The 52,996-nt window shown below is 49.1% G+C and overlaps 1 protein-coding gene across 1 annotated transcript; it reads left to right on the forward strand.

Moving 5' to 3' along the window:
* Positions 1 to 1,318: 1,318 nt before the first annotated feature.
* Positions 1,319 to 52,647, forward strand: LOC119977561 (P2Y purinoceptor 3). Its single transcript, XM_038818653.1, has 2 exons — positions 1,319 to 1,523; positions 51,129 to 52,647. Exon 2 carries the CDS (start codon positions 51,173 to 51,175, stop codon positions 52,169 to 52,171), a length of 999 nt encoding a protein of 332 aa, XP_038674581.1. The 5' UTR covers positions 1,319 to 1,523; positions 51,129 to 51,172; the 3' UTR covers positions 52,172 to 52,647.
* The last annotated feature ends 349 nt before the right edge of the window (positions 52,648 to 52,996 follow it).

A 52,996-nucleotide genomic window follows, 5' to 3' on the forward strand; every position in this document is an offset into this window, starting at 1 on the left:
TGACCCCTTGTAACTGACACCCCCACTCTTGGAAAAAGCTTGTTGCTATCCACCCTGTCCATACCTCTCATAATTCTGTATACCTCAATCAGGTCCCCCCTCAACCTCCATCTTTCCATTGCATTGGCTTTTCTACAAAGCAAATGATCCTAATTGTCCTCATGTAAATGACTAGGCTCTCTGAGACTGAAGGTGGATTCAAATCCCACCCTAAAGTTTGAGCTCAATGCTTATGCTGGAACTCCTTGTGCAGTACTGAGGGAGTGCTGCACAGTCAGTGCTGTCAGATTTATTGTCACGTGTACTGAAGTACAGTGAAAAGTAATGTCCTGCGTGTTTTCGTCTGAGATGTTAACCTGCCCCCTCAGGTGGGTGTAGAAGAGCCCACGTCACTGCTGCCTCACAGCGCCAGGGATCCGGGTTCAATTCCAGCCTCGGGTGACTGCCTGTGCGGAGTGTGCACGTTCTCCCCGTGACTACGTGGGTTTCCTCCGGGTGCTCCGGTTCCCTCCCACAGTGCAGGTTGGGTGGATTGGCCGGGCTAAATTGCCCCCTGGTGTCCAAAAGGTTCGGTGGGGTTACGGGGATGGGGCAGGGGAGTGGGCCGAGGTAGGGTGCTCTTTCAGAGGGTCGAGGCAGACTCAATGGGCCGAATGGCAATGTAGGGATTCTATGAAGAGCTGTGGAATTCTGCTTGGGAAGGTGGGTGAGTGAGGAGGGGAGGGGGAAGGTGGGTGAGTGAGGAGGGGAGGGGAAGGTGGGTGAGTGAGGCGGGGAGATGGGTAAGTGAGGAGGGGGAGGGGTGAGTGAGGAGGGGAGAGGGAAGGTGGGTGAGTGAGGAGGGGAGGGGGAAGGTGGGTGAGTGAGGCGGGGAGATGGGTAAGTGAGGAGGGGGAGGGGTGAGTGAGGAGGGGAGAGGGAAGGCGGGTGAGCGAGGCGGGGAGGGGGTATGTGGGTGAGTGAGGAGGGGAGGGGGAAGCTGGGTGAGTGAGGAGGGGAGGGGGGAGGTGGGTGAGTGAACAATATATTGTTTTTTTGGGCAATATATCAACTAACATCACTAAAACAGGGAGGGGTGGGGTATCAGTGAAAAATGGTTAAATGCAAAAAATGGTTAAAACACTCTCTCACTCAACAGTGGCAGGCAGGGAAATAAAAGCAAATGACAAAACCATAGACAAACGTTCCAGGAACAACCCCATAGCTCTGACTCGGTTACGTATGTTGGAGGAGGGATTTGAACCTCGTCGGTTTCTCAAAGCAGCTTTTTTTTTTGTTCTTAAATAAAAGCAGAGTGGAGGCTACAGAGCTGGGAGAGGCTAAAAGGACAATGTGCCACTGCCAGGTAACTCTCAAAGTGCAACTGCACACTCTGTCTGCCATTGAGCTGCTTTGCTTTATTAATATTGCAGAAATTTAATGTGTGTGTGTGTAAAAAAAATTTTGTTATTATTAATCATTCATTTAGCACTTTGGGAATTGAAAGAAGGAACTGGTTCCCCGGTGAGAGACTGAGAGAACAAGTGAGTAGTGTTGGAATTTATTGTGACCATTGAACCGTTTCCAAAGTTTTAGGATAGTCCTGGCAAGATTTAATATATATATTTTAAGATAATGTAGCCATGAGAATTGCACCGGGTTGGGATTATTTGCCGGATTGTTAAGGTTCCTTCGCGTTATTTGTTAAGGGAGTGAGTACAGTCCATACATGATGGAAAATTGGACAGAGAGAGGGGCAACTGGACTGGTCATTAACCCCAACGCCACAAATTTAGGCTGAAGTTGGGGTTTGATTCTGTGGGTTGTCAGTCGCCACCTTTCTCGCTCTCTCTCTTTCTCGCTCTCTCTCTTTCTCTCTACCCCAGTCTCCATCTAAGAATGTGAATGAGCTATTCGGCCATGGGAGGCTAACCGAAGCTGCCATCCAGTCACAGAGTTTTACAGCACGGAAAGAGGCCCTTGGGCCCATCTAATTCTGTGCTGTCCATCAAGCACCTATCTATCCTAATCCCATTTTCCAGCACTTAGTCCGTAGCCTTGTGTGCGATGGCGTTTCAAGTGCTCACCTAAATACTTCATAAATGTTATGAGGGTCCCTTCCTCCACCACCCTTTCAGCGAGTTCCAGACTCCCACCACCCTCTGGGCGAAAAAGTCTCCTGAGACCCCCAAATCCTGTTGGTTTACAGAGAGGAGGTGGGTGAGTGAGGGGGGGGGGGAGAGGGGTGTGAGGAGGGGTGAATGAGGAGGGGAGAGGGGTGAGTGAGGAGGGGAGAGGGGTGAATGAGGAGGGGAGGGGGATAGTGGGTGAGTGAGGAGGGGAGGGGGAAGGTGGGAGGGTGAGGAGGGGAAGGTGGGTGAGTGAGGAGGGGAGGGGTAAGTGGGTGAGTGAGGAGGGGAGGGGTAAGGTGGGTGAGTGAGGAGGGGAGGGGAAAGGTGGGTGAGTGAGGAGGGGAGGGGAAAGGTGGGTGAGTGAGGAGGGGAGGGGGAAGGTGGGTGAGTGAGGAGGGGAGGGGAAGATGGGTGAGTGAGGAGGGGAGGGGGAGAGGGGTGAGTGAGGGGGAAGGTGGGTGAGTGAGGAGGGGAGGGGGAAGGTGGGTGAGTGAGGAGGGGAGGGGGAAGGTGGGAGGGTAAGGAGGGGAAGGTGGGTGAGTGAGGAGGGAAGGGGGAAGGTGGGCAAGTGAGGAGGGGAGGGGGATGGTGGGTGAGTGAGGAGGGGAGGGGTAAGGTGGGTGAGTGAGGAGGGGAGGGGTAAGGTGGGTGAGTGAGGAGGGGAGGGGGATAAGTGAGGAGGGGGAGGGGTGAGTGAGGAGGGGAGGGGGAAGGTGGGTGAGTGAGGAGGGGAGGGGGATGGTGGGTGAGTGAGATGGGGAGGGGGAAGGTGGGTGAGTGATGAGGGGAGGGGGATAAGTGAGGAGGGGAGTGGGGTGAGTGAGGAGTGGAGTGGGGTGAGTGAGGAGTGGGGTGGGGTGAGTGAGGAGTGGGGTGGGTGAGGAGTGGAGTGGGGTGAGTGAGGAGTGGAGGGGGAAGGTGGGTGAGTGAGGAGTGGAGTGGGGTGAGTGAGGAGTGGAGTGGGGTGAGTGAGGAGTGGGGTGGGGTGAGTGAGGAGGGGATGGGGAAGGTGGGTGAGTGTGGAGGGTAGGGGAGGAGGGAGATGGGTGAGTGAAGAGGGTAGGTGAGATGGGAGCGTGAGGGGGAGGAGAATGGAGATGAGTGAGTGAGGGGGGAGTTGGGTGAGTGAGGAGTGGAGTGGGGTGAGTGAGGAGGGAAGGTGGGTGAGTGAGGGGGAGGGGGTGAGTGAGGAGTGGAGTGGGGTGAGTGAGGAGTGGGGTGAGTGAGGAGTGGGGTGGGTGAGGAGTGGAGTGGGGTGAGTGAGGAGTGGAGGGGGAAGGTGGGTGAGTGAGGAGTGGAGTGGGGTGAGTGAGGAGTGGGGTGGGGTGAGTGAGGAGTGGGGTGGGGTGAGTGAGGAATGGAGGGGGGTGAGTGAGGAGTGGAGTGGGGTGAGTGAGGAGTGGGGTGGGTGAGGAGTGGAGTAGGGTGAGTGAGGAGTGGAGGGGGAAGGTGGGTGAGTGAGGAGTGGAGTGGGGTGAGTGAGGAGTGGGGTGGGGTGAGTGAGGAGTGGAGTGGGGTAAGTGAGGAGGGGGAGGGGTGAGTGAGGAGGGGAGGGGGAAGGTGGGTGAGTGAGGAGGGGAGGGGGATGGTGGGTGAGTGAGGAGGGGAGGGGTAAGGTGGGTGAGTGAGGAGGGGAGGGGAAGGTGGGTGAGTGAGGAGTGGAGGGGGAAGGTGGGTGAGTGAGGAGTGGAGTGGGGTGAGTGAGGAGTGGGGTGGGGTGAGTGAGGAGTGGAGTGGGGTAAGTGAGGAGTGGAGTGGGGTGAGTGAGGAATGGAGCTGAGTAAGTGAGGAGGTGAAGGGTGCTTGGAGGGGGTGGGGAGGTTACTTTAAACACACAACAACTGCTGTTACACTTTGCATCTGTGGTAACACCTCACCTGCTGGCAAGTATTTATTTACCTCATTTTTATTGAATCTTTATTTCGCCAGGTGTGTCAATTGTGATCCAATTTTCATTTACTCTAGTGAACAGCAGTTAATGTTGCAGCAACAGAAATTAAACAACAATTTTAAAGAAAACAGGGTAGAAGTGTTGAACAATGAAGACAAAATGATGAGTGAGTTGGTAACATGCCCTTAATAAGAGGTGAAGGGTAATCTAATTGAGATGTAAACGGGATTGATAGGGTCGTTAGAGAGAATATTTTCTGTCTGTGTGGGAGAAGGAGAGGAATTGTTCAGTGACATGGTGGGCCAACGCTTATTCTCAGAGAGAAATGTTACGGATGGGAATCAGTTGAACATTTCAAAGCTGTGATCGGCAGATTTTTGTTGGGCAAGGGTGTTAAAGATTACGGGACACAAGCAGGGAGGAGGAGTTAAGATACAGGCCAGCTACGATCTAGCTGAATGGTGTGTTATGGGCCAGGGTTTAGAAAACTCCAAAGTATATCATGGAGTTCACCTGACCTACAACTGTTTATTGATTTTGGTAATGTGAGCACAAGAGCCTGCCTTTAATGTTATTCAACAGAGTTCTTAGGCACTTTTAATCAAACGACAAGTTGTATTCTACAAATCTAGTTAACATTTGTATAAACGCACACAGTAAGAATTTTTATCATCTACAAACATAAAGACCCTACACAGATACAGTAATCTATGTATAACTCTTAATGAATTCCCCTTTAACTGTTCTAATTCAATAACAAAATCCAAGTAAAACCAGAAACCCCTTTTCAAAGGTGTGGCCCAGCACACGGCACTCTCACTGGTATAAGACTTGTTATTGATACTCTGTTCCCCTTTTCAAACAGCGGGTTTGAATTATTCCAGAAAGCAATTATCTCTTTTAAGTTACCAAGTTCAGTCTGGAAACAGCTTTTAAAATTAAGATAGGGAGACACTTCTTTCGACCTGTGCTGTTCAAACCAGTCCAAACACAAAACGAAAGTAAAACCCAGAGCCACAGCCCAGCTCCACCCACACAATGACAACACTGAAGCCATGCGATAAGACAAAATATTTCTTAGAGGGACACTCCCATGATAGATGGAAGAAGCTCAAGGGGCTGAATGGCCTCCTCCTGTCCCTATGTTCCTCAAACAAGGAATAGGGAGTAGGAGGGAGCGAGGAAAGAGGCAGATAAGATATTGGAGAGTGGGACCGGGTGAGTCTGGCATTATTCCCATAATGTTGTACATCGGTCCTGCTTTTTGCTCCAATTATCACTTTATGCGGTAGGTTTTATCTTGAAACATCATAATAAATCAGGAAGATGGAGTTACTTGACACCAAACTTCATTTTTTAAAAACTGGAGATTAGGCTGAATTAGTTGGAACCAAGGTTTGATTTTTCCTGTGGCTTCCTTATGCTTTTTAAAGATTATTTTCTGAGAGATGAGTGTCCCTGACAAGGTTGGCATTTGTTGCCCATCCCTAAACGCCCTTTGAAAGAGTGGTTTGCTAAGGTCATTTCAAGGGGCACTTTGCTGTGACTCTGGAGTCACTGGTAGGCCAGACCGGGTAAAGATGGCAGACTTCCTTCCCTGAAGAGACATAAGTGAACCAGATGGGTTTTTACAACAATCGATGGTAGTTTCCTTGTCACTGTTACTGAAACAAATTTATCAAGTGAATTCAAATTCCACCTGTGATTGACTTCCAGTCTGCATGTTGAACCGAGGCCCACTCATGTTTTCACGGCAGAACCTCCTCTCCCCACCATCACCCAATGTTGCAGCACCAGAGTTAAGGAGCCAGAACAGCAACTTGGCACACGGCCAGTTGGGTTTCTGTACGAGGCAAGTTTTTTACACAGAGGGTAGTGGGTGCCTGGAACTCGGTGCCGGAGGAGGTGGTGGAAGCAGGGACAATAGTGACATTTAAGGGGCATCTTGACAAATACATGAATAGGATGCGAATGAGGGATACGGGCCCCGGAAGTGTAGTAGATTTTAGTTTAGACAGGCAGCATGGTCGGCACGGGCTTGGAGGGCCGAAGGGCCTGTTTCTGTGCTGTACTTTTCTTTCTTCTTTATTCTTTGTAAAGTGGGCAGATGAGCTGGGGCCAACGTTGGAGGGGGAAGTTTGGAGCGAGGCACTGAGGAGGGTGAACGCGACCTCGTCCTGTACGAGGACGAGTCTCATTCAGTTAAGAATAGTGTTTCGAACACAGCTCACGAAGGTTAGAATGAGCCTGTGTTTCGATGGAGTGGATAGCTGTGATCTGTGTTCGAGGGGGGCCCATTGCACCACGTGTACAAGTTCTAGTCGTTATCAAAGCTGGTGGGCTTCTTTCTGAAGGTCCTTTTCTGCTACCATGTCGGCAATCCTGGGCATTGGGTTGGAGCCTTGCACACCGGTAGGAATGTTTGGGGGTTTTGGATGTGCCAGAGCTCCGGACAGGGGCAGGGGCAAACATTCTGGCCTTTGCCTCGCGTGTGGCAAGGAGGCGGATCCTGTTAGGCTGGCGGTCAACTGTGCCACCAAACGCCTCGCCGTGGCTGGGTGACCTGATGGAGATTTTGCACCTCGAGAAAGGTTCACAGTAAGAGGGTCGATGGACGGGTTTTACCATAGGTGACACCCGTTTATATTGTACTTTAAAGAGTCGGTCACTGTTAGCTGTGGACCGAGCAAGTCAAGACTCACGAGCTCGTGGATTTGCCAGCGTGGCCGGGATACCGATGGTGCAGGGGGCAATCGATTGTGTTCACGTCCCCATGCGCCCGCCTGCAGGGGACAGGGAGGTGTTCACAAACAGAAGGGGGACATACTCCATGAATATCCAGGTGGTATGCGACCCCCACATGAGGATCATGAACGTCTGTGCAAGGTTCCCAGGGAGTATGCATGACTCCTACATACTGGCGCAGTCGTACATCCCTGCGATGTTTGAGGGACGTCCCCCCCTGCTGAGGGGCTGGTTGCTAGGCGACAGGGGTTATCCGCTGAGGTCTTGGCTGATGACGCCTATACGGAGGCCTCAGACCAATGCGGAAACACGATACAATGAGGCCCATGCAGCAACCAGGGGTGTGTTGGAGCGCTGCCTTGGCCTCCTGAAGATGAGATTCAGGTGCCTGGACCGCTCCGGAGGGGCCCTGCAGTACTAGGCCGACAGGGTCGCTCGCATTGTAGTGGTCTGCTGTGCGCTGCACAACATCGCGATGCAGAGGGGAGATGACCTGCTGCAGGAGGCGGAGGGAGCAGCCAATGGCAGTGGTGCCAGCACAGAGGAGGAGGAGGAGGAGGAGGAGGAGGAGGAGAGGGAGGAGGAGGAGGAGGCTGGCGGAGTGGCGGGCGCAGCACGCAGACACGACCCAGGTGCTGGTGATGTCCAGGAGGCAGCACGACGGACCCGGCGAGGACGGCGGGCACGCGACGCCTTGGTGGCAGCACGGTTCACGCGTCGCATGTGACGTCCCCGCTGAACACCAAACCACCACCTGCTTTGCTAGGTGTGCAGAGGGTCGACACATAACTGCCACCACCACAACCCCCCCCCCCCCCACCCCCCCCCCACCCCCCCCCCCCCCACTCAGTGTACACTGCTCCACTTAGACATCACCCTTACCACTGGGTCCAGACGGTATGGTACAACATCGATGGCTGTGTCAGCGGGTGTGATCTGTGCCATGTGGAATGATGACAGGCCGCTCTGCAAAGAGCTGTGAGCTCACCTCCTCGAAGCTCTCGTCAGCCAGCACGACTGGTTGACGAACTTGAAAAGCAGGTGTGTTGGTCGGCGTGAAAACAGTGCGTGATGACGTCGGGACTTCGGCCCATCTGGGCCGGAGAATAGCGGGGGGCCAATAAGTAGCGATTCTGGCCGTGTCGGGGGCGCGTTCGAGGCCTTTGCCGGGAATGCCGACGTGTAGTTTGTGCGGGGTTCGGAGAATAGCGGGAGGGCATCGGACCAGCGTCGCCGTGAAAATTTGCACGGCCCGCTATTCTCCGAACCGGCGTGAGTGCGGAGAATCGCGCCCTATTACTATGACTCCCTGATGACACACAAAACACCTTCCTGACTTCCCCCTCATACTTCTCTATCCCCTCTTACTGCACACACACACACATACATTACTGCACCCTTACCATGATCAATTTTGCTGCTCTCCTGTTCTAATATCGCATGGTGTAGGTGGGACTAAGTCCAGTGGAAACATGACAGGGGCTTGGGGAGAGTATCTCCAAAGTAGCTCCTCTCCAATATCTCTGGTGAAACACAGTCTTCAGCAAAGCTTCTTAGTCCCCCACGTGCCCTTTCTACACAATGGATATGCTTGTTTCCGGATCCTGTTCGGAGCCCAAACCTATAAACTGGTGCAGGTGCTCGAAACACTCCCCGCGCAAGATGCAAACCCAGATCACAGCCAATGGTTGTGTAGGCCCACAACCTATCCTTCTTGACCTGGTTGCAACCTGTGCCTTAGTTGGCCACGTTTCATTCCTCCAGTGCCTCCCCACTGCCATCCAGTTGGGTATGACTGCTCTCACCTGGTTCCATTCTTATCATAGCCAGAGAACCAATGGCTTCTCTTCCCATTCATGTAAAGTTACATTCTGATGTCCCCCAAGGTCCGCCTTTGAGCCTCCTATTTTTTATCTACATGTTGCCCCGGAATGTGGGCATCGCTGGCAAGGCCAACATTTGTTCCATTTAACAGACTATGGGCGGGATTCTCTGGTCACAGCGACTGGCCAGAGAATCCCCGTTTGCGCCAAAATCAGGCGCGGCCTCGGGGAGCACGGCGTACTCCATTGGGCCGGCATCAGGACGTCACCTGAGACCACCCCGGATGCTCCGCCTCTGATGGGCCGACTTCCCGACGGCATGGGGCGCGTGTCCTCACACCGATCGGGAACCTCACATGGCGGCTGCGGATTGAGTCCAGCGCTGCCACAGTCGGGGTGGGGGGGGGGGGGGGGGGGGGGGGGGGGGGGGCGTTCAGCAGGCAGGGGGGGCTATGGCGGGGACTGGGGGCACTGGTGGGGGGTGGTTTGGGGTGGCAAAGGAGGTTACTGGGGGACATTATTTGGCAGGCTGGGTCCGCTTGTGGCTGGCGCCGTGTTGGACGGTGTAGTCGCCGCAGGCCGCCGCCGCCGTGCGTGGACCCGGCCATTCTCCAGCCGTATCTGCAGGTCAAGCCGGGGGTTTTATGCTGCGCGGTTGTTAGCCGCCCACCGGACGGAGGATTGGTCGGGGGGGGGGGGGGGGGGGGGGGGGGGGCGTTTTTTCTTGTGTAAAACGCCACTGTTCCCACGCCGGCATCAGCACTTAGTCTGCAAATCGGATAATCCAGCCCAACCATTTAAGAGAATGGGTAAGAATGGCAGATTTCCTTCCCTAAAGGATATTAGTGAACCCAATCGATTTTTACAACAATTGATCCTCGTTGTCGTGGTCACCATTACTGAGACTAGCTTTCCCTCTAGATTTGATTAATTGAATGTAAATTCCACCAGCTGCCATGGTGGGATTTGAACCCATGACCTCAGAACATTGACCTGGGCCTCTGGATTGCTGGTCCAGTGACATTACCACTGCACCACTGAAATTGAAATTTGCCATAGTCTCCGAGGACCAAAGGCTGTTCTCCCCTTTTGAGAGAGAGCTGACTGGTGGTGATTTAACCTCAGGACCGCCACACCTCAGGTGGAGGGCGATACTGACAAGACGGGGCCTTCATGAAGAACCTCAGCCAGTACGGGGAATTGAACCCGCGCTGTTGGCGTCGCTCTGCATGACAAACTAGCTGCCCAGCCAACTGAGCGGAGTCTGCACGTTCTCCCCGTGTCTGCGTGGGTTTCCTCCGGGTTCTCCGGTTTCCTCCCACAGTCCAAAGACGTGCAGGTTAGGTGGATTGGCCATGATAAATTGCCTCTGGGGGTTGTATCACAGGGCTTCTCCTGACTGTCCAAAGACGTGCAGGTTAGGTGGATTGGCATGATAAATTGCCCTTAGTGACCAAAAACGTTAGGAGGGGTTATTGAGTTATGGGGATGGGGTGTAAGTGAGGGCTTAAGTGGGTCGGTGCAGACTCGATGGGCCAAATGGCCTCCTTCTGCACTGCATGTTCTATGTTCTATGCTGGCTGCTTTCCCAAGGCAGAGGGAGGTGTAGACAGAGTCAATGGGTGGGAAGTGGTTTCGTGCGATGGACTAGGCTCTGTTCATTACTCTCTGTAGTTCCTTACGGTCTTGGGCCGAGCAGTTGCCACACCAGGCTGTGAGGCAGCCAGGTAGGATGCTGATCAGCGAGTTTGGGGTGTGATCTACAAGTAGAACCGGCAAAGCTTATGATGCAGAGGAACGCCATTTGGCCTAACTTGCCTTTGCTAGAGCAATCCAAAAGCTACCCCACTGCCTTGGTCTCTCCCCTTTGACTCAAACGCTTAAGTGATTCCTCCTGTCAAAAGAGGTGGTGGTCTTTACTATGTCTACTTCCCCGAGGCAATAATTAACATGCTCCATCCCTCCCTGCTAAATACAAATTCTCCAATAATCTCTCATTTTCTTTGCGGCAGTTTTCAGTTGATGAAACCTTGCCACCGACTCCTGGCCAAACTGATCTCTCCCTCTTCACTATAAACGACCTCGGATAAATATCCTCGTTACCTTTTCGGATGCAGTGGAAACCAGATCCAGTATCTTTTCAAAAGAAATATACTTTTACAACATTCCAAAGCACTACACGGACAACGAAGTGCAATCACTGCTCTAACGTCAGAAACGCGGCAGTCAGTTTGTGCACAGCAAGCTCCCACGGGCAGCAGTGAGATAACGACCAGACAATCTGCTTTAGCTGAATGAGGGATAACTATCGACCAGGGCATCAGGGAGAAATCCTCTGCTCTTCTTCAAAATAGTGCCATCATAGAATTTACAGTGCAGAAGGAGGCCATTCGGCCCATCGAGTCTGCACCGGCTCTTGGAAAGAGCACCCTACCCAAGGTCAACACCTCCACCCTATCCCCATAACCCAGTAACCCCACCCAACACTAAGGGAAATTTTGGATACTAAGGGCAATTTATCATGGCCAATCCACCTAACCTGCACATCTTTGGACTGTGGGAGGAAACCGGAGCACCCGGAGGAAACCCACGCACACACGGGGAGGATGTGCAGACTCCGCACAGACAGTGACTCAAGCCGGAATCGAACCTGGGACCCTGGAGCTGTGAAGCAATTGTGCTATCCACAATGCTACCGTGCGATCTTCTGCATCCGCCTGAGAGGCGCTTGATTGAGCGCCTGACCTGAACGATGACACCTTTGACAGTGCAACCTTTCCTCAGTTCCACAATGGAGCCTAGAATTTTATGCTGAGGTTTCTTGAATAGGATTGAAGTCCTATTGTGAAATAGCTCCTTGTGAAATAGCTCCTTGTAACGTAACCACTCCCAGCACAAGAACAAGCTGACACAAAGTGGAATCACCATCAAATGATAAGTAACTCCCGCAGTTGCTCACTTGGGCACGTAAACTCATTCTTGTTTTCGGGAAAGAGGAAGAAGGAGTAGCAAATTAGACATCTTCTTGTTATTCTTCCTTAAAGAATCTATTGCTGTAGCTTTCAGTTTTTGCTACGTTTAGAGTGTTATAGGAAAGCAAAAGCTTTATTGAGAGTGCGTGGCATCCATTGTGCGAGGGCAGAGTCTGTCAGACTGGGGAAAGGGTTTGTTCCGCTTACCCGGAGAAGGATAAGATCAAATCAAAAAGAAATGGAGTGCAATTAGTTTCTCGAGATGTATACATTTAGTGAGACAGAGTCTCCGGTTTCACTAGATTACTGGGCCATGAGTAATAATCGATGTTCCTCAGCTTCATTAATCAACGGCTGAAGAAAACAATTGATAAAGTCATGAGAGGAGGGATCAGGGAAGGGGGCCATTCAGCCCTTCCGGGCTGTACTAGCTCTTTGTGAGATATCTCCAGTCAGACCCTGCTTTTTCCCATAGCTCTCCAACTTTGCTCCTTTTCAAGCACTTGTCTAACATGTTTGACTGATGGTGCAGACTGCACAATTCCACAGGTTGAACGCCCATTCCTTGCATCTTCATCCATTGACTTCATCTACCTGTGTCCCTTTGTACCTCCACTATCCCGTCTGCACTGTGCCTTCAAATATAATAGTGACTGCAAGCTTAGAGATTCAACCCTCTACTCCTTCATCCAAGTAATTTATACAAGTGGTGAAAAATTGAGTCAGCGATAGTCACATCTCACCAATTTGTGCGAATGACCCCTTGTGTGGAGCCTTAACAAATGCCTTCTGAAGTCCACATGGAGAGAGAAACTTAGGAAGAGGAAGAGGCCATTTAGCTCCTTGAGTCTGTTTCCCTATTCAGTGAGACCATGGCTGATCAGTGGACTAACTGCATTTACCCTCCCAAGCCTCATTTCCTGTTACTTATATTATTTCATGGATGTGGGCGTCGCTGGCTGGGTCAGCATCTGCTGCCCATCCTTAATTGCCCTTGAACTGAGTGGCTTGCTCGGCCATTTCAGAGGGCAGCTAAGAGTCAGCCACACTGCTGTAGGTCTGGAGTGGGCCAGACCGGGTAAGGATGGCAGATTTCCTTCCCGGAATGGCATTATAGTTAACCAGATGGACTTTTACGACAATCGATGATTCATGGTCACCATTACTGCAACTAGCTTTCTCTGGTCAGGTGCTATCGTTTTGATTGTGGGGATTCAACCATTGAGTGTCAAGGGAGATAGTTAGATTCTCTCTTGTTGGAGGCGGTCGTTGATTGGCACTCATATGGCATACAGGAATGTTACTTACCACTTATCAGCCCAAACCTAAAGGTTGTCCAGGTCTTGGTACAACTGAGGCTTGCTTGGCTCGTTGGAATTTGCTGTACTCGTTGGAATTTAGAAGGATGAGGGGGGATCTTATAGAAACATTTAAAATTATGAAGGGAATACATAGGCTAGATGCGGGCAGGTTGTTTCCACTGGTGGGTGAAAGCAGAACTAGGGGACAGAGCCTCATAATAAGGGGAAGTAGATTTAGGACTGAGTTTAGGAGGAACTTCTTCACCCAAAGGGTTGTGAATCTATGGAATTCCCTTGCCCAGTGAAGCAGTTGAGGCTCCTTCATTAAATGTTTTTAAGGTAAAGATAGATAGTTTTTTGAAGAATAAAGGGATTAAGGGTTATGGTGTTCGGGCCGGAAAGTGGAGCTGAGTCCACAAAAGATCAGCCATGATCTCATTGAATGGCGGTGCAGGCTCGAGGGGCCAGATGGCCTACTCCTGCTCCTAGTTCTTATGTTCTTATGTTAAGAGTTAACCACATTGCTGTGGGTCTGGAGTCACATGTAGACCAGATCAGCCAAAGCTGGCAGATTTCCTTCTCTGGAAGACATTAGTGAACTAGATTGGGGGGGGGGTGATTCTTCGATATGGCGGCCAAGTATTCGCGCCGTCGTGAACACTTGGCCACCATATCGGAGAATCGCCTCCAATGAAAACAACCCCAGTCTATCCAATCGCTGTTCATAGCTAAAATTCTCCAGCCCAGGCAACATCCGGGTAAATCTCCTCTGTACCCTTTCCAGTGCTATCTCATCCCTCCTATAATGTGGATTCCAGATCTGCACACAATACTCTAGCTGTGGCCTAACCAGCGTTTTATACAGTTCCAGCATAACATCCCTGCTCGTAAACTATATGCCTTGGTTAATAAATACCTTAGAAAAGCAAATTACTGCGGATGCTGGAATCTGAAACCAAAAGAGAAAATGCTGCAAAGTCTCAGCAGGTCTGGCAGCATCTGTAGGGAGAGAAAAGAACTAACGTTTCTGTTATTTTATCTTTGGTGGTAATATGTCGTTGCTCTTTGCCTTTTGATCCAGAATGCTCTGATGAGTTGATGACAAAGAAACCCACCAATCATTAGATTGAATCAAAACTAATTTATTGGATAACGATTAATTAAATGAAGTTCGCACACACTACTGAGCTATAAGTAATAATAAAGTATTATTGAATCTATCTAGCAATAATCAATAATCCAGTAGTCACTAATGATAACTTCATGTTAACTCTCTCTAATCTATTCTACTCCTCGTGCTGTCCTCAGTCTTTCTCCTTTGCTAACTACCCAGCATTCCCTGAGGTCTGATATTTATACTGAGAATTGGTGGTGCCCTCTAGTGTTTGAACTACACTGAGATGTAATAATTAACCCTTCACTGGTGTGCCCATGTACATATCATTACAGTTTCAGGTCCAGATGACCCTTTGTTAAAGCTTTGACAAAGGGTCACCTGGACTCAAAATGTTAGCTCTTTTCTCTCCCTACAGATGTTGCCAGACCTCCTGCCAGGGGGCCTCACGGTAGCATGGTGGTTAGCATCAATGCTTCACAGCTCCAGGGTCCCAGGTTCGATTCCCGGCTGGGTCACTGTCTGTGTGGAGTCTGCACTTCCTCCCCGTGTGTGCGTGGGTTTCCTCCGGGTACTCCGGTTTCCTCCCACAGTCCAAAGATGTGCGGGTTAGGTGGATTGGCCATGCTAAATTGCCCATAGTGTAAGGTTAATGGGGGGATTGTTGGGTTACGGGTATACGGGTTACGTGGGTTTAAGTAGGGTGATCATTGCTCGGCACAACATCGAGGGCCAAAGGGCCTGTTCTGTGCTGTACTGTTCTATGTTCTATGTTCTACCTGCTGAGGTTTTCCAGCGTTTTCTCTTTGGTTGATAAGTACCTTCTTGAACCGCTGCAGTCCAAATGGAGTAGGTACACCCACAGTGCTATTAGGGAGGGAGTTCCAGGACAGTGAATGAACGGTGATATATTTCCACGTCAGGATGGCGAGTGACATGGAGGGGAACTTGCAGGTGGTGGTGTTCCCATGTAATCTGCTACCCTTGTCCTTTTAAATGGTAGATGTCACTGGCTTGGAAGGTGCTGCTGAAGGAGCCTTGATGAGTTGCTGCAGTACATCTTGCAGATGGTACACTTTGCACAGTGGTGGAGGGAATGAATGTGTTTGTGTATGGGGTACTGATAAATTGGTTGCTTTGTCCTGGATGGTGTTGAGCTTCTAGAGTGTTGTTGGAGCTGCGCTCATCCAGGCAAGTGGAGAGTATTCCGGCACATCCTGACTTGTGCCTTGTAGATGGTGGACAGACTCGAGGGAGTCAGGAGATGAGTTACTCACGTCAGAATTCCCAGCCTCTGATTTGCTATTGTCGCCATAGTATTGATATGGCTACTTCAGTTCAGTTTCTGCTCAAGGACTCTTGTGTTGATCATGGGGAATTCGGTAATAGTAATGCCATTGAATGTCACGGGAGAGGGTTAGATTCTCTCTCGTTGGAGATGGTCATTCCCTGGTACTTGTGTGGCATAAATGTTACTTGCCACTTATCAGCCCAAGGTTAAAGTTTGTTCAGGTCTTGATGCAACTGATTGGCTTGCTAGGCCATTTCACAGGGCATTGAAGAGTCAACCACATTCAAGTGTAGACCAGATCAGGTAAGGATGGCAGATTTCCTTCCCGAAAAGATATTAGTGAACCAGACAGGTTTCGATCAATGATCGCCAATGATTTTGTCATGACCATTAGACCAGCTATTTAATTCCAGATTTTTTTTTTTTTTTAATTTTTTTTTTATTTAGAGTACCCAATTATTTTTTCCAATTAAGGGGCAATTTAGAGTGTTCAATCTACCTATCCTGCACATCTTTGGGTTGTGGGAGCGAAACCCACGCAGACACAGGGAGAATGTGCAAACTCCACACGGACAGTGACCCAGGGCCGGGATTCAAACCCGGGTCCTCAGCGCCGTAGGCAGCGATGCTAACCACTGTGCCACCGTGCTGCCCTAATTCCAGATTTATTAATTGAATTGTAATCCCACACCAGCCAGGGTGGGCTTTGAACCCATGTCCCCACCGCCTCCCCTCAAAATCAAACATTTTGTGTCAAAATCTTGGAACCCCCTCCCTAACAGCCCTGTGGGTGATCCCGACAGCACGTGGACGGCAGGGGCTCAAGAGGGCAGCGCACCACCACCTTCCCAAGGGCAATTAGTGATGGGCAGTAAATGCTCGTCTAGCCAGTGAGGCGCACATCTCATGAAGGAATAAGACAAAAGATCGGGCTGCATGTGGGCATCGAATGTTTCATCATCTGGGAATTGTTAATAATATTGAACATTGTGCAATCACCAGTGAATAGCCCGACCTCTGACCTCATTATGGAGGGAGGGGGAGTTCAGATGAAGCAGCTGATGTTGGTTGAGTCCAGGACACTATATCTTGAGATTCTCCCGCAATTTTGCCCAAGTGCTGAGGTGATGGGCCTCCAACAATCACGACCTTCTTCCTTTGTGGCAAGTATGACTCCAGAGAGTTTTCCCCTTGATTCCTATCAATCTTAGTTAGCAAGGGCTCCTTGATGTCACAAGTGGGCAAATTCTGCCTTGAGACCCAAGGCAGCCACTCTTACCTATTTAATCAACATCACTAAAAACAAATTGAATGGTCATTTATCACTTTGCTGCTTCTGGGAACTTCCAATGTGGAAGTTGATTGCCAGATTTCCTACATTGCGAACAGTGACTACGCTTCAAAGCTGGTTCGATGGCTTCTCAGACTTGCAATAATGAGGGAAATCAGCAGTGACAACTTGCACCTTTAATGTAACAAAGCGTCTCCGGATACTTCACGGGAAGGTTAGAAAGCGAAAGTAGACATCAAGTATAAGGCAATATTAAGACTGATGGTCAAAAGCTTCGGAGAGAATCTGACAGGAGATAGAGGTGAAGAGGGTTAAATGGGAATTTCTAGAGTTCAGGTCACTGGAACCGAAGGCACGGCGCCAATGGAGTAATTCATCTTGCTTGCTCTGGAGGCTGGAATTCATTGAGCACAGAACATACAGGGCAGCACAGTAGCACAAGTGGATAGCACTGCGGCTTCACAGCGCCAGGGTCCCAGGTTCGATTCCCCGCTGGGTCACAGTCTGCACGTTGTCCCCATGTCTGTGTGGGTTTCCTCCGGGTGCTCCGGTTTCCTCCCACAGTCCAACGGCGTGCAGGTTAGTTGGATTGGCCGTGATAAATTGCCCTTAGTGACCAAAACGGTTAGGAGGGGTTATTGGGTTACGGGGATAGGGTTGAAGTGAGGGCTTAAGTGAGTCGGTGCAGACTCGATGGGCCGAATGGCCTCCTTCTGCACTGTATGTTCTATGTTATGTTCTGTGTTCTATTGGGAAAGGTTGTGGGATTGGAGGAGGTTCCAGAGACAGGGAGGGGTGAGGCCACAGAAAGATTTGGAAACCAGGATGGGAATCCTATTATCGAGGCATTTCTTGACCAGGTTCAAGCACTAGTGCTAGGGGAACGGAGTTTGGTGCGAGATTCAGGCAGGAGGAGTTTGGATGATTTCAAGTTTACATAGGGTAGAACGTGGGAATCCATCAAGAGTATGTTGGAATGGTAGAGTCTGGGGAGTCACAAAAGGCATGAATACAGGAGATGCCACTGATTCCAGTGAAGTTCCAGCTCAGTAACTGACCTAGATCCATTTCATTTCATTTCAAGTTATTATGATGGAAGTGTTTTGGTCGGATAAATAAGAAGGATTTGCTTCCGATGGCGGAAGAGTTGGTGACGTGAGGACACAGATTCAAGACGATTTTCAGTAACCACCAGGATGGACGAGGAGATTAGGCGAATTTAACTTTACGTAGCGAGTTGTTGTGAAGGTGGTGCCTGAAAGGGTGGTGGAAGCAGATTCAATCATAACTTTCAAAAAGGGAATTGGGTCAAAACGCCCCCACGGAAAGATTTTCAGGCCTAGGGTACAGAGAGGATACTAATTGGACAGCACTTTCAAAGAGCTAGCAGAGACAGGATGGGCTGAACGCCCCTCATTCTTCACAGTGAGATTGTGTGTGAATAGTTCCAGCGCTGTGAGCATTCCAAGGTCGCTTTTATTTGTTTTAAAAATAAATATTGTTAAAAAAGATTTCACAATTAACAAACATGATCTAAACTGCAAGACAACTCTGGAAATTGTTCCAACTTGGTTCAGTTGCCACGGTAGCAGCACACGGAATCAGAGATATGGAAAAACACACAACAAAAGCCACATCCGAACCCCCTCCTGTATCCCCTCGAAAACCACAAATAAACCACCCCCCTAACAGCTGATGGTGATTAACTCTTTGAAGTATGAGGTAAATGGCTGCCACCTCAGGCAGGTAGAGCTCCTCCACCAACCCCCACCCCCGACGGTGTACTTGACCTTTTTTCCAGGTATAAAAAGTCCATAAGGTCTCCCATCCAGGCCGAGGTACTAGGCGGAGCGGACACTCCCCACCCCACCGATGTCGGACTATCAACGAGGCAAAGGCGAGCACATCCACCTTCGCCCCGTCTGCAGCCCCAGCGAGTCCAATACCCCGAAAATGGCCGCCAATGGACAAGGCTCCAGATCGATGTGAAGAACCGCTGACGTGGTGTTAAAGGGGGAGACACGAAAGTTCATCATCCTTACCCAAAACCAGAATGTATGAGTATGGTTGGCGGGCCCAGGAGAGCACCACTCACACCCATCCTCCACTCCATCAAAGAACCCACTCGTCCTAGTTTTGGTTCGATGAGCTCTGTGTTGTTGCTCATTCTGGGTGAGTGTGCTTTACACTCAATTTGGCTCTGTTTCTTTCCTTAGCTGTGGAATCGCCAGGTATCATTAAGATACCGCCACAAGTTTCAAGTTCAAGTTCAAACCAATAACTCCACACACCAGTTAGTAAGTTCAAACAAGACACGTTTATTATACTACAGTAATATACTAATCATGCACATAAAATTATAAGACTAGGCTAATCCTACCACTAATAGGCCAAATACTTATTTGGATAAGGGGACTGCCGGATCAGGGAACAACGGCCTCTAGCTTTGTCCTGGGTCCGCAGGCTTCCAGTAGTTATGGACTAAAGGGGGTCAGGAGTGTCTACTCTCGTAGCGTGCGTTGTATGACACTTACGTGATGGCGGCTACTGTCCAAGCCTCTTCTTCTCAAGGTTCTTCTGCTGCAACGTTGTTCTGCTGGGAGGGCTGGCTGGTCAAGGAGAGGCTGGCAGAGAAAGAGCTGGGGTCGGGGTCTCTGTCTTATACCTCTCTCAGGGTCTCACGCCCACCTGGGCGGACCCTCTACACACTTGCAATCGATTGGGTCTCTTCCCAATCGATTGATTTGAATTCCCCAATAACGGGGCAGTTCCTCGATCACTGGGCGGTTCTTGGGACTTATTGTTTTGGACTTCTTTTGGCGCCGAGAAGTCTGGCCTTCCATTGAATGTATCGATTTGAGTTAACTTGTTTCCATTGTACCTGGGAATCGCCTCATTAGTATGCTAACTTGTTTTCTTTCACAGTGCTGTCTGGTTTCTGCAGCAGTCAGAACTGGTTTCTGCAGCAGTCAGAATACACAAGCGCTTTTGCAAGCTGCTTGTGCATTTTCCCTGCATTCCTTGTAATCTTCCATTTTGTGTTGGGCAGTGGCCACCCCAGGTGGCTACAGTGTGCCACCTTGAGTTGGATCAGGCTGAGCCGGGCGCAGGATGAGGTGGAATTTACCCGACAATCTGCATCATTCCACACATCCTCACCCAGGATGGGTCCCAGCTCCTCCTCCAATTTCGCCTTCACCCGATCAAGAGGCGCAGATTCCAATCAGATGGTCCACTCATAGATGTTCAGAGTCCTCCCCATCCCCAGTCCTTGCCAACTGTAAGATTTCCTCCAACAGAGAGGGCTGTGTTGCCAAGGGAAACGCGGGGCAAACCCTGCAAACTCTGTCACGCAGGTCAAATATCAAAATGGGCGTGTCCCTGATATTTGGATGTACGGCGATAACTCCTCCCAACTGGCGAACCGTCCATCTCCAAACAGGGGCAGGAGTCTCCATTGGCTCTCGCTGAAATTGGGAAACGTAATTGGCCGGAGAATATGTTCCGACGCCAATATCCCAATTCTCCGTCACCTCAACAGCAGTGTCAATGCATTCCGGAACACAGGTACAGTAAACGCCGTTTGCATATCATTAGGGGGCCTGAACCGGTATTCTCCGGGGCCTCCACGATGATCCACCGAGTCCCCGACGGCGCCGATCGCTTGTGCTTTTAAAAATCGTGAAACCAGCATGGTGGGTGCTGAGGGAGAGAGAGGGGGTGCGGAAAGTGTCCAACATCACCATAGTTTGCTGACAGTTGTGCTGCTGGCTGGGGGCTTCTGCCAGAGCTGGGGGGGAGTTGTGGGGGGGTGGCCAGGGATGGGGCTTTGGGGTTGGGGCTGATGGGTACGGAACACCATTGCTACAGCCGGCAAGGCAGCCATGCGGCTACGCACTCTGCTGACTTCCCACTGTGAACTTAGGGCTGCAGGTTGTATAGGTGATTCCCCCCCCCCCCCCCCCCCCCCCCCCCCCACCGCCCCCCCCAACCGCCCCCCCCAAAGCCACCACTCTAGGTGCCTTCTGGCCGCTGCCAACCCATCAGCTGTATGTGCGCGCTCCAGCACAACCAGTTCCATCTTGTTGGCTGGGATGAGTGTGTGTGTGGGGAAGGAAGTGTGCATGTGCGACTGCAGCTTTTCAACCTCCCCTTCAATGGAAAGCCCCTCCCCCACACTAGCTAAACTGGTGCCAATGGGTATCAGGCGGTGCACTCTCTGCTGGTTGGAGTCATACCTAGCACAAAGAAAGATAATAATCTAATAATCTTTATTAGTGTCACAAGTAGGCTTACATTAACACTGCAATGAAGTTACTGTGAAAAGTCCCGAGTCGCCACATTCCAGCGCCTGTTTGGGTACACAGAGGTACAGAGGGAGAATTCAGAAAGTCCAATTCACTTAACAAGCACATCTTTCGGGCCTTGCGGGAGGAAACCGGAGCAGCCGGAGGAAACCCACGCAGACACGGGGAGAAGGTACAGACTCCGCACAGACAGTGACCCAAGCCGGGAATCGAACCTGGGACCCTGGCGCTGTGAAGCAACAGGGCTAACCACTGTTCTAACGTGCCGCCCATGGTTGTGGTGGTTGGAGGCCAACCGTCTCAGCTCCAGGATATCACTACATGATTCCTCAGGGTAGTGTTGTAGGCCCAACCGTCTTTAGCTGCTTCATCGATGATCCCCCTTCCATCATTGTGTGGTTGACTGCACAAGTTCAACACCATTTGCAACTGCTCAGATAATGAAGTAGTCCATGTCCAAATGCAGCAAGACCTGGACAATATCCAGGCTTGGGCTGACAAGTGACAAGTTATATTCGCGCCACACAAGTGCCAGGCAATGGCCATCTCCTACAAGAGAGTATCTAACTACCGCCCCTTGACATTCAATTACATTACCATCGCTGAATTTCCCACAATCAACATCCTGGGGGTTACCATTGATCAGATACCAAACTGGACTAGTCATATTAACACTGTGGCTATCAGGGCAGGTATAAGGCTAGGAATCCTACGGTGAGTAACTCACCTTCTGACGCCCCCCAAAGCCTGTCCACCATCTACAAGGCACAAGTCAGGAGCGTGATGGAATACTCTCCACTTGCCTGGATGAGTGCAGCTCCAACAACGCTCAAGAAGCTCAACACCATCCAGGACAAAGCAACCCGCTTGACTGCTCCCCCTTCCACAAACATTCAAACCCTCCACCACCGATGAACAGTGGCAGCCGTGTGTACCATCTACAAGATGCACTGCAGTAACTCACCCAGGTTTCTTTGACAGCACTTTCCAAACCCACGACCGCTACCATCTAGAAGGACAAAAGCAGCACATCCCTGGGAACACCACCACCTGGAGGTTCCCCTCCAAGTCATTCACCACCCCGACTTGGAAATTTATCGGCGCTCCTTCACTGTCGCCACGGCAACATCCTGGAACTCCCTCCCTAACAGCATAATGGGTGTACCTACACCTGAAGGACTGCAGCGGTTCGAGAAGGTGACTCACCATCACCTTCTCAAGGGCAACTAGGGATGAGCAATATATGCTGTCGTAACCAGTGATGCCCACATCCCGTAAATGAATTTTTAAAAAACGTTACAGGAACCCTTCCCAATGGGGCCCCTAGGGGGTCTGCTCTTGGCACTGTCCCAGCACAGGTTGGCACTGACACAGGTTGACACAAGTTGGTAATTTCAGGTTGGCAGTGCCAACCTTTGCCAGGGTACTGTCATAATATACACGCAAGTATATGATGGTGCATCGACAGACACTGACTGACACACTGAATCAACACACTGAACACAGCAGCCAATCACCAGACAGGACACGGCCACTATAAAGCCAGAGGGCACTAGTTTTCCCGCTCTCTCGGGATGCAGCCTCTGAGACAGCCAGAGCCCGTGATCTGCAACACGAACATCTACCATGTGCTAGCAGTATAGTCTGGTTAGGTTAGCCTCAGGTCTCCAGTCAACTTAACATAGTGTCAACCCACAGTGCAAGTAAATAAAATAGAGTTGTACTTCTACAAGTGTTGGTAGCCTGTCTCTCTCACTGCTATGGTAAACGCAGTCCTCGCAGACCCAGCATACCCAACACATCAGGTACTGCCTGGCCATGCCCCTCTCCCCCCCCCCCTCCCCCCCACCCCCCGGGGAAAGGGGGCGTCTATAATTACCTTGACTCTACCCAATGGGACCCCTTGACTGAGTCCCATTTCTCTGAAGCTGTTGAATATTTAGTGAGGGGGTTTCATGTGGCGGGGAAGCCGGTTAATTATATTCCAATGTATCAAAATGCATTGAATAATAAAAATCTTTATTAGTGTCACAAGTAGGCTCACATTAACACTGCAGTGAAGTTACTGTGAAAAGCCCCTAGTCGCCACACTTCGGCGCCTGTTCGGGTACACAGAGGGAGAATTTAGAATGTCCAATTCACCTAACAGCACGTCTTTCGGGACTTGTGGGAGGGAACCGGAGCACCCGGAGGAAACCCATGCAGACATGTGGAGAACGTGCAGACTCTGCACAGACAGTGACCCAAGCCGGGAAACGAACCTGGGATCCAGGCACGGTGAAGCAACAGTGCTAACCACTGTGTCACCATGCCGCCCATTAAATGATGGTCCCAGCCTTTGCGGACGGGAGCCTTGTTACGTCACTGGAGAGTGGTGGGGAAATTCGGAAACATTATCTCGCTGACGAGAATCCCTTTTCCCGACTCTTGTTGCAAACTCATTGTGTGCAGTCGCCTCCTCAGTCTTTTATTCAACTCACGCATGCAGAATGGGCCGAATGGCCTCCTCCTGTTTGGTAAATTTTCTGACTTCCTATTTTTCTCCAAGCTAAAGATGTCGGATCTCCAGCCGTGCAGGCAGACATTGAGACCGGGAAGCAAAGGTGTGATCAGAGAGGTAGGCATTAGGGAAGGTGTTAAAGGAGGGAGGAAGGGGGTGGGGAGCAGGGGGAGAGGGAATTCCAATGCGATGGGCCCAGACAGCTGAAGGCATGGCTGTCAGTGGTGAAGTGATTGAAATTGGGGGTGTAAACGAGGCCAGAATTAGGGGTCAGCAGAGATCCCAGAGGATTGCAGAGCTGTAGGAGATTACAGCGATGGAGGGGGGGGGGGGGGGGGGGGGCAAGGCCATGAAGGGATTTTAAAACAAGGGTGCAATTTTTACTGAGTTATTTACGATGGGAAATAATACATTGGCTCTTCCACACAAGCACCAGAGTTTGAATGGTTTCCTGCACTTGAAAAGCTAGGTGAGAGTTGATCTCTACTCTGCGTTATGATGTAAAATAAATGCGAGTGGGTCAGTCGCCCATCAAATGTGTCCCTCTGCTCTGCTCTCTCATGAGGGTGTTGAAGTACCAGGGTACAATTGCTGTTTGTGGGAGCTTGCTGTGCACACATTGGCTACCCGTTTCCAGCATTACGACAGTGACTACACGGTTTAATTGGCAGAAAAGGGCTTTGGGCAAAACTGAGGTCGAGAAGGGCGCTAGACAAATGCAAGACTCTCCTTATTTCAGAAAAACCTTTTCCTGTTGAGGATAACATCTCAGAGAAACCGGACTACCATCAACTTCGAATGACTAAAATGCCAGACAGTGAACTGTGCACGTAATCTAAACTGTGTGTGCATGTTGTGAGCAGGAAATGATGGCTTGCCAATTCTCTCCATGTCCTCTCCTGCCTTGACATCCGCTTGGGCCTGATTCCACATCACCGCCTGTCGCTTCAGAAGACTTTCCCAAGTGGTTATTCTTCTCGTGGGAAACAAGACGTATCAGCAAGATACTTGCTTGGCTGGGGATGAATGTCAATTTATTGACATCTTTAGGGGGAAATGGTGGCATGGCAGGGGATGCCACTGGACTAGTGAGCCAGAGGTCCAGGTTAATGCTCTGGGGACATGGGTTCAAATCCCATCACGGCAGGGGGTGGAATTTAAATTCAATTAATAAAATCTCAAATGTAAATCTAGGCCGCGATTCTCCGCAACCACGATGGATGGGAGAATAGCGGGAGGTCCGTTCCCGCACCTCCCGCTATACTCTCACCCTCCCCAAAATGGCGTGTCCAGTTTTCCGACACGCCGCTTGGAGAAACGCGGGCCGCCGTGAGAAATGGCGGCCCGCGATTCTCCGACCCGGATGGGCCGAGCGGCCTGCCGTTCCCGACCTGTTCACGACGGCGGCAACCACACCTGGTCGCTGCCGTCGTGAACATGGTGCGGCAGGTAAGTGTGGGGCCTTGCGGGGGCGGATCGGGGATCAAGCACCACGACCGTGCTCGGGAGGGGACTGGCCCGCGATCGGTGCCCACCAATCGTCGGGCCGGCGTCTCAAGGGGATGCACTCTTTCCCCTCCGCCGCCCCGCATGATCAAGCCACCACATCTTGCGGGCGGCTGAGGGGAAAGACGGCAACCTCGCATGCGTGGCTGACGTCATTAGGCTCTGCCGCGGCGTCATTCTTGGCGCGCTGGGCCTTGAAGCCAGGGACAAGGCCCGGCCGCCGAGTTTCCCGGTACGGCTCGCCTATCCCCCCGGGTAGGGGAGAATAGGGTGTCGGGAGAGGCTTCCGACGCCGTCGTGAACCTCTCCGGGTTTCACGACGGCGTCGGGCCTTGCGGAGAATTCCGCCCCTAGTCTCTGTAATGGTGTTCATGGGTTGTTGTGAAAACCCATCTGGTTCACTAATGTCCTTCAAGGAAGGAAATCTGCCGTCCTTACCCGGTCTGGCCTACATGCGACTCCAGACCCACAGCAATGTTCAGTTCAAGGCCAACCAGGGATGGGTCAATGCCCACATCCCATAACAGGAACACAGACATGGCCAGAGAGTGGATCTATTGTCCAATATAGACCAGCAAGAATCGTCAGAGAAGGTTCATCAGGTGATCCCTGGCTTGAAGGGGTTTGTCTGATGAGGAAAGATTGAACAATTTTCACCTGTATACATTGAAATTTAGGAGAACAAGAAGTGATATTATTGAACCATCTAAGATTCTGAGGGGACTTCACAGGGTGGGGCTGAGAGACTGTTACCCCCTCGTGGGGGGATTTAGTACGAGGGGCCCAGTTTAAAAATGAAGGGTCTCCCGTTTAAGATGGAGATGAGGGGGGGCAGAGGGTTATTGGGAACATTGGAGCAGGAGCAGACCATTCAGCCCATCAAGCCTTCTCCGCCATTCACTATGATTGTGGCTGATCTTGTCTTTTCCCCCAAACTATCCCCATATCCCTTCATGTTATTGGTATTTAAAAAAACGTTAATCTCTGCTTTAAACATACAAATTCGTAAGAATTTAATAATAATAATATTTACTTCACACTGCAATGAAGTTACTGTGAAAATTCCCTGAGTCGCCACACTCCGGCGCCTGTTCGGGTCACAGAGGGAGAATTCAGAATGTCCAATTCACCTAATTAGCTCGTCTTTAGGGGCTTAAGGGAGGAAACCGGAGCACCCGGAGGAAACCCACGCAGACACGGCGAGAACATGCAGACTCCTCACAGACAGTGACCCAAGCGGGAATCAAACCTGGGACCCTGGAGCTGAGAGGCAACTGTGCTAACCACTGTGCGACCGCGCTGCCCCGCACAAAGATGTGGATGTCTTTGCGGTCCCTCGCCCAGACGATGATGTAGGTGTCAGTTCTGAGAGAAGGGATGTTGCAACGAGATCCTCTGCTTGTCTCTGGCTCTGTGAAGCAACAGTGCTAACCACTGTGCTACCGTGGGGTAGTGAGGGGTGATCTGATCGAAGTATTCAAGAGATTAACAGGGAAAGACAGGGTAGATAAAGATAAACTACCTCCACTGGTTGGAGATTCTAAAACTCCGGGGCAGAGTCTAAAATTAGGGCTAGACCGTTCAGGAGAGATGTTAGGAAGAACACCTTCACTCAAAGGGCGGTAGAGATTTAGAACTCTCTCCCACAAACAGCAGGTGAAGCGAGAATAGTTGTTAATTTTAAATCTGAGATAGATAGATTTTTATTTAGCAAAGATATTGAGGGATATGGGCCAAAGGCAGGTATATGGAGTTCGGTCACAGATCAGCCATGACCTGATTGAATGGTGGGACAGGTTTGAGGGGCTGAATGGCCTACTCCTGTTCCTATGTTCAATGACAGGCAGGATAGTGGAGTTGAGGCCTAAAATCTGATCAGTAATGATCTTATTGACTAGTGGGTAGGCTCAAGGGGCCGAATGGCCTACTCCTATTTCTCATATTCTTCGGCACATTTTCTGTCTTGAGGTGCCATCTCTGCAGCCTTCGTAAGTTTTAATTTTGAAAATGCCTCAGTAGCAAGGCCAGCAGTGTGTAGGGCCAGGGCATCCACAGGACGTGCCGAACCCATAACCATGGACAGTCAGGCCGGGTGCATATTGAAGCCTGCCCAGAGCACTGCCCCCCCGAACCTCCAATCCTCCCCCCCAACTCCCCCCCCACTCCAACCACGTCCCCACCATTGTTCCCCATGATTTTTGTCAGCCTCTGATCAATGTCCAGATATGTCCCTCAACGCTACCTTCCAAACCAGCGACTCCTTCGACAGCACCTTCCAAACCCGTCACCGCTAACACCTTGAGGGACAAGGGCAGCAGATACCTGGGAACCCCACCACCTGGAGGTTCCCCTCCAAGTCACTCACCATCCCGACTTGGAAATATATCACTTGTCGTTGGGTCAAAATCGTGGAACTTTCTCCCCAACAGCGCCATGGATGTACCTACACCACATGGACTGCAGCAGGTTCAAGAAGGCAGCTCAGAGGGCAATTAAGGATGGGCAATAAATGCTGACCCAGCCAGCAGTGCCCACATCCCATCAGTGCGCAAAAAAATAAATTCAGGCCAAAGGGGTATGACCTAAGGGCAGATGGTGCCAGCAAGCCGGTTATGCCAACTGTACCATTGCCTCCAGACTCACTTCCATATGCGGGCAAAAACTTTGCTCATGGAACTCTAACCAGGCTAATTCTACATTGCAATCTTATGTCAACCACCCTCCGCTCCCTTTTATAAAGGCTCCCACATCGGACCAGGGTCATGTGGTGATATGCATCACTGTAAATACACAAGGGGGTAATGTAAATACACGTAGACTAGATAGACACTAGAGGGAGCACCAGAGACATGACACACAGACACTCAGCCAATAGGTCAGTAAGATAGGACACGACCAATGGGCATTCACGATACACACAGAGGTGACACTACCACAGGGGGGGATTACACCAACCCATATATAAAGGACACAGCACACATGGTCTTCCTCTTTCCAGTGGAGACACTCAGTGTGTACACAGGGCTGATTCAACACATCATACCCACCACCTGGATTGTAGCAGACTGGTTTGTCAGTCCGAGTAGCTATAGCAGGATTAACGGGAGAGTCGAATCCAAGTAGGAGAATTGTTAATAGCTTAATAAACGTGTTAAAGCTATCTCCAAGTCTGAACCTTCCTTTGTCAGAGTGCACATCAAGGAAGCAGCTTATGCTACATCAAGAGCATAACAAAACAGGTCGGTCAATCCCTGAGCTATACTTTGGACCCAGTCTTCTGAGTGGTTTTGAGCACTGGTAATGAGGGCACTACTGACACACATAAGCTTTCCTCGTTATATTGGCATAAGCTATTATGAAAATGAAATGAAAATAGCTTATTGTCACAAGTAGGCTTCAATGAAGTTACTGTGAAAAGCCCCTAGTCGCCACATTCCGGCGCCTGTTCGGGGAGGCTAGTACGGGAATTGAACTGTGCTGCTGGCCTGCCTTGGTCTGCTTTAAAAGCCAGTGATTTAGCCCAGTGTGCTAAACCAGCCCGTTGGCCTATGTTAGACTACTTAAAATGTTGATGTACAACCATTTCCTAAAACTCAGATCATGGACACAGCAACCAAAACTTGGGGATATAGGGCTGGATTCTTCCAGCCACGGGCGAGAGGCGGTCAATGGAGAACCGCCATTGACCAAGGACAGGATTCTCCGGGCGGATGCAGCCGGAGACTCCCACCCATAGTTTCAAAGGTAGGGCGGGAGTTGAGATTTTTGTTCTCTCAGAGGGCCATAACTCTGTGGCACTCTCTTCCTCAGAGAGTGGTGGAGGCTGGGTTGTTGAATATCTCTAAGACAGAGGTCGATAGACTCTTGGCTACTAAGGGAGTCAAAGGTCATCGACAGGGTCGTGGAATTAGGGCCACAGTAAGATTAGCCATGATGCGAGTGAATAGCAGAGAAACTCGAGGGGCCGAATGGCCTACTCCTGCTCCCAATTTCTATGCTTGCAGGCACCCATGTAACCCAACTTGCATTTAAATAGGACCGTCAACACAGCAAAACGTCCCCAAGGTTCTTCACAGGAGTCACGAGCAAACAAAATTTAACATTTCAAAATTGAACAAAATTTGAAACTCTAGGATGTCACCTCTTCAAATTCTCCCATGGCCCCCCCCCTCTCTCTCTCTTCCCTCTTCCTGCAACTTTGTCTTCATCAATATCTGGCCCCTCGTGCATCCCCCTATTTCTCCACCTTTTAAGATGCTCCTCAAGACCCACCTCTTTAACCAAGTTGTCCTAATATCGCCTCACGGGCATAATGTCAAAGTTTGACGGATTCCACTCCTCTGAAGCACCTGGGCGTGGTTTACTGTGTTAAAGGTCCTATGCAAATGGGAGTTGGCGTCGTCTGCTAAATTAGGCAGAATTAAAGGATAAGCTTTTTGGACAACAAAACAAAACCGCAACAGCAATAACAAGCCTAAAATTAAATAATCAATTTTAATCTGTTAGATTCTAGAGAACCAAAAGCAAGTCAGTCAGATCCCACAGTCATCAATAACTGAAGTGGCTTTTCACAAAGGACAAAGATCTTTATCCTCACTATACACCCATTAGCTAAAGACATCTGTACTCACCCAGAGTTATAGGGGTTAGTGCGCTCGCCAAAGTACACTGATTCTCTGCACATTTATTCAATGTAATCATCTTAACCTTTGTCCCCTCGAAGTTAATGCCGTTCCGTCTAACATAAATATAATTAGAAGATGCAGAGCAACAAAAGGTTGGCTCTTAGGCTCATCTCAATGAATATTCTCCTTTCCTGGTTTAGCTCACAAGGCTAAATCGCTGGCTTTGAAAGCAGACCAAGGCAGGCCAGAAGCACGGTTCGATTCCCATACCAGCCTCCCCGGACAGGCGCCGGAATGTGGCGACTAGGGGCTTTTCACAGTAACTTCATTGAAGCCTACTCGTGACAATAAGCGATTTTCATTTCATTTCATTTCACCTCCGAGAGATGATGGATGTGCCCTAAACAATCCATTTAAGTTGGATGGGGTGGTGAGGTGGTTTCTTCCGTTGGCGCACCTTTGCTGAGGGCTATGGACGCCCATCCTTGACAGGCACGTTCTGTCCCAAATGTCACACGTGAAGCTGCCAGTAACCTTGACATTGATGTTTTTCGTGTTGGCATCTCTTGCCATACTACTGTAGACATTGGGCATCATGGTAGGGCATGCCAGCTGACAGAAGGTGCGTCAATTTCCCCCTTTAACCAGCTGGTGTCCAGGAATGATAGTCAATGTTTAGAGCCTGCCAGGCTGCCAACTATTGCTGAAGCCAAGCCTCGGACATCCCATTTGGTCGCCTGGCTCCAGTTATCTCATCATACAGAAGGACCTGGATTCTTTCATGGGATATGGGCTTCGCTGGCCATGTCAGCATTTATTGCCCATCCCTAATTGTCCTTTGAGAAGGTGGTGGTGAGCTGCCTTCTTGATCCGCTGCTCTCCGTGTTGCATATCGGCACACCCACCGTGCTGTTAGGGTGGGATGTTGTCCCAGCGACATAGCGACATAGAACATAGAACATAGAACACTACAGCGCAGTACGGAGTACGCAGTACGCAGGACAGTGAAGGAACGGCCGATATATTTCCAAGTCAGGGTGGTGAGTGACTTGGAGGGGAACCTCCAGGTGGTGGGTTTCCCAGGTATCTGCTGCTCTTGTCCTTCTAGATAGTAGTGGTTGTGGGTTTGGAAGGTGCTGTCTCAGGAAGCTTGGTGAGTTGCTGCAGTGCACCTTGTAGATGGTACACACGGCTGGCACTGTGCAACAGTGGTGGAGCATTTGAATGTTTGTGGATGGGGTGCCAATCAAGTGGACTTCTTTGCACCAGATGGTGTTGAGCTTCTTGAGTATTGTTGGAGCTGCACTCATCCAGGCAAGTGGAGGGTATTCCATCACACTCCTGACTTGTGCCTTGTAGAGGCTTTGGTGAGTCAGGAGGTGAGTTACTCTCCACAGAATCCACAGCCGCTGATCTTTACTTGTAGCCATTCTATTTATGTGGCTAGTTCAGTTTAGTTTTTGGTCAATGGTAAACCTAGGATGTTGATAGTTGGGGATTCAGCGATGGTAATGCCAATGAATGTCAAGTAGGGGCTTTTTGCAGTAGCTTCATGAAGCCTCCTTGTGACAATAAGTGATTATTATTATTATTAGTTTTTCTCTTGTTGGAGGTGGTCATTCCCGACCACTTGTGAGGCACAAATGTTATTTTCCGCTTTTGATGGGAGGAAGGTCATTGAGGAAGTAGCTGAAGATGGTTTATTCATTTCCAGGATGTGGGCATCTCTGGTTAGATCAGCATTTATTGTCATAGAATTTACAGTGCAGAAGGAGGCCATTCGGCCCATAGAGCACCCTACCCAAGGTCAACACCTCCACCCTATCCCCATAACCCAGTAACCCCACCCAACACTAAGGGCAATTTTGGACACTAAGGGCAATTTATCATGGCCAATCCACCTAACCTGCACATCTTTGGACTGTGGGAGGAAACCGGAGCACCCGGAGGAAACCCACGCACACATGGGGAGGATGTGCAGACTCCGCACAGACAGTGCCCCAAGCCGGAATCAAACCTGGGACCCTGGAGCTGTGAAGCAATTGTGCTATCCACAATGCTACCCTGCTGCCCTAATTGTCCATCCCTAGTTGCCCTTCAGAAGGTGGTGGTTAATTCTCTTTTATTGAACTGTTACATTCCTTGTGGTGTAGGTACACCCATTGCGCTTTTAGTGAGGGAGTTCCAGGATTTTGATCGCGTGACAGTAAAGAACAGTGATATATTTCCAAGTCGGGGTTGTGAGTGACTTGGAGGGGAACCTCCAGGTGGTGGGGTTCCCAGGTATCTGCTGCTCATGCCATTCTAGATGGTAGTGGTTGTGGGTTTGGAAGGTGCTGTCTAAGGAACCTTGGTGAATTACTGTAGTGCATTTTGTAGCTTTGATAATGGGTCATCTGGACTCAAAACGTCAGCTCCTTTCACTCCCTACAGATGCTGCCAGACCTGCTGAGATTTTCCAAAACTTTCTCTTGAGTTGCTAGATCTGTTTGAAGTCTATCCTGATTAGCACTATGGTATTGACACACAAGGGCTTTGCGGTGGTCACTTCTACCAATATTGTCATGGACAGATGTATCTGCAGCAGACAGATTGGTTAGGACGAGGTCAAGTACGTTTTTCCCTCTTGTTGATTCTCTCACCACCTGCTGCAGTCCCAGTCTAGCAGTTATGTCCTTTAGGACCTGGCCAGCTCGGTCTGTGGTGGTACGACCGAGCCACTCTTGATGATAGACATTGAAGTCCCCTACCCAGAGCATATTCTGCACCCTTGCCACCCTCAGTGCTTCCTCCAATACCATCCAAATGGTATTCGTCAGCTGATAGTGGCCGGTACGTGATAATCAGCAGGAGGTTTCCTTGCCCATGTTTAACCTGAAGCCATGAGACTTGGTAGGGTCCAGATGTTTAGGACTCCCAGGGTAACTCCCGACTGTATACCTGTATACCCTTGCTATCAGTGGAGGTCCCATGGTGCATACAAGGAAAAAAATATCTGCCTAAAGGAGACATAAATGTGGCAAGTTCAGAGGTTTCGTCATCTAGTGGAATCTGCCAGATCCTGCATTCCACAGACAGGATACTGAAAACCTTGGCTTTGGGAATGTCTGCTATCCAAGCCTTGTTTAAATGAACTGTGTCAATGCAAATCTGGACTGTATCAGCTTTCTTTACTGAAGCCAGGTCTGTAGCCTCGTTTATGGGAGTTAATGCATCTTGGGTCGTCATCCGATTCAGCTCATTGACTACTTTCTGCTTTGTGGCTTTCGATACTCTTCTTGGAACACAAACTGTTGGTGGTACTAAGTTATCTAGTCATGTGGTGTATTACTAGTAGCTTACCAATAATATCATAGGCCTTTGTACTCCATCATTTCTGGGGCCTGGTGTTGTAAGGAATGCACATCTGGACCAAGTTGAATGAGCCCCAGTCTAGCGCTGTCACGAAGACCTATCAGTGGCCTTATGTTCTGGCCAACTGTATAAAATTCGAAACTGCCTTGTGTGCAGTGGAGAGTGGCCGCAGCTTTAGTGCTATGAGGTTCACCTGGGTATTGGGCCACAAGGTCCACTTGGGTATTGGGGTGCTGCATATGGGTCTAGTTCCCATAGCATTCGGTTGGGCAAATGTTACACTTCTTCCCAGTGTCAATCGACCTTCAGTCTTGCATTACTGCAAATCATATTGAGGGTGGTAAAGAATGCTGTGTACCCCGCAGACTATACGATCCCTGACTAACTCATCAGTAAGAGTACCAAATGCACATTTCCTTACTAAGATGTTCTGGTTTGCCATATAGGATTGTGATGATTCATCTGCTCTTAGGTTTGTTGAATTGAATGCATGCCTGTCAAGAATTATATTTTTTACTGTTCTCCAACTTTTAAAGAATTATTTCAGCGTCCTCTTTCTCCTCCTACATTTGGAAAACAAATGATTCAAACTTCTCGACGGCCTCAGGGCCTGCCAAGTTTCGTAAAGTGTCAGCTTGTATCTATTTTGACTTGTCAGATAATGCAGCACCACTCCCAAATTGTTCCCACCTGTCTGCAGTGCTTTTGTCGAAGACCAGCGTGTCGATGTAGTGAAATCCTTGTGCCATTCTGCCAACTCCTGACACCATGTAGATGTTCTGGGCTCCCAAGAACTGATAACATTTGATTTGACTTATTGTCATATGTACCGAAGTACAGTGAAAAGTATTTTTCTGCGGCCGAGGGAAAGTACACAGTACGTACATAGCAGACAAAAAGAATAATCAACAGAATACATTGACAAGTGGTACATCGACAAACAGTGATTGGTTGCAGTGCGGAACAAGGGGCCAAACAAAGCAAATACATGAGCAAGAGCAGCACAGGGCGTCGTGAATAGTATTCTTACAGGGAACAGATTAGTCCGAGGGGGAGTCGTTGAGGAGTATTGTTGCAATGGGGAAGAACAAGGACTTGTAACAAACAATACTTTATTTACTATCTAAGCAGCTATTCTGTGCTTGTACTCTGCCTGTGACTGGGCAGAGCTCCCATCACCTGACCATTCAGTCGACAGCACCATTTTGAAGAAGAACAGATGTGTTCTCTCTGGAGTCCTGGGTAGTATTTATCTCCCAGCCAACATCGCTCAAACAGGTTGTCTGGTCATTATCATGTGCAAGCTTGCTGTGCATAAAACTGGCTGCTACCTTTCCTACATTACAACAGTGACTGCACTTCAAAAAGCGCTTAATTGGTTGTAAAGTGCTTTGTGATATCAAGTGGTGATGAAAGGTGCCAGTCGTGTTTTTAACATGGGCTGTGGGAGATTATTAAATGGGTGTGTAGAGTCTACGCGAGTGTGGAATGTATATAGGCTGCGGGTAGAGTGGCTTTAATGTAGCAATTGGCCAGTTGTCAGTTCCAATGCTGGAATTAGCTATCATTCAATTTGCTAATAATGATAGAAGTGATGTTAATTCAATTGCCCTTCTCGAACACCGAGTCTGGATAGTGAATTCTGGAAGTAAAACCAGAGTCAGGAGCAATGCTGCAACGTGTCTGATACACACTCCCAAGTAGGGCTGGTTTCCAGATAGTAAAGCAAAACCTGATATCTAACACATCGCTGTGCCAGCCTGATGCCCACCTGCCTATGATATTACGGTTGTGGAATTGCAGTGTCGATGTTCACAGTGATGAGGATCGCCCACTCAAAAGAGCGAATGCAGTCTTCAAGAAAAATGAAGCCCCCAACGTTAATGGTTTCCCGTTTCTTTCTCAGGCTGTCAGTCTGGCGGGCGAGGCTGGCATTTAATGCCCATCCCTAGTTGCCCTTCAGAAGATGGTGGTGAACCGCTGCAGTCCACGTGATGTAGGTACACCCACAGTGCTGTTAGGGAGGGAGATCCAGGATTTTGACTCAGCGACACTGAAGGAACGGCCGATATATTTCCAAGTCAGGGTGGTGGGTGACTTGGAGGGTGACTCCAGGTGGTGGCATACCCAGGTATCTGCTGTCCTTGTACTTCTAGATGGTAGGGGTCGTGGTTTTGGAAGGTGCTGTTGAGTTACTTGCAATACAAATTTTAAAAGGTACCTTATTGGGAAAGGACTGAATGCATGGGCGGCATTCTCCCCTTACCGGCGTGACGGAGGGTCCCGGAGTAGGGGAGTGGCGCCAACCACTCAGGGGTTGCGCCTCCCCAAAGGTGGGGAATTCTCCCCACCTTTGGGGGCCAGCCCCGCGCCGGAGCGGTTGCCACCAGAAAACCGGCGCAGAAAACCGACGCCCCCGTCAGCGGGGCTGGCCGAAAGGCTTTTGCCGGTCTGCACATGCGCCGGCAGTGACGTCAGCGGCAGCTGGCCGCTGACGTCACTGTCGTCGCATGCGCAATGTGGGGTTCTCTTCCGCTTCCGCCATGGCGGAGGCCGTGGCGGCCGCGGAAGAAACTAGTGCAGCCAGAGCACTGGCCCGGAGTCTGAGCGGAGGGCCCTGATCCCGGGCCAGGCCACTGTGGGGATCGCCCCCCCCGCCCCCCCAGGACCCTGGGGGCCTGCTCGCGCCGCTGAGCCTGCCATTCCAGAGGTGGTTTAAACCTCGGCGGCGGGAGAAGGCCTCCCAGCGGCGGGACTTCGGCCCACCCGGGCCGGAGAATCGCCGCAGGGGCCTCTCCGTTCGGAGTGGCGAGATTCCGCCGCCGCCACTTCCCGGATGGCGGGGAATCTCTGCCATGGCGGGGGCGGGATTTTAGGCGCCCCCAGGCGATTCTCCGACCCTGCTGGGGGTCGGAGAATTTCGCCCCAGGAGAGAAGCATAATACCAGAGCAGCATAAGGCGTCGTGAATAGTGTTCTTACAGGGAACAGATCAGTCCGAGGGGGAGTCGTTGAGGAGTCTTGTTGCCGTGGGGAAGAACAAGGACTTGTAACAAACAATACTTTATTTACTAGCTCAGCAGCTAGAATATTCTAGCCTCAGTCTCCCTGTGTCTGTTGTGTTAGCAAATCTCATCTTGCATGGTGAAAATAAGCATGCAGGTGCAGCAGGCGGTAAAGAAGGCAAATGACATGTTGGCCTTCATAGCGAGAGGATTCGAGTACAGGAGCAGGGGTGTCTGGCTGCAAATATACATGGCCTTGGTGAGGCCACACTTGGAATATTATGTGCAATTTTGGTCTCTTTATCTGAGGAAGGATGTTCCCGATGGGGGGTGTGCTCACAACCAGGGGTCACAGTCTGAGGATATGGGGTAGATCATTTAGGCTAAGAGATGAGGAGAAATTTCTTCACCCGGAGGGTAGTCGGCCTGTGGCATTCATTACCACAGGATGTATTTGAGGCCACAACATTACGCGTTTTGAAGAGGCAGTTAGTTATAGCACTTAGGGCAAAGAGGATCAAAGGAAATGGGGGGAAGGTGGGATTAGACTATTGAGTTGCTTGACCAGCCATGATCACAATGAATGCCGGAGCGGGCGTGGAAGGGCTGAATGGCCTCCTCCACTTCTTATCAAGTGTAAAATAAAGCAGCTACACCATTCACACACAGAGCAAGGAAAGGAAGAGGGCAAAAAAAACGTCCTTAATTAGAAAGTTGGAAATCTATTTGATTGGCAGCGAATCAGGACACAATGTCCTGAAATGCATCTTATTTTTAAAAAGTGAGCACGAGGTAAAAGCATGTGATGTAAATAGCAGAGCAATGTTTGGTGATAATATGTTCCCAACACAAAGCCCATCCCTGGGAGCAGTTTCTCATTTCCTAACACAATGCCATTTCTGCTCTGAGTTACTGCTTATGATTGAGAGTCACCTGTTCTCTGTGTATATGTGTGTGTGTTTGATGTCCTGTGATTAAACACAGAATGCGATCAGTGAACCAGCAAACCTTGAAAGGAATATTAACCAAAGACATTAGATAATCCCTTCAATCCTTCACGTTAACTACTAATCATAGAGCCATTAAAATCTAAGAAAGTGCCGGAAGTCCAAACTTTGGCTTCTTTTTTCAAACATCAAAATTATACTAACAATTTCACTGACGGACCCATATTAGGATAATGTGAATTATTAAAAAGGGAGTCCAGCCATGAAATCATTAACTATCCCTTTATTGCCTAATGATAATATAACTGGCATTCCTTTGTGTTAAACAGTGAAACTAGTCGAAGCGTTTGAAAAGATATTGGCGCGATTCGGCCATCCCATTGCGTCCGATGCGTGGGTGAATCCTGGGAGAGCCCCAAATTGGGCTTCACGCCATCTAGGGCGTGATCCTTAAATGATATTTAAATAGCCACTAGGCTCATTTAAGTACCCTGACGCTGTGTTCACCTGGTGCCCGGGGGTTACGGCTGCACCATGCGAGGGTAGTACCCTGGCAGTCCCCCTGGCACCCAGGCACTGAAATAGCCAGGGGCAGTGACCGGGTGCCAGACTGGCAGTGCCAACATGCCTGGGTGGCAGGTTGGAACCACTAAGGGTCAGGGCCTAGGGGGGGGGGGGGGGGGGGCGTGCCCATGTAAAGGGGAGTGAGGAAGGTAAGTGGCGGGAGAAACATTGGAGGGGTTGAGGAGGGGAGTCTTGAAATGGGGGTGCTGAGTTCGGCACAGCCTTTCAAATTGGCACCCAATCGCTAAGGAGCCGTCTTGCCAGTATCTTCAGCTCCCCAGTGCTGGAAAAGTTTCAAAGTGTTGCCTCGATGGGGAGAAATTCTCCAAGACCCAAAGGAATGGCTCAATGCCATTGAATAGTGGTCTCCACCTCAACAATGCAGGCGGCGTGAAAGACCCCGCTAACCACGCCCCAAATCACACTTTGTTATTTTTTGCGGTGAATCAAGCCCATTATTAACAGGTGGAATGTGCAGCTGAGGAGACAATAAAGCAGTGGGAGATCTCCCCAGTGTCCTAACCAATACTGATCATGTAGCTCAACTCCACCTTCCTGCTTGATCCCCATATCCCAGGGGTGGGCAAACTACGGCCCGCGGGCCGCATGCGGCCCGCCAAAGGTATTTCTGCGGCCCACCAAGTCATTAAAAAAAAAAAAAAAAAAAAATTTTTTAAAAAAAAATTTTTTTTTTTTTTTTTTTAAATTTTTTTTAAGGTTAATGGGGGGGGGGCTGTTGGGTTACTTACTGGTTACATTGCTCGGCACAACGTCGAGGGCCGAAGGGCCTGTTCTGTGCTGTACTGTTCTATGTTCTATATGAGGCGCCCAGAATCATAACCGGGTGAAGTAATTATTTTACTTAATATACTATGCGGCCCTTTGTGAATTGTGAATTTCTGAATGTGGCCCTTGCACGGAAAAGTTTGCCCACCCCTGCCATATCCCATCATTCCTGATTCAATTGGTTGTCAGTGTAATTCTATGCACACTCGCGATTGTTCAGCACGTGCTGACCAAGCGCAGAATCACACCTAACATTAGACAGGAACAGCCAATTTAAGGAGGCACACAATGAGGGTCACTTGTGCTTGATAGAAGCTGTGTAGTAGGCAAGAAGAATTTTTCCAGACATTGCGTATTTTTAAGAATTGTCATGTGGGAGTACCTTTAAGAAATGGGTGTTTTAAATGGGTGTGCATATAAGTATCTGCAGTGAGAGTACCTTTAAGAAATGGGTGTTTATTACTGCAGTGATGTGAGAGTGTGGGTGGAGCTGGGCTGTCTGTCAGCTTTTTACTTTCGTTTTAGACTGTTTGCTGCAGGGTGTGTTTTAGTTTTGTTTCCAGAGCTGGATAGCTGCAGTCACAGCCAGAAGATATATTAGCCTCTTTCTCTGTAATCTAAAAACCGTAAATCGATCCTTTGGTGATTTAAAACTAATTACTGCTCTTAGTAGTGACTCTAGCCTGATGTGCTTCTGCTGAAAGTCTTCTGGATGTTAAAAGGACAGCTTCAGAATTATTTAGTGTTGTATTCTTAGGGGGTTGTATTTAAATTAATGGTTGCTAATATATTCACTGTATATCTTAAAAAGGTTAACTTGAGTTCATAGAATAAACATTGTTTTGCTTTAAAAAGTATTTTTTCATTTCTGCTGCACCACACCTGTAGAGTGGGCCATGTGCTCCCCATACCACAATCTATTAAAGGTTGTGGGACAGGTGGCATATAACTGGCATTCCTTTGTGTTAAACAGTGAAACTAATCAAAGAGTTTGAAAAGATATTGGCACGATTCGGCCATCCCATTGCGTCCGTGAACACCATGATACACTTTGGGGTTCTCTAAACCCTGGCCCATAACAAATTGGGGGCTCGAGGGGGATCAAAGTCTATCTATTGGATTGGCTCTGTGAACTTACAGACAGTGAAGGGTGAGCATATTGTGGTTGCTTTTCAGGTGTGGTATTTTAATTTAAGTGGGGAGTGTGTTGGGGACAATGGATCTTTCAGAGGCCCTGAAGTTTTTGGGGGTAGAGACGGTCACACACAGTACCTTACGGACAGAGACTAAAAGCAGACTGTTAGATTTGGCAAAAACATTGCAGTTAACATTACCTGCCAAAATGCGAAAAGATGAGGTAACTATGGTGGTGGCTAAGCATTTAAAGTTGCCTGAGGTACAATTTGACTCTTTGGAAATGGCTCAAATTCAGTTACAAATCAAACAAATGGACCATGGAAAAGAACTAAAGCAGCTTGAATACGAAAGAGATAGAGAGGAAAAAGAAAGAGAGAGAGAGAGGAAAAAGAAAGAGAAAGGGAGATACAGATCAGGGAAAAAGATAAAGAGAGAGAGTTTGAACTTCAGAAAATGGCCATGAAACATGACAGTCAGTTAAAATTGGCAGGCGTAAAGGGAAGCGTACAGTTGGATGATAGTGATGAGGATAGTGAGAAAGAGCGTCATAGTTGAAGGCTTGTGACTGAAGCCTACAGACAAAGGTTTAGAAATTTAAGGAAAGAATTTGGTCAAACATACATGGAGCTTGAAAGGATCAAGCAGAGTAATTTTGATAGGTGGATAAGGGCTTTGAAAATAGACCAAACGTATGAAGCTCTCAGAGAAATTATACTTTTAGAGGAGTTTAAAAATTCAAATCCTGATGTAGTGAGAGCTCATGTGGAAGACAGAGGGTTAAAACTGTGAGATTAGCAGCAGAAATGGCAGATGATTATGAATCAGTTCATAAATCAAAGCTTGGTTTCCGACATCAGTTTCAGCCTGTGAGGGATAGAAACTGGGGACATGAGAAATACTCATGGTAAAGGTAAAGGTGATCTGATGGGAGATAATAAGGAGAGTGTACCTCAGATTAAAAAAGAAATGCAGGAGGGTGGAAGAGATCTGAAAAGTTTGAAATGTTTTTGCTGTAATAAACTAGGCCATGTAAAGTCACAGTGTTGGTCTTTGAAGAAAAGCACTGGGAAGGCTGATGTGGTAAAACAGGATAAGACAGTGGGGTTTGTTAAAGTGGTGAAGGAAAGGCCAAGGGAAGCGAAGGAGGTGCAAATGATTGCACAGCCTGATCAAGAGGTGATTGATCAGAAGGTGCCAGATCTCTTTAAAGAATTTACTTGTGTGGGTAAAGTTTACTCATGTGTATCAGGAGGAGCAGGTAAAGAAGTCACAATTTTAAGAGATACGGGAGCTAGTCAATCTTTAATGGTAAGAGATGAGGAGTTATGTAGTTTGGGAAGAATGTTGCCAGAAAAGGTGGTAATATGTGGAATTCAGGGTGAGAGGAGTAGTGTTCCATTATATAAGATAAGGTTGGAAAGTCCAGTGAAGAGTGGTGAAGTGGTAGTAGGAGTAATAGATAAACTATCTTGTCCAGGAATACAGTTTATCTTGGGTAATGATATAGCTGTATCGCAGGTGGGAGTGATGCCTACCGTGGTTGATAAGCCAGTGGAAAATCAGACAGCTAAAGTGTTGAAGGACGAATATCCTGGGATATTTCTGGATTGTGTAGCAACAAGTCGCAAAGTCACAGGTTAAGAGAAGAGGAGAAATCAGAGAGTGAAGATAAAGGTGAAGTGCAATTATCAGAAACTAATTTTGATCAAATGGTTGTAAAAGAACAGGTGGAGTATGAGGCAGATATTTTTATTATAGGAAAATTGGCGGAGTTACAACAGAAAGATGTAGAAATAAACCGGATGTATCAGAAAGCATACACGGAAGAGGAATCTGTGTGTATCCCAGAGTGTTATTACCGTAAAAGTGATATCTTGATGAGAAAATGGAGACCTGTACATATGCAGGCGGATGAAAAGTGGACAGAAGTTCATCAAGTAGTATTGCCGGTAAGATATAGAAAGGAGGTGTTGCGAGTTCCACATGAGGTACCAGTGGGAGGTCATGTGGGAATAAGGAAAACTCAAGCTAAAATCCAGAAACATTTTTATTGGCCTGGAGTACATAAAGATGTAGTTAAATTTTGTCGATCATGTCACACATGTCAAGTGATAGAGAAACTTCAAGCAGTGATAAAACCAACGCCCTTAATACCCATTCCAGCATTTGAAGAACCTTTTATATGGGTCCTAATTGATTGCGTAGGATCGCTTCCTAAAGCCAGAAGTGGGAATCAATGGGCGGAATTCTCCGCTCCCCACTCAGCCTTGGAGAATCGCGGGAGGGCCTCCCGACATTTTTTACGCCCCCCCCTGGCGCCCCCGCAATTCTCCCCCCCTCGGAAAAATCGCCGCTCGCCGTTTTTCACGGCGAACGGCAATTCTCCGAGCCCGATGGGCCGAGCGGCTGGCCCTTCACGCCCTTTTCACCACGGTAGCAACCACACCTGGTCGCTGCATTCGTGAAACGGGCACCAGATGCCCGTTTGGGGTATCTAGGGGCCCGATTTGGATGGGGGCACCGCGACTGTGCTCCGGAGGAGACAGGCCCACGATCGGTGCCCACCGATCGCCGGGCCAGCGTCCAAAACGGACGCACTCTTTCCCCTCCGCCGCCCGGCAAGATCAAGCCGCCACGTCTTGCCGGGCGGCAGTGGAGAAAGACGGCACCGCGCATGCGCAGGTTCGTGCCGTCTGCGCGGTTATGTCATCCGCGCATGCGCGAGTTGGAACCGGCAACCCGCACATGCGCGGATGACATCATGAAAAGCGCCATTCGCACATAATTTCTGGCGGCCGAGGTCGCGGCCGGGAACGATGGGGGCCCGCTCCTAGCCCCCCGGGTGGGAATGAATTAGGTGCGGGGAGCGGGCCCCGAGGCCGTCGTGAACCACGGCTGAGTTTACGATGGCCTCCGCGGTTTTTGGCCTTAGCGGAGAATACCGCCCAATATCTTTTGACTATAATGGATGTGTCTACTAGGTTTCCGGAGGCCATTCCAGTACATAATATTACAGCTAAAAAGATTGTGGAGGAGTTACTTAAATTCTTTACTAGATATGGACTACCCACAGAAGTACAATCGTATCAAGGATCACATTTTACCTCAGGGTTATTCAAAGAAATTATAGGTAGCTTAGGAATAAAACAATTTGATTCAACTGCGTACCATCCAGAATCGCAGGGAGGGTTAGAAAGGTGGCATCAGATATTAAAGACAATGTTGAGGGCTTATTGTCAAGGTTATCCAGAGAATTGGGATAAAGGAATTCCATTCGTACTGTTTGCAATTAGGGATGCACATAATGAGTCAACCAAATTTAGTCCTTTTGAACTAATTTTTGGTCATGAGGTAAGAGGACCACTTAAATTGACTAAGGAAAAATTGGTGAGTGAGAAATCGGAAATTACATTATTGGATTACGTGTCAAATTTTAGGGAATGATTAAATAGAGCAGGTGAATTGGCTAGTCAACATTTAAAAGTTGCACAAAATGTGATGAAACGGGTAATGGACAAGAAATCCAAAGTTCGTAGTTTTGCCAGTGGAGATAGAGTTTTAGTGTTGTTACCAGTCGTAGGTGAGCCTTTAAAAGCAAGGTTTTGTGGACCTTATCAGATTGTATGGAAATTAAGTGAGGTGAATTATGTGGTAAAAACACCAGATAGAAGGAAAACTCACCGAGTGTGTCATGTGAATATGCTTAAAAGGTACTTTGTAAGGGAAGGAGAGGAAAAGGAGTTTTCATGATTCTAACTCAAAGTGATGAACCAAATCCAGATGACTGTGAATTTGACATACCTCAAATTAAATTGGAAAATGAGGATGTTCTTAAAAATTGGGATAAATTGTTGAGTTACCTTCCAGAGGAAAAACAAACTGACCTGAAAGAGTTATTGACATCACGTGGGCAAGTTTGTGGAGATAAATTTGGATGTACTAAAATGGCTATACATGATGTAGATGTGGGAAATGCTGTTCCAATCAAACAACATCCATATAGACTTAACCCTTTAAAACTGGCACAGGTTAACAGAGAGATTGAGAGTATGCTTAAAAATGGCATAATTGATGTGGGTTGCAGCCAATGGAGCTCACCCATAGTGATGGTACCAAAACCAGACGGTACCCAATGGTTGTGTGTGGACTATAGAAAGGTTAATGCAGTTACAAGAACGAACTCTTATCCTATTCCACATTTGAAGGATGGCATTGAGAAAGTGGGACAATCTGCTTTTATTTCCAAAGTGGATTTACTTAAAGGTTACTGGCAAGAACCTTTATCCGAAAGGGCGAAGGAGATTTCAGGTTTTGTGACTCCAGATGGTATATATCGATTCAAATTATGCCATTTGGCATGAAAAATGCCCCAGCCACATTTCAACAGTTAACTAATAAAGTTGTTTCAGGATTACCCAATTGTGCGGTATACATCGACAATCTGGTAATTTTCAGCCAGACATGGAAAGAACATTTAAAACATCTGATGGAGTTATTCGATCGACTTCAGGAGGCGGGTTTGGTGATAAACCTAGCCAAAAGTGAATTTGGAAAAAGCCCAAGTCACTTTCCTTGGCCACACAATCGGACAGGGTCGAATGGTCACACGGATGTGAAGACAGCAGCTATTGAGGAGTTTCAGATAGCCTCAAGACAAAAGGAAATAATGCGATTTCTTGGCATGAGTGGATTTGATCGAACATTTGTGCGTACTGGCTCCACTGATGGACTTGCTGAAGAAACGTCGAAAATTTCAGTGGATAGCGGACTTTTAACAGACATTTGACTGCCTGAAAGCTGTGATAATCAATGCTCCTGTGTTGGAGAATTACAATGGACTCTGTGATCAGATTGAACTAAAGTATCTGACTTTAAAGAGAAATGCCGAGGCGTAGAGAAATGGATGGATTGTGCATAGACCTTCTTGTTCAAAGAGTCTGTCAATCGAGAAGGATTTCAGTTGGAGGAAGAAGAATGAAAAAAAATGGACTATATTATTATACCTGTTTGCGTGTGTTGTTTTTTTTTTAAACGAGAAAGTATATTTATTGTGTGCATTTCTCAAAGGATAGTGAAAAGGTGAAAAATGAAACCATCTTGAAGTTGATTGTTTATTTTTCTTGGGGGGAGGTGTCATAAGAACATAAGAACATAAGAACTAGGAGCAGGAGTAGCCCATCTGGCCCCTCGAGCCTGCTCCGCCATTTAATGAGATCATGGCTGATCATGGACTCAGCTCCACTTGCCGGCCCGAACACCATAACACTTAATCCCTTTATTCTTCAAAAAACTATCTATCTTTACCTTAAAAACATTTAATGAAGGAGCCTCAACTGCTTCACTGGGCAAGGAATTCCATAGATTCACAACCCTTTGGGTGAAGAAGTTCCTCCTAAACTCAGTCCAAAATCTACTTCCCCTTATTGTCATGTAAGAATACCTTTAAGAAATGGGTGTTTATAAATGGGTCTGTATATAAGTATCAGTAGTGAGAGAACCTTTAAGAAATGGGTGTTTATTACTGCAGTGATGTCAGAGAGTGGGTGGAGCTGGACTGTCTGTCAGCTTTTTACTTTTGTTTTAGGCTGTTTGCCGCAGGGTGTGTTTTACTTTCGTTTTTGGAGCTGGATAGCTGCAGTCACAGCCAGAAGGGGTATTAGACTCTCTCGCTCTCTGTAATCTAAAAACTGTAAATCGATCATTTGGTGATATAAAACTAATAACTGCTCTCAGTAGTGACTTTAACCTGATGTGCTTTTGCTGAAAGGTTTTTTTTTAAAGTCTTCTGGATGTTAAAAGGACAGCTTAAGAATTACTTAGTGTTTTATTCTTTGGGGGTTGTATTTGAATTAATGGTTGCTAAGATGTTCACTGTATGTTTTAAAAAGGTTAACTTGAGTTCATAGAATAAACATTGTTTTGCTTTAAAAATACATTTTATTTCTGCTGTACCACACCTGTAGAGTGGGCCTTGTGCTCCCCATGCCACAATCTATTAAAAGTTGTGGGTCAGGTGAACTCCATGATACACTTTGGGGTTCTCTAAATCCTGGCCCATAACAGAATTAAATAAAAGCGTGGGGGAAATCATTTCCTGGGGAACTCTCCAAGGCTATGCCTCGACCAATCAGAGTCCAGTTATCAATGAATCAGCACCCTTCCATCATATAGTATAAATTGTTATTTCCTTTGAAATTTGGCAATTTTGCATCCGTCCTGTCCTGATGAATGCAAGGCAAAAAGCTTCAACAGCATGTATCTTTTTTCACATCGCTTAAGTTCCGTACTGCGAACAGCAAGCACATGTTTTTTCTGAGACTGTGTTCTAGATTTCCCAGCTGGGGAAACATTTCCTCAAAATCTACCCTGTCAAGCCCCTTTTTTAAATGTATCAAAGACATTGCCTCTCATTCTTCAATTCCAGGGTATATAGGTCCAGTTTACTCAATCTCTCCTCAGGACAACCCCCTCCGCTCTGAATCCCCCAGGTGAATCTTTTTTTCACTTCCTCCAAGCCAAATATACCCTTCCTTAGGTAAAGAAACCAATGTTGTATGTAATATTCCAGCTGTGATGTCACCAAGGCCCTAAAATTGCAGTGAGCCCTCTTCATTCTTCAATTCCAATTCCTGGTAACTGGCATCTAGCCTCTCAGCGGATGTTAGACCCATGGAGATTTGGTAGGCCTAGGGCGAGGGAGTATTCTTTTTTCTCCCACGTCCACGGAGTGTACTCTAGGATCGATTTTTTCGTATTGAACAGGGGGCTGATACCGAGGGTGCAGGACACGGAGTACTCGGCCATTGCGATATCGGACCATGCACCACATTGGGTGGCGTGGACATGGGGGAGGCGCGGGACCAACGCCCGTTGTGGCGCCTGGATGTAGGGCTGTTGGCGGACGAAGAGGTGTGCAGAAGGGTGAGAATGGGCATTGAGAACTATCTGGGTACGAATGACACAGGTGAGGTGCAGGTGGGGACGGTCTGGGAGGCCTTGAAAGCAGTGATTAGAGGAGAGCTGATCTCCATAAGGGCACACAGAGAGAGGAAGGAGAGGCAGGAAAGGGATGAGGCTGGTGGGGGAGCTCCTAGAAGTAGATAGGAAATATGCGGCGGCACCAGAGGAGGGGCTATTAAGGGAGCGGCGTAGCTTGCAGGCCAGGTTCGACCTACTGACCACTAGGAAGGCGGAAATGCAGTGGAGAAGGGCGCAGGGTGCGGCGTATGAGTACGGGGAAAAGGCGAGCAGGATGCTGGCACACCAGCTTCGTAAGCGAGATGCAGCCAGAGAGATTGGGGGAGTGAGAGAGAGGGGTGGGGACGTAGTGCAGAAGGGGCAAGAGGTGAATAGGGTCTTTAGGGACTTCTATAGGGAATTGTATAGGTCTGAACCGCCGAAGAGGAGAGGGGGAATGAAGAACTTTCTCGACAAATTGGGGTTCCCAAAGGTACAGGAGGAGCTGGTGGAAGGGTTGGGGGCGCCGATAGAGCTGCAGGAGCTAATTAAAGGGATAGGCCAGATGCAGGCGGGGAAGGCGCCGGGGCCGGATGGGTTCCCGGTGGAGTTTTACAGGAAATTTGTGGACTTGGTGGGTCCAGTGCTGGTGCGAGCCTTTAATGAGGCGCGCGAGGGGGGGGTTCTGCCCCCAACAATGTCGCAGGCCCTGATCTCCTTGATTTTGAAGCGGGACAAGGACCCGGTCCAGTGCGGGTCCTACAGGCCCATCTCCCTCCTGAATGTTGACGCCAAGCTGTTAGCAAAGGTCCTGGCAACCAGGATAGAGGACTGTGTGCCAGGGGTAGTCCATGAAGACCAGACGGGGTTCGTGAAGGGACGCCAACTTAACACAAATGTCCGGAGATTGTTAAATGTGATTATGATGCCAGCAGTGGAAGGGGAGGCGGAGATAGTGGTAGCGCTGGACGCGGAGAAGGCATTTGACAGGGTGGAGTGGGAATACTTGTGGGAGACGTTGGAAAGGTTTGGGTTTGGGGAGGGATTTATCAAGTGGGTAAAACTGCTCTATTCAGCTCCGATGGCAAGTGTGGTAACAAACGGGAGGAGGTCAGAATATTTTGGGCTCCATCGAGGTACTAGGCAGGGATGTCCCCTATCTCCCTTACTCTTTGCATTAGCGATTGAGCCGTTGGCGATGGCACTGAGGGGTTCAGGGGGGTGGAGAGGACTGACAAGGGGAGGGGAGGAACATCGGGTCTCGCTCTATGCGGATGATTTGTTGTTGTATGTGGCAGACCCGGAGGGGGGAATGCCGGAGGTAATGGGGATACTAGCGGAGTTCGGGGACTTTTCGGGATATAAATTAAATCTGGGGAAAAGTGAGGTCTTTGTAATACACCCGGGAGACCAAGGGGAGGGGAATTGGGAGGCTCCCCTTCAAAAGAGCAGTTAAAAGTTTTAGGTATTTGGGGGTGCAGGTGGCAAAGAACTGGGGGACCCTCCACAAGTTGAACTTTTCCAGACTGGTGGAACAGATGGAGGAGGAGTTTAAGAGGTGGGACATGGTGCCGCTGTCGCTGGCAGGGAGGGTGCAGTCAGTTAAAATGACGGTCCTCCCGAGGTTCTTGTTTTTGTTCCAGTGTCTGCCCATCTTCCTCCCCAGGGCCTTTTTCAAGAAGGTAACGAGTAGTATCATGGGGTATGTGTGGGCACATGGCACCCCGAGAGTTAGAAGGGTCTTTTTGGAGCGGAAGTAGGGATAGTGGAGGGCTGGCGTTACCCAACCTTTCAGGATATTACTGGGCGGCAAAATACATCGATGGTACGAAAGTGGATGATGGAAGGGGGGGGGGGCAGCCTGGAAGCGCATGGAGAGGGCGTCCTGCGGCAACATAAGCTTAGGGGCACTGGTAACGGCACCATGGCCGCTCCCTCCCACGAGGTATACCACGAGCCCAGTGGTGGCGGCCACCCTCAAGATCTGGGGGCAGTGGAGGCGACACAGGGGGGAAGTGGGAGGTCTGATAGGGGCACCACTAAGAGGGAACCACAGATTTGCGCCGGGAAACACAGGAGGGGGATTCCAGAGCTGGCAGAGGGCGGGTATTAGACAACTGAGGGACTTGTTTATAGAGGGGAGGTTGCGAGCCTGGGAGAGCTGGAGGAGAAATTTGGGCTCCCCCCGGGGAACACGTTCAGGTACCTCCAAGTGAAGGCATTTGCCAGACGACAGGTAGCGGGGTTCCCCGCGCTCCCCGACAGGGGGTGAGTGATAGGGTGCTATCAGGGGTCTGGGTCGGGGAGGGGAAGATCTCGGACATCTATAAGATTATGCAGGAGGTGGAGGAGGTACCAGTAGAGGAGCTGAAAGATAAGTGGGAGTTAGAGCTGGGGGAACAGATAGAGGACGGGACATGGGCAGACGCCCTGGAGAGGGTCAACTCGTCGTCGTCATGTGCGAGACTAAGTCTCATTCAATTTAAGGTACTGCATAGAGCCCACATGACGGGGACAAGGATGAGTCGGTTTTTCGGGGGGGAAGACAGGTGTATTAGATGTTCGGGAAGCCCTGCGAATCATGCACATATGTTTTGGGCATGTCCGGCACTGGAGGAGTTCTGGAAGGGGGTGGCAGGGACGGTGTCGAGAGTGGTGGGGTCCAGGGTCAAGCCAGGATGGGGACTTGCGATCTTCGGGGTTGGGGTGGAACCGGGGGTAAACAATCTCATGGTGCTACGCTAAAGAAAAGTGTGCTATCCCCTTGGTGTCTTGGCCAATATCCCTCATCCAACAGTACTAATACAGATAGACATAGAACATAGAACAGTACAGCACAGAACAGGCCCTTCGGCCCTCGATGTTGTGCCGAGCGATGATCACCCTACTCAAACCCACGTATCCACCCTATACCCGTAACCCAACAACCCCCCCCTTAACCTTACCTTTTTTAGGACACTACGGGCAATTTAGCATGGCCAATCCACCTAACCCGCACATCTTTGGACTGTGGGAGGAAACCGGAACACCCGGAGGAAACCCACGCACACAGGGGGAGGACGTGCAGACTCCACACAGACAGTGACCCAGCCGGGAATCGAACCTGGGACCCTGGAGCTGTGAAGCATTTATGCTAACCACCATGCTACCGTGCTGCCCAATATTTATACAAGCCAACCAGGCTCTCACTCTCCCCTCTTCACAAAGGCACATTGCCTCCAAGCTCCCTCGTACACACTCCATTTCCCTTCAGAAATACACAAAGACAAGATTTCTCCTTTAGGATCTCAATAATGACTGCATTAGGACAATTTAGCCCATCTTAATTCATCTGCCCGAGCAAGACATCACCCTTGCAGCATTCAATTAAGTTACTGCGAAAAGCCCCTAGTCGCCACATTCCGGCGCATGTCCAGGGAGACTGGTACGGGAATCGAAACGTGCTGCGGGCCTGATGATCTGATTGTTTATTTGATTACTGTTTGTGGGATCTGCTGTGGGTAAATTGGCCACTGAGTATCTTGCAGTGCAGCAGTGATTACACGTAATTAGCTGTAAAGGACTTCATGAGGTCATTAAAGCCAGTATAAGCACTGCCGCAATTCACGAAGGCTCCTTCGGCAACACCTTCCAAACCCACCACCATCTAGGAGGACAAGGGCAGCAGCCACATGGGAACACCACCACCTGGAGGTTCCCGTCCAAGTCACGCACCACTTCGTATATCGGCCGATCCTTCACTGTCGCTGGGTCAAAATCCCTAACAGCACTGTGGGTGTACCTCCACCACATGGACTGCTGCCATTCAAGAAGGAGACTCACCACTAACATGCCACAAATGAATTAAAAATAGACAAATGCAAGTCTTTCCTCCTTCCATTGCTGCGTGTAACTATGTGAAAGAGTTAAGAACCAGGCAACACCCATTTAAGTTGATTGGCAAATGTGACTTGGAGTAAACCTTTCTCACCCGGTGAGTGTTCAGGATCTGGAATGCGCTGGGCGGGAGTGTGGTGGAGGAAGGGTCAGTCGAGGCATTCATAACGGTATGCGACCATGATCTGAAGAAAAAATAAATTGCTGAGTATGGGCAGCACGGTAGCCTTGTGGATAGCACAATTGCTTCACAGCTCCAGGGTCCCAGGTTCGATTCCAGCTTGGGTCACTGTCTGCGTGGAGTCTGCACATCCTCCCCGTGTGTGCGTGGGTTTCCTCCGGGTACTCCGGTTTCCTCCCACAGTCCAGAGATGTGCAGGTTAGGTGGATTGGCCATGATAAATTGCCCTTAGTGTCCAAAATTGCCCTCAGTGTTGGGTGGGGTTACTGGGTTATGGGGATAAGGTGGAGGTGTTGACCTTGAGTAGGGTGCTCTTTCCAAGAGCCGGTGCAGACTCGATGGGCCGAATGGCCTCCTTCTGCACTGCAAATTCTATGATAATCTATGAGTTACAGAGGAAAGCCTGACTAGGTGAGGTGTCTTGCAGAGAGCTAGCACAGATGTCGCAGGCCAAATGGCCTCCTTTATACTGTCGCCATGTTGTGATTCTATATGTTTCTGTCACAGGGAATTGGAGTTGAGAATTTAACTCCAGAACGCTCACATGTTTATTATTATTATTCTGGGCCGGAGGGCCTCCATTAACATTGACATTTGTGCAATGTGATGACTCAAAGATCCTGGGTGGTCACTGGAGATTTTGTAGAGAATCACTGGTTTTTTTGTGATCTGGGCAGATTTTTCTTTGACGAGGACGTCAAGGGATCCGCCTCCAAGGCCGGTAATTGTGGTTAAGGTGCAGATCAACCGTTATCTAATTGAATCGCGGAACAGGCCTGAGGGGCTGAATGGCCCCCTTCCTGTTGCTGATGCCCCGACTTAAATTTTCTTTTTTGTTTTGGCAGGGCTGAACGAGAAGAATAGACCGAAGCATTCGGGAGACGGAACCATGAATAATTCCACCTCTGACCTCCAGCCCAGTCTGCAGACGAGAGGCTGCACGTATCAAGAGAAATTCAAGAACATCCTACTGCCCGTCACTTACACAGTGGTCTTGATCTTTGGCCTGACCCTAAACATGACTGTCATCATTCAGATCTGGTTCTCCCAGAAACCGCTGACCAGGAGCGCCATCTACATGGTCAACTTGGCTATGGCGGATGTCCTGTACGTCTGCTCCCTTCCACTCCTGATTTACAACTACATCCACATGGACTACTGGCCTTTTGGTGAGATAATGTGCAAGGCCGTCCGTTTTCTCTTCTACGCCAATCTTCACGGTAGCATCTTGTTCCTCACATGCATTAGCTTGCAACGTTACCTCGGCATCTGCCACCCGCTCAGCACTTGGCACAGGAAACGGGGCACCAGGTTTGCCTGGATGGTCAGTGGCCTGCTTTGGACCATTGTGATAGTGGAATGCGGTCCCACCTGGAGATTCGCCTCCACTGGTGTGCAGCGGAACCGGACGGTGTGCTACGACTTGAGCAGCCCCGAGAACTCCCTCTACTACTTCCCCTATGGGATCACCTTGACCGTGGTGGGGTTCATGATCCCGTTCATCGGGCTGCTGACGTGCTACTGCGCCATGGCGATGGCGCTCCACAAGCCCGACAAAGTGCTGGGCCTCGCCAACGAGCGGAAGAAAAGCAAAGCCCTGCGGATGATCATCATCGTCACCGTCGTCTTCGTCATCAGCTTTGTGCCCTTCCACGTGACCAAGACGGCGTACCTCATCATCCGCGCTCAGCGCTCCGTTGCCTGCCAGACGCTGCAGAGTTTCGCCCGGGCGTACAAGGCCACCAGGCCCCTGGCCAGTCTGAACAGCGTCTTGGATCCCATTCTCTTCTACTTCACTTATGAGAGATTCAGGCAGAGCACGCGGAACCTGCTCGAGAAAGTCAGCACCAATCGGCAGGCTAGAGCTCAGAAAGAGGAGACGAGATGAACTTTTACCTCCACATCCCCCCCTTTTTTTTGTGTATCCCAATTCAGTCAACTCGCTTTCAGACTGGCCAGCAGTCCCTGACTTGGCGGCAATCCAAAAGACTGTAGCCATCTCTACACCTCAATGAGCACTAAATGGAGGAGTGACATGGACGGGTGTCTGCGCTTAAACTCAATGTGGCTGGCATGAGGCATGCATGTTACCCTAGAAAACGAGCAAATCTGTGACTCATCCCCTCGGAATGCTGACAGCTCAATACTGGAGTTTGACTGACACCTATCAACAAACAATTATACTGAAAGTGCAGTGGGACTTTGCAGTTGACATTTCATTCCTTGTGATACTGCTCTGACCCACTGGGCTAGTGCGCAGTCAATTCCCCACTTGACCCCGAGTCGCAACTCAATTGAAATTCACAAATCATTCTTAGAAAAACACCCAAAAGTCTTTGGCCCTGGGCTTACCAATAATTACAGTCACCAGGCTTGTAAATTTAAACACAATAAATGTTATTAATAACAATAACTATGATTAAATATGCAGCAAATACAACAGGTTAACTATTATCTAATTCTTAACCCTCCTCCACCCCCACTTAAACCCGCTTCACCCTCTACATACACACACACACACAAGACAGACAAACACAGAGGGGGAAAGAGGGGTGTGAAATAATAAGTAAAAGTACAAGAGTCTTTGTTTCAGATGGTTTTCTTCCAGCACACCTTCCTTCAATTTAGTTCGAGGTTTCTGCTTTCAGTCGGTAATGATTGTCACTGTAGATTCACTCAGGTCTCTGCAGTTTCAGAAATACAACAGCTATGT

Source organism: Scyliorhinus canicula, chromosome 14 (genome assembly GCF_902713615.1).
Source record: "Scyliorhinus canicula chromosome 14, sScyCan1.1, whole genome shotgun sequence".
NCBI lineage: Eukaryota > Metazoa > Chordata > Chondrichthyes > Carcharhiniformes > Scyliorhinidae > Scyliorhinus > Scyliorhinus canicula.

Excerpts from the sequence above, each read along its gene's own strand:
- LOC119977561 (XM_038818653.1), top strand. The coding sequence starts at position 51,173 with ATGAATAATTCCACCTCTGACCTCCAGCCCAGTCTGCAGACGAGAGGC.